Source organism: Canis aureus, chromosome 5 (genome assembly GCF_053574225.1).
Source record: "Canis aureus isolate CA01 chromosome 5, VMU_Caureus_v.1.0, whole genome shotgun sequence".
NCBI lineage: Eukaryota > Metazoa > Chordata > Mammalia > Carnivora > Canidae > Canis > Canis aureus.
Window position 1 is genome coordinate 71649261 of NC_135615.1, and position 71501 is coordinate 71720761.

At 52.6% G+C, this 71501-nt stretch overlaps 1 long non-coding RNA gene across 1 annotated transcript; it reads left to right on the top strand.

Moving 5' to 3' along the window:
* The first annotated feature begins 7852 nt into the window (after positions 1-7852).
* LOC144313511 (uncharacterized) lies at positions 7853-28495 on the top strand. The gene is made up of 3 exons (XR_013379155.1): positions 7853-8237; positions 15836-16007; positions 26387-28495. It is a non-coding gene; the product is annotated as an uncharacterized LOC144313511 (long non-coding RNA).
* Positions 28496-71501: the final 43006 nt, after the last annotated feature.

The window sequence follows — 71501 nt, forward strand, 5'->3', positions numbered from 1 at the left end:
GGGCACCTGCTGTGCGCCGGCCCCGCCGACAGCCTCCCCTCCCCTGTGCCCCTCACCGCCCCTGGGAGCCAGGCTCACCAGCTCTGCCCTCCAGGCGGGGAAGCTGGGGATCTGAGAGGTTAAGTCACCACCCCAAGGGCACCCAGCTGACCCCAGGGACCCCTGAACGGGACCCACACAGTCCCTACCCTCCCACTGCCCTGTCTGTGGGGATGAGGTTTTCAGTAACCTCCAGGCACCACCCCACACAGCCGCCCCCTTCCTATGCCCTCCCTGCCCATTTGCCTAGAACCAGCCCCGATCTCCCCCTGAGTACACGCCAGAGACGGGTTCCCAGGGCCCAAGGCTGGCGCCCAGCAACAAACAAAGACCGTGCGTGCTCCAGCCTTGCTTTCTGATTGTGACTTACTTACCTGACAATAATTAGTTCATTATGTCCACAGTACGTCTTATTCCTCTTGAGGCTTTGCAGTAATTACAGGGTGGCATGTTATTAAAAATGATTTGTGAAAGCTAAAGGCTTCGGATGAAGATCGCACTGGCTAGACTGTTTGGCGTTAAAGAACTTGCTAGAGCTCACAGGATGGATCTCCACTCAGGATCTGTGGCCGACTCCAGCCCCCAGCCCTGACCACTGCACTCACGGCTGCTCCAGGCCTGGGTGTCCATTTGTGCGGCTTTCAGGGCTCATGCCCATCCCACCCCACCAGGGAAAGGCTGATGGAATCAATGCCTCCCATCTACAGATGAGGGAACTGAGGTCCAGAGTGGGGAAGCAACTCGCCCAAAGTCACACAGCAGGGAAGTGGGGGATCCCTTCCTGACTCCTCCTCTACGGCTCCCTCCTCTGCTCCCCCCACCCCCAGCCCTCCTCCTCCGGGAAAGTGCAGAGAGGAGTCTGAGGTCCCTTCTCCCTAAGAGAGGTGGCCTGGCAATAGGGGAGCCTCCATTCTTGAGCATGACCAGTCCTGACAGCCAGGCCCTCCCAGGTCTACACCACACTCCCTGCCTCCTCTCCTGAGAGGCCAGAGCTACTACTCGAATGTCTGCTTTAATTATTACCTTCAAGGAGAGAATCCAGGAGATGAACACAAAAGGCTTGCCTCTGATCGTTGAAGGTATGATGCCTGCCTGGAATGCAAATGGAGGCCCCCCTGCAGCCCCTGCACTAAACACCCTCCACTTCTGTCCCCTGTGCCCAGGGCTCTGGGCCCCCACATACCTGGTAGCAGGTTGTGTGCAGACTCAGGGGTCTGCTTTGCTCTGCATCTCGAGCTGCCCCTCACTAGAGGTGAGACTCCAGGTGCCCACCCTCCCCGGACCCCACTCCGTCATGAAATGGCAATGAGACTCAACCCTCTCTGGCACTTAGCTCTTCCCTCGAAAAGCTAGAGAAATCAGTTCAATTATCTGTACGCTTGGCAAGGACATAGACACAGATCTTTTGCAGCTCTTTTCCTGGCTCCCAGCAAGTCATGGGATGACAATAAATGTGTGAAACCCTCCCACCTGCCTTCTTGCTCCGCTGTCCTCCCCTCACTGGGTTCCAGTGGGGACCGGGACCCACACAGGACAGATACACTCCACCCCTTAGTCACCCCTGAGGCCTGGGACCACCAGGACATGGGGAGTGTGTTGCGTGTTTCCAATGCTTTAAAACCGGTGGGGGGGGGGCTGTATCACCTCCAAGTCCCCCCACCCACCTAGGTCTAGATAGAGAGTCTCCTCATGCCTCCAGTAAGGCTCCTTTCCCTTCACAGATGCCTTGGGAAGAACAGGCGGAGAGGGCATGCCATCCCAAAGCCACACGCCAACACAGGGCCTCCCAACTCCCAGTCCAGGGCTGAGGGGTCCTCCACACCCAGGAAAAGTCAGGCATGAGGGCTTCCCACAGGCAACTCTCCTGGAAGGTGACGGGGATGAGCCCGTGTTGGGAGAGCATGAGCTTCCTCACTTCCTGTCCTCCCACAGGGAAAACGAACTTGGCACCCAGGAGCCAGGGTGCAAACGAGAAGACTAGGTCTCAGAGACCTCAAGTCATGTGCCCAGGGTCCTGCAGGTAGGAGTGGGGATCAAACCAGGTCTTGGTGGCTGTAGAGGCCGAGCTGGTGACGAAACCTGGGCCCTGGACCCAGCCTGCTGCCTCCTGGATCTAGGGAGCCCTGGCAGGACCTGGCCTGCTCTCGAGGGTCCTAGCCTGGACTGTGGAGTGGCTCACTGTCACTTCCCAGGCTCTGCTTTTTCTCATTGATCCCAACCCAAGGCTTCTGCAGCTGAGCGAACTCTGTCCCTATAGTTGGTGACAGCCTCCTGAGATTGCAGCCGACCCAAGCTTGGAACTCATCTGTGTTCCATTAGGTGCCCGCTGGGATCCCGCGCTGCGATTCTGGCCACGACAGTTAATCTCCTTAGCAGGTGTCTCAGGCTGCCTCAAAGACCTCGGCTCCTCTGAACTCCCCAGGAGAGGCAGGGACAGCCAGGCCGAGCGTTGTAGCATCCTACCCGGCTGCCTTGTCAAAGGGCACAGACCTCCCAAGCCTACCAACCGGGCCAGCCAGCCCCAAAGGCCAAGGCCCACGCTGGGCAGAGAGCAGAGGGCCAGTGACCAAGGTGTCTCCCAGAAGCCCCAGCTGAGACCTCTCTCCACCCGCGGGGTGGGCTGGGGCTGAGGCTGGCGGTGGCCGTGCAGACCCAAGTGACCTGGCCGCCGTGCAAGGGCACGTTTGTCCCTGGCAGGGGCTGCGGTGACGTTGGTCAGGGAGGGTGGAGTTTGCTGGTCCTGAGCTCTGGAGGCCCCATACCCTGGACGCTCTCAGCGACTGTTGCCCAGGCCCTGGGGGCCCTGCCCGTGTCTGCCGGAGTGCTCCCCTTCACCCACAGGGACACCGGCGGCTTCCCGTGCCTCCCATCCCCTCCTTTCGCGCACGTCCAAGGACGTTCACCGAATGGGGCACCTACCACCTGCCAGGGGCCGTTCCAGGTACGGGGACGCAGCTCTGGAGGGGGGGGGAGCTGACATTTAATGGGGTGATGGACAGTAACAGACACGGCTGTATCTAGAGTCAGGTGGTGACACAGGCTAAGGGGACCTGAGCAGGGTGAGGGGACAGAGGTGACAGGAGACAGAGGCTGACGTGCCCCCACTGTGTGCAGAGCGAGGGTGGGTGCCGGGGCTCGTCCTGCCCGAACCTCCAGTCCCGGCACCGAGCCGGCCCAGGCTGGCCCTCAGCGACACCTGCTGCCTGAGCATCTAAGTGCACAGAGCCCCACTGGGGCCTTTGTGGGGGCAGGGCCGGGGTGCTGATCTCAAGTCTCCCATCTCAGGTGAGATGTCTCCAGAGGACCACATTCCTGAGGATCGGGGTCCCTGCACCCCTTTGCCCAGGGTCTCCAGGGTTCATTCCCCAGCAGATGGGAATTGAGGGGACTTAGGAGAGGCCAGGACCCCACCTCCCTTCTCCCTTCTCCAGGCGAAGCCGGCACCCCCAGAGGGGAGGGGAGTGACTACGACACCCCTCTCCCTGTGGGGGCAGAGCCCGTGGGCACAGGAGCAGGTAATGCGGCCTCACACGACACAGAAAGTGACCCAGGACGTCAGGCCCCCCTGGGAACAGCCACACACAGGCCCTTCCTCACCTCCCGGCCGGGAAGCCCCCCTGGCCCCCGTTTCCCTGTAGTGCGGGTTTCAAGCACACTGTTTTCCCCTCTTGATAAAGTGTAATTCGTTTAAGGCTCCTGGTGGATATTTCATGTCTCCAAAGCATACTTTTCACAGGCAGATCAATTCCAAGAAAACACCTAGAGCCCGTGGTAATTATTCTATTAACAAGTGAGCAGTAGCCAACGGCTCAGGGAGGGGCCTGGGCTGAGGGAGGAGATGTGAATGCTGGCTGGTGCCCTGCCCGGAGCCCTGGGGGGGACTCACATGGGGGGTTCGTGTTTCTTAACACTTCAGTTTTTTCCAGAGGCTGAAATTAAGCTTCCTTCCTGAGTCAGAAGAAGTTGATTAAGGAAGACTCAGAGCAAATCAGCCCCGTGGGGGGACAGAGGGGCCCCTCATGGGTCATCCCCCCGCTGAAGTGTCTCTGTTCCTCAAACCCCACGAATGTCGGAGAACAGGATCCTGTTCCCACAGCCCCTGAAGTTTGAACAGCTGGTATCCTCACATGAGCAGGGGCAGTGGTAAGTGAAGAGACCCAAAATGCCACCCCACAAAAGCTGTGATGTGTCTCCAACCTAGACTGTCCTCCTATTATGCTTCCCAACAAGTAGTCATCCAACTCCTGCTTGCATACCCCCCCAAGGACGGCAAGCTCACCACCCACAAGGTAGCCCATTTCATCTCCGTCACAAGACAGCTTTGACCAGAGGACAGTCCGTCAGGCCACAAGAGGACATCTACTCCCTCTTGTGCGAGGCAGGGCTTCCTGTGTTGGAAGACAGCTCTTGTCTACACGGGGATGTCCGTGTCCCGGTTCCACAGCCCCATTACTGTTCGGAGTCACTTATCACGCATCCTTCATGATGATCAGCTCCCCTGATCAAGCTTGACTTTTTCATCTCCTTTCACATTTTCTTTTTTTTCTTTTAAAGATTTTATTTATTCATTCATGAGAGACACAGAGAGAGAGAGAGAGAGAGAGGCAGAGACACAGAAAGAGGGAGAAGCAGGCTCCAAGCAGGGAGCCAGACGCAGGACTCGATCCCGGGACTCCAGGATCACGCCCTGGGTCGAAGGCAGGCGCTAAACCGCTGAGCCACCCAGGGATCCCCATCCTTTTATATTTTCTGACGGAGCTGAAAGCACTTCTCCAAGAAAGAGCTTATGGAGGAGAACGGTGCTAAACATAACTGCAGAAATGACTGCGGTGAAATTAAACCCGACATCGCACCATTCGACACCTGAAGTTTGCAGCCATGAGGCTTAGCCAGAATGCTCGGAGCCCACCTTCTGAAGGAGCAGGTGCTCACAGTGAGGGGAGCTCTCAGCCCCCGGTGAGCAGCGGGGCCCCCTCCGCAAGGCAGGAACAGCAGCTCTGAGTCGGGTCCCTCGGGCTTGCGCTGCCATGCGGTGGTGGGGCCTGCCTCCCCGGAGGTGAGGTTGGGAAGTGTTCACGTGAGACCCCTCCTGCCTCGGAGCCAAGTCAGGAAGGGAGAGGACTCAGTAGCAGGCATTTTCCAGACGTCTGCATGTAGCAGGAATGTGGGCAGCCCCACGGCGGGTGGGGCAATCATGGTCCTTGGGGTCAAGAAGCCCTGGGTAGAAAAGCCGTCTCTTCTGTGCTGCGTCACCCTGGCGAGTCAACGTCTCTGGGCCTGTGTCTTCACCTGACACCTGGTACTGATACTAACCACCTCTCGGGGAGGGTTTTGTTTTTTTGAATCAAATGAGATCTTCAACACAATGGCTCAAGCATAGGCCTAGCATCTGTCCATCCCCTTATACATCAATGGAGAAGAAGATGCCAGAGGGTCAGCTAGGAGATGGTGATGTGGTAAATACGGATTTCTATGTTTTCCCCTTACCTGACCTTGGATGGAGCCTCCAACGGAACTGGCCCTTCATACAGAACTCTTTCTTCTGGCCCAGGCACCACTTCCATGCTGTCTCCCAGATTTTCTCTGGGCCAGTCCCAGTGCTTCCACCTCTGTCTCCAGACCCTTCCCACTCTTCTCCATCCCCACCTTCAGGACTGGACCATCTCTGCAGGAAGGGCAACTCTGTGCCTCTGCTTTCCACCTGCCCAGACTCACCAATGACCAAATCCAATCGGGTGTGCCTGGAGCCGACTCACAACAGAGGGCCCGTGTTCTGAGTGCCCACTGTGTGTTGGAAACTTCCATTCAGAGTGCTCATTTGACCCAGAGCTCATGGCTGGTATATTCCTGGGACATATGTAAATCTAGATCTACCTGGCTCCTAAGCCCTGTGATTTGCCTCACAGCCCCCGGTCCTGGTGTGATTGCGGAAACAGCGCTTCTCTCCACAGATGTAATTAAGAAATCACAGAGTCTCCAAGGATGGAGTCAGGAGGGCTTTAAAGAGAGCCCACCAGGAGGGCGAGGCCATGGGGCTGGGAGAGGAAACCTCCACCAGGATCAGGCAGCTTAGGTCACAGCCTCAGCTCTCCCGCCCACACACTGGTCACCTTGGGCAAGCTCCTTCGCTGTTCTGAGCCTCAATGTCCCCATCTGTAATCCCAGGCCCAAAATACCCATCTCCCTGGGAGTCTCTGCGAGGGTTGCCTGAATATAACACATGTGGAAGTGCCTAGCACCACACTCTGCTTCGTAAAATGGGCTGGAACAGAACCTCTCCACTGGGATGTGGAGGACGCCAGGCACTAGACCCTGGTGTTCTGATGCCCGAACTCCAACCCTCCTGCCCTCTGGCCTGTTTTATTTATTCATTTAAAAAAAATTTAAGGATTTTATTTATTTATTCATGAGAGACACAGAGAGAGGCAGAGACATAGGCAGAGGGAGAAGCAGGCTCCCTGCGGGGGGCCCAGTGCAGGACTCAATCCCGGGTATCCAGGATCACACCCTGAGCAGAAGACAGATGCTCAACCAGTGAGACACCCAGGTGCCCCTCTCTGGCCTGTATGAGAGGCTAAACCCAGTGTCCCTCCCCTCAGACCCAGCAATGAGTCATGTCACACATGATGCCTCCCTTGGCCACGCACCCTTCACCACCTACAAAGATGCTGGATTTCATGGGGGGCACTGCTTCTGGGGCACGCCTCCCCGCAGCTCCTGGCTATCTCCTCTCCTGTGTCCCTCCCTCCGGGATTCCACATCCACCATCCACCACCCAACAGACAACAGCTGAGCACATCTGCACACAGTTGCCAGTGGCTGGTCCGTCCCTCTGCCGACTACAGCGCATTCCCTGTAATGACGTTCATTAGTCTGTCTGACATCAACTCTGTTCTCAGGTTAATATGTTTAACTTAATGAGGCATTATTTTCAGTTAGAAAACTCCTGAAGAAGCATGTTTGCTCCTGATGAGCTAAGCTGATGAGTAGATTAATCCTAGACTTGAACAAGCTGACTAAGAAAATGAATCTAACCAGCTCTTTTTTCTTCTTTAGTTACGGGCTGAGCTTAAATTAATTTGCATAGAACTGCTCATTTCCTAGGGGGAAGATCCCCCACTTGGTTCTGTGATTTGTCCTCCATGGGCCATTGGTTTCCCTCACCCACCCCATCCCCAACCCCAAGGATAAGAAAAGATGGAAGACCAGTAGAAAATGGCTGTGGGGGGCTGATGGTGCAGCAGGAGTGGCCAGCGCCTGAAAGGGGAGCTCTCACGTGGTGACCAAGATGCCAACCACAGCGGACAGAGCTGGGGGTCCATCTGGCTTGTCTCTCACTGCCAGCTTCATGGGGCTCACTGTGCCCAGCACTTAGTAGGCACTCGGTAGATATTTGTCAAATGAGTGCAGTAGATGATCAACAGATGGCTCCTATTTATTCAAGTGATCACATGATCTCTAGAGAGAGAAGGTGCTTGATGTGCCAGATACATCTGATGGGTGAGCCATCATTCATGACTCCCGGTCCTCGGGCCAAAGACAACCCAAAGGCCAATTTCCTTTGATGGCTTGGCCAGTGGACATTCCCACATCCCTCTCCCCATGACTCGGAGCCACAGCCAGCTGTGAGATGCCAGTCAGGAACCACTTTCCTCCTTCATGACAATTCACTATCTGCCCCCACTCCTAAATAAGAGAACAGGGGGTTGGGGGGGGGCACCTCAGCATCCTCTGCACCAATCCTGCTTGCTCAGTGGCCATCTTCACTCTGAGAGCAAGACTAGCCAGGTTTCATGAGTCCAGAGGCAGGGGTAGGGTGGGATTTACAGGCAGGCAGAGCCATGGAACCAGAGAGACCACTGGGTCAGCTTGACCATGATCCAGAGAGGAGACAGTCAACGGTGGACACATAAAGGAGCCTCCCCCTTGCGGGGCTGCAGCGAATGTTTGTGGGAAGCACCAGGCTCAGTGCCCAGAACAGGAGCTCGGGAGCTGGTAGCTATTACTAGTGGCACAAGGATGGAGCAGATTATCTGAAATGGAATCTCTCGGCTGCCCAGCCTTGTGTCTCTTGGCCCAGTAACCGTGTCCAGTCTCTCCACGGAGAGGAAAAAGACTCCCAGGCTGCAAGGAAAATTTGCGGATAAGTCGTGCAAGGGAAGGAGTCCTTTGTGCAGGGGGCACCCCTTGTGCAGGAGGTAAGTCCCTTGTGGAAGATCTTGGTAGCAATGGAGAGAGACGAGAGGGCCAGATTAGACAAGTGGCAAACCCTGACCTTTCACACGGTCAGCAAGTGCTCGCGTGACCCGTACCCAGCCCATTGTGAAGAGGGAGGGTAACCTTTAAAGGCTGTGTCCTCTTTCTCGATTTAAATGAAGTAAGTTTAGGCATCAAAGTACCTGCGTGGTGATTGCATTCTCCCGGGGTCAAACCCTTTCTCCTGTAATCTATTCTCCAGATGGGATTTTAACTGGATATAATTACATCAATAGCATGCTAGATTCACACGGGTGAGCGATCACATGCTTTTCTTTTGAAGTGAGACTGGCAGCCCCTGCGGTTCAGCAAATGTGGCTGGGGTGTGTGTGTGTGTGGTGTGTGTGTGTGTGTGTGTGTGTTGTTTGCAGGGCAGGGGTTCTAAAAAGCAGAGAGACCCCAGGGCAGATCAGTCTCCACTTTTCAAAGGCAGCGGCTCCCTGTTTCTCTGCTTTGTTCTCCCTGAATGTTTCTGGCAGAGAATTCAGGGAGGAGGTGGACCCCAAGTGGGGGTTAGACTGTCGCACAGCCAGCCGGTGATCTGCAAATCTGTCACTTCCCCTCTCTGGCCTCAGTCTCCCCAATATATAAAATGCAGCCTTTGGGCTGGTTGATCCATCCATCTGGGCGGAGCAGGACAGTGAGTCCAAGCGAGGCCCGGATGGAGGATAGTAAATGACCCGGAGGTGGAGGAGGGTGGGAAGGATGAGCCTGAGGAACGTGCCAGTTTATTTTTTTTTCAAGATTTTATTTATTTATTCATGAGAGACACATACGCAGAGAGAGAGAGGCAGAGACACAGGCAGAGGGAGAAGCAGGCTCCATGCAGGAAGCCCGACATGGGACTCGATCCCAGATCTCCAGGATCAGGCCCTGAGCTAAAGGCGGCGCTAAACCGCTGAGCCACCCGGGCTGCCCAACGTGCCAGTTTAAAGACCTGCCCTGACCACTTCAGCCTGAGACCAGGCCCCAACCACCTGCCCTTGCGCTTGGCCGAGTGGTTTTCTCCTGCCACCAAATCCTGCTCCAATGCCTTATATGGCAGGACATAACTGTCTGGGTGTTGATGCTCCTGCTTTGAGAAGATCCCTCAAGCAATGATGAGGCAGCTCCTATAAAATACCCATCTCTGGTTGTTCTGGTAGGTAGCTCTGTGCCCTGTGTGCCTAATGCCGCCTTCTGGTTCCTCATCGGATCTGGTCTTGAGCCCCCACCCTTGGTCACAGAACTGATAACACAGTTGTGCTGCCCTCAAGTGTTAACTTCTTGCCTGGACCACAGGTAAAGAACCCTTGCCCTAGGTACTGCCACCAGGGGACCCACACTCAGACAATGCTTGAGCCATTGGGATGGGCACAGGGGCATTGGGGGGGTGTGGGTGCCATGGCATGTTCAGCTACTGAGAACTCTCTAAGCTCCACTCACCATGTGTGTACTTCCCTCCATGTGTGTTTGACATTATTACACCATGATGAGAAGTGTGCTCATAGAGAAACAGGGCCCTGGGCATCTGGGTGGCTCAGTGGTTGAGCATCTGCCTTTGGCTCAGGGCATGATCCCAGGGTCCTGAGATCAAGTCCCACATCAGGCTCCCTGCTGGGAGCCTGCTTCTCCCTCAGCCTATGTCTCTGCCTCTCTGTCTGTGTCTCTCATGAATAAATAAATAAAATCTTAAAGAAAAAAAAGAAAGGGAGAAACAGGGCCCTTTTTACTGCGGTGCCCAGGATAGGCTGGTGGGGTGGGGGTGGCAGGAAGCACACCAGACAGACCAGCCAACATATGAGCACACTCACAGAGAAGCTTGTGTTGTCAAATGATGTACCTAGATGAATGAATGAATTAGGAAAGACATGAACTACTAAGCAGGTGAAGGAAGGAAATGTGAGGAACGTGAGCATAGCTGAGCACTCAGGGATGAGTGAGGGCCAGAAGGGGCCGACACGGGGAGGGTGAGAAAGGAAGACCCCATGACCACGAGGAGCTGAGCACTTGGGTGAGCAGGGGAAGAAAGAAGCAGTGAACGAGAGGACATGGCAGAAGTTGAGATGAGGGAACCGCAGGGTGAAGCAAGGAATTAAATAGCACGTGACTGAGTATTTGAAGACTTCAAAAAAAGAAACAATGCATGTCTGAAAAATACCCCTGAAGCATGAGGGAAGGAATGATGGATGTGAACATACAAGAAACAGCAAGCAGATGAATGATTGCATACATGCGTAAGGGGATGCATGCTTCGATGCGTGCCGGCTGCCTGTGAGAGGAAGTGATTCATTGAGCAGAAAGCTCCCCACTCTGAGGAAAGTGTGTCCACTCAGACATCTGCGGCCAGGGGCTTGCACCTCCAGCATGTTCTCCTCAGAGAAGGTTCCTAAGGTGACTTCACTTTGGATTTAATAAAATTATTACTGAGCAAGTGTCAGTGACGCCACGGGGTGAGCCACTCCCTGGGATTAACTCTGGCTTCGGTGGAAGGAGCTAAGTGGGAACCACTACATTGCCTTCACAATTAGGTCACAGATAATTACCTATTATGGAGCAAACCCCCAGCATGACTTTAATAATTGCCATTTGAATAACACATTTTTACTGTCTCCTTGCAAATTAACCTCCGAGAAGTATAATTAATGTCAGGATAGGAAAGTTTGCTGAGTGGCCTGAGGATGAGGAAAGAAGCTGGTGCTGTCGCTGTGATGGTCCTGTGAGACCCCGAGGCCAGGTGATGCTGTGACAGAGCTCAGGTTTAGGAGAAACCGGGTCCAGGATGTCAAACAAGTCATTCTCTCCTCTGGGCCTTGGTCACCTCCCCCATGAGGAGAAGATGCTTCTCCAAATTCCCACCCTCCCTGGGGCCTCGGAGATGAAATCCTTCATCTGGTCTCACTGGAGACCCAGGTCAGGGTCAGAGTTGGTCCCACCCCTGGCTCCCCAGTGTGATGCACTTGTCTGTGTCTGACCATTTGAGTGACAGCCAACCCCCTCCCCTAATTAGCAGTGATAGGGGTGGGAGGGGAGTGAAGGGTTGCCAAAGAGGGCAGTGGGAAGGGATCCCAAAGAGCCTGAGCCCCATGCAGTGTGGACTCCATCCCAGAAGCCTCAAGGAGCAGAGGAGTGAGTACACAGTTCTGTGTAGCCAAGCTGAACACTCTTGTGCTTGGGGTCAGGAACCTGGAAGTGATCCCTGGTGCGCCCAGGGAATCACGTGACCATGACTTAGCTTGGGGTCCATCACCTATAGGACCTGCCACCAGTCCCAAGACCTATCTACTTCCTATCTCAGTCAATGGTGTTGGGTACAGAGACCCAGTGACCATCCCAGACAGTCCCCGGACTCAGCTCCACCCAGCAGGACCATCCCTGCTCAGATTCCCCTGTGCCCTCTGCTCTCCCCAAGTAAGTCCAGGCTCTCAGGGCAGCCCTAGCAGGTTCGCCAGGAACTGGATCAAGGGGACCCTGCTCACTGTACCAAGGCAGTCAAGCACACCCCGAAGGACACAGGTGGCTGGATAGGCAGCCAGGGATCCTCTTATACTTGCTACACTCTTCAAATTGTCCTTGCTCATCAAGAAGTGCTCTTAGAGACAGAGGAAGTTCTAAAAATCAAAGGAGGCAGTAGTGGCTCCTATGAAATGAGATCCAGCTTCTTTCTACACAATTAAACATGAGTATTTAAATGTCCCTATTACAAGACACATGGACTCCTGCCAGGTAGGTGTGGATGACGACACAACTAGGGGGTTCTGGGTGTTGAAGGAGCAAAGAACCAGGGGCCTCAGTGTCAGATAGACTGGGGTTTGAGTCCAAGCTCAGCCACATCCGCGGGCAGATCGCACTTCCCCCCCACACCTCTGAGTCCTCATTTCTGGAGCGGGAGGCGGCTCTCACAGGTGTGGGCGAAAGAACATGGGGAAAACGCGGGGCAAACATTCCAAACATGTTGCTGCTGCGATCAACCAAGTGAAGAGCAAAGATAAAGCAGAGATTGTCTTAGGAGAGACGCTTCTAGCCTCTGTCCCTGTGGAAATTTCCTCAATAGGCTGCTTGAGCCACTTTGATAATCTCTTATTCTTCTGACAAAATAAAGCTCCACTGCAGAAAGCCTTATCACCACAGAAGAAAAGAAAAAAGAAGACGCTCGCCCTGCAATGCTCATAAAATCCATTCCTTACACAAGGTCCCTGGCTGCAAAGAGGCGAGGGCGGTCCCTTGCCCCTCCACCTGTCACCCTGCACCAAGGACCAGACGAGCAGTCCCATTGCATCCCTGCAGTGATGCAAGGGGATGTCATCTCCTTGCTGTGCATATGGGGAAACTGAGGCTCAGAGCAGTGATATCATAGCAGTGCTCTGAGCCCAGAGCAGAGCTTAACAGCACAACAGATGTCACTGAGCACCAATCATGAGACCTAGCAATGAACAAAGTCCCTGCTCCCATGGAGCTGGAGGTGTACGGGGGAATATAGATCATACAGGATGAAGTTATAAAATATGTCAGGCAGTGATAAGTGGGAAGGGGAAGAATAGGGCTGGTGTCAGGTGGCCTTCTTTGTCCTGACAGAAGGCTTGCCTGTGTCTGCTGCCACATAGCTTCTTGGATCTGCTTTCTGCTGGGGAAGCTCCTAGGCATGAGGAGCATTCTCATGGGAATAATGGATGCACAGAGTAGGACCTGAGAATACTTCATTCATTCATTCATTCATTCATTCATTCATTCATTCATTCCCCAGGCCTGATCAGTGAAACAGGCAGACAAATGCTCCTGCCCAGAGCTCCATTCTAGCCCAGAGCCTGATGCCTACAAGTTGGCACAGATCGATGAGGTCATGTCAGCTCTTGGGCTCCTTGTCTATATGACTCAGAATCCATAGAGTGGTCACCGTGTGCTGGGAATGATGCTGAGAGCTCATGTGCTCCATCTCTGCCAGTCTCATGACCTCCCTGTGCACCCACCATACACAGATCAGGAAATGAAGGCACAGAAAGGTGAGGTCAGCTATGCAAAGTCACAGCCAACCAGAGATTTCAGGGGCAGAGGACCTGAGTTTGTGTCCTTGGCCATTCCCCAGCATTGTGATCTCGGGATGGTTCTCCCTGCCATGCCTGTTTCCTCAACTGTAAAGTGATGATGGCAGTGGTACCTGCCTCAGGGACTGTTCTGGGAGCCTAGATGATGCCTGGCACAGCGAACTGTGGCAATACTGACAGTGGCTCCCTCTCCTATGGTGCTCACTGGGCTAGTCCTCCCAAAGCCCCTCCATGGAATGTGCTTCTAGAACCCTTTAACAAACTGTGCCATTGACCCCAGTTTATAGATGAGGAAACTAAGACCAAGGGGGAGTCATTTGCTAAAGTCACAAGATGACAAATAGCAGAGCTGGGATTCTTTCACCTTGTGTTTTCTGTCCATCCTGGTTTTCTCCTTTGCTTCTCTCTTTGCTCTCTTCTTGACTCATTTTCTCCTGCCCATAACAGTGATCAAATATCCTCCATTACCTTTCTGCTTCTATTGTTTTGGAAGCACCCCTCTCCTCTCTGTTTGTTAGCTGACTTAAAATGAAAGAGGTGTTCTCATCTAGACTTAACACAGCCTAAAACTACTCAGCAGCTCTCTCTCCCCCTGAACGACCCTGCCCCTTCAAATGCCTCCACTAGCCTGGAGGTTGGTTTCCTCTAGTGTCAATTCCATTGTCTTTTTCTACTTGCCCTAACCGAGTTCTCAGTGTTATTGTTGATTCTCCTCTCATTTCACTTAGTCAGTGAGCGCTAGACTTGCTTTTCCTGCCTTCATGCTAAGCCTTTGTAACCCTTAGGTTCAACATCCTTCTCTCTGACATGATCCATTATTCATTCTTTCAGTGAGATCTGGTGAGTAGGAAACTCAGTTTTTATCTAAAGATATCTTTGTTCTCTCCCTCAATTTTGAGTGATGGCCTAGCTAGAACTAGAATTCTACTTTAGCAATTATTCCTCTTGGAACCAAAAAATATTGTTCCACTGTTTCCTGGTCTCAACTGTTGCTGTGGAATGGTCTGCTGTCAATCTGTCTTTCTTTAGCTGATCCATCCTTTCCTTGGTTGCCTTTTATTTTTTCTAAAGTGAACTATTTCTAATGTATATTCAAAAGTCCTTCCTACTCCCTTTCATACACTACCACTCCACCAATTTTAACCAGTGCTAACACTATGGATTAGTTTTGCCTGTTTTAGAACTTTTTATAAATAGAATTATGCAATATGCTCTCATTTGTGTCTATTTTTTCCTTCTCAATATTATGTTTGGAGTTGTAGTTCATCAATTTCCATTGATACAGATACAGGCATAGGAAAATCTAGAAGTAAAGCTAGGTCTCTCCATAAATATAGATTTTTTAAAAGGCTTCTTAGGATTCATAGGACTTCCTGAATCTGAAAATCATCTTTCAAAATTCTCAAAAATTCTGGTTCCTTATCAATTTGATCATTTCCCCTTTCATGCCTTCTTTTCTTATATTCTAGAACCCCTATTTCATGTTTGATGGACTATCTTATTCAAATCTAATCTAATGTGTCTTGATCTCATTTTTATATTTTATACCAGTTTGCTTTTTTGATCTGTATTATGGAAGGTTTCCTTTTGTCTACGTTCCTATTCACTTATTCTCTTCCTATCTTTGCCTAATCTGCTATTTTATTCATTTATTATATTTTTATTTCAAAAATTATACACTTGTAGGTGCCTGGGTGTCTCAGTCAGTTAAGTATGCCTTTAGCTCAAGTCATGACCCCAGGGTCCTAGGATCAAGCCCCATGTTGGGCTCCCTGCTCAGCGGAGAGCCTGCTTCTCTCTCTCTCTCTGACCCTCCCACTCCCACTCATGCTCATTCTCACTCTGTTCTCTCTCTCTCTCTCTCAAATAAATAAATAAAATCTTCAAAAAATTATGTACTTCAATTTAAAATATTTTATTTTCCAACATACCTGCTTTTTTTTTTTTTTTTTTTTTTTTTTTTTACAATATCTGGTCCTATTGTGATGATTTTTAAAAGGATTTCCTTTTCTAAAGTAATTTAGGTTCACAGCAAAATTAAGAGGAAGTTGCAGATATTTCCTATATAACACCCCCCCCCACACACACACACACATGCATAGCTTCTCCTATTAACAACATCACTTACCATAGAGGTACATTTGTTATAATTGATTAATCTATGTTGACAAATAACAATCGCCCAAAGTCCATAGTCTACATTAGGATTCAGTCTTGGTGTTTTACATTCTGTGGGTTTGGACAAATGTATAACGACATGTATCTACTACTCTAACAGCATATCAGTATTTTCATTGCCCTAAAAACCCTCTGTGCTCCATCTGCTCATCCCTCCCCCCACCATTCTTATGATTTAGATTTTTCCTTTCATGTCTTTATTTTAAGCATACTTGTATTAGATTTCCCCTAGAATCATTCTATTAATTGGCATTTTTTAAATTACCCTCTCTTCTTGTTTGTCTGTTACCTCTTGCTTAAGATATCCATTCTTCATTTCTTTTGTAATTTTGGTTTTCAAGGTCCTCTTCATTAAGGCCTTCTCTGTGGGAATCTGGTATAGCCTGAGCAGAGGAGGTGGCCCTACTGAGCTAATCTGGATTGGATTCTTCAGATGCTCCAGAAGAACCATCCACTTGGGTCTAATTATGGATTAGTGCCTTCATACCTCTGTTCAGAAATCAAACTTATGAGGTAAGTTAAAACTGTAAGCCCATGGAAGGTCCTGGCCTGTGTTTACAAATTCCAAAGATAACTCTTTTTTGGTCTAGTTCCACTCAGAGTCCAGAGACAGACAGGATTCCCTGCAATCTCCTACTTTCTCCCAATAGAATATATGTTTCTAATACACTCTTTCACTGAAGATGTAAGACTTCAAAACCCCCAGCTCTGTATAAGGACCAAATATGCAACTTGTAGGTGCCCATGGGCACAGGACCTTATTTATCCCTGTGAGGATAAAGCCCTAGGGTCACCGAAATTCGCAGTCTCACTCCCACCCCCAGCGTGGTACTTGCCACCCAGATTATCATTTCTTCTCCACTGCCTGGGGATATCCTTGTCCTTTTCTCTATATTTGAGCAAATATTTCTAGAGTTTGTAGGGAATAGGTTTTCAGAAGCAGGAGTCAGAACCCAGTCTCTAAGTTGTGTCTGTCTCCTGCCCCACCCACCCCAGGCCCATCTGGGCTCACCAAGTCTGAGGATCCCATGGGGCAGCTGGATATATGGATCTATGGATCTATGGATATATGGCCCCAGTCTTGGTACATGGGGCCAGGATGAGGATGAGGACACAGATTTGGAGTTCAGTGGATATGCTCACTAACGTCTTTGGGAGTGTTTAAGTGTCCACAAGCATGTTTTTGAGTAGGCCCGTGGCCAAGCTGTGAACATTTACACCTGGGTCCCAGATCAATGACAAATGTGAGTGCCAACTCACAGGCACCATACTCTGCTGCTTTTAGGGGAAGAACATTCTGGATACATATGGTCCAAAAGTAGAAAGGAGGTAGCCTGGGGCTGTATCAATAACCCAGGATTTAGGGTTGGCCAGACATGGGTCTCTACCTGGGCTCTGGCGCTTTCTAGATATGTAACTTTGAGCAAGTCAATTCTCTTCCCTGAGCCTTAGCTGGAAAATAGAAACAATAAAGTCCACCTTGAGTGTTCTCTGAACACAGATTACACAGGCCTCATGCCGAGTGGGGCACATGGTGCTGCCTTAGGAGTTGGATCCAGAGCCTCTGCCCTGTGTTCAGCCAGGGCAGACAGACCAGGGCTCAAGGTGGACCTCAGTGCGTCACCTTTCCTCAGGCAGGAAATGTAGGGAAAAGTTCTCCAAGCAAGGGAGCCAGTATTTGCAAAAGTCAGAGATGTGAAAGGGCATGGAATGTTCTGTGAGCAGAACTGAGTGGTTCTGTGTAGCTGGTGTGATGAGGGAGCATGGAAGCAGTATAAACTCTGAGGGATAGTGAGGAAGACCTAGGGGATAGAAATGTCCCAACAGGTCATGGTTGGCATGGCCAAGCATGGGTCAGAGAAGTGGGCCTTAATGATGACAGCTGGCAGAAAACGAGCATGTCTGTCCTCAGAGGACTCGGACCTTCAAGACCAGGGAAACAATTCCTCCCCTACACTCAGCATCATGGTTTCTTTCAGTTTCCCTCATAAATGAATGCTAGAGCTCTGGACAGAGTCCCACATGGATACAGAGATGATGAAAGGGGCAGAGCCAATGGCCTGTGGTTGGAGGAAAGAAGTTAACATAGTATATCCCTATGAAGCTGATGCTATGCTTAGTATTAATTATTTATATAATAAGGGACTGATAATAGCATCAATATTTTGTTGATATGATTTTTATATGATTATTAACAGTAATAATTAATATTCATTACAGTTAACATATGTTAAGAGCCAGGCAGTATTCTAAGAGCCATGTGTGTAAATATATGTATGTGTGTGATATATTTATATCAGTTTATTTCCTCCTCACACGGCCTCATAAGGAGAGGACTAGGATTACCCTCAATTTACAGATGAGGAGACAAAAACACAGAAGGGTCAGGGTTCACCAGAGAAAGGGACTTGGGGGTGGGGTGGGGGCGGCAGGGACCCGGGAGTCAGGCAGGTCAGAGTTCACATATTCTGGTCGCTCACAAGCCGTGTGGCCTTCAGCAAGTGACTCCGCCTTTTTTTTAAAAAGTAATTTATTTATTTATTTATTTATTTATTTATTTATTTATTTATTCATGAGAGACACACAGAGAGAGGCAGAGACATAGGCAGAGGATGAAGCAGGCTCCCTGTAGGGAGCCCGATGTGGGACTCAACCCTGGGACCACGGGATCACGTCCTGAGCCAAAGGCAGACATCCAACTGCCAAGCCACCCAGACATCCCTGACTCTGCCTTTCTGAGCCTCAGTTTTCTCCCTGTCAAATGGAGCATGGGCTGGGTGCCCCCGGGACCGAGGCCTGGCAGGGGCTGCGGACACAGGAGTGCCCCCTCCCTCCCTGAAGCTGCGGTCCGAGCGGCGTCCCTGCTGGGGTTCCAGGCACATCTGGGGCTGGGACACCTGGAGAAGAAGATGATCCCTTAGTGAGAGAGGAGCTGGCTGAGCCGTCTCCTGGGGCTTTCCCGGGAGTCTGTGGGGCCCAGCAAGCCCAGAGAATGGAATAGCAATGTCGTGGTCTGGGGTCCAGGTCCCACCTGGCAGGGAGCAGGGGCCCTCCAGGCCCGCCCGGCAGCTGTGGGCAGAGGGGCTGAGCTGCACGAGGGAGACTGGACTCAGCAGGAACGGCCGTCTTTGATTACCTTTTAATGAACAACATGCTGAAATTACATTGTCAGCGGTTAATTATCACTTGTTAAACAAGTATGTGCCCAGATTGCAGGTTTTATTTCTATAAAGGTTCGCAAAAACTTATTTTTCTGTTATTTATGAGGGCTCTCTGAGACACGCGCATTGTTAGAAATGAGCTTTTTTTCCCTAAATGCAGATTTTAAAAGTAAACAGGTTTCTTTGGCATTGAGTCAGGGTTCCCTGTAAATAACAAGAAAACTCTCATCCAGTTTAAGCAAAGAATAATAGGGGAGGGGACGAGCTCCAGGGGCTCCTTGGGACCGTAGGGAACTCGGGTCTGACCCGGGCCTGGAGCAGGGGCCTGGCAGCCGTGTCTGTCCCTCTCTGTTTCGGGGTTCATCTTCGCTTCTCTGCCTTCTGTCTCATGTCTCCTTCTGCAGCCAGATGTCTCAGCTTCCCTACTCACCTTGTAGATACAGCCCTCCTGCCTTTCTTGAAATCACACATCCCTGTGTCTAGGGCTAGCAAAGGTGATGGGCCAGGCCCGGGTTTGAGTCCTGGTTCAGCCACAGGCTTGCTGGTGCAACGGGCAAATCCCGAGCCTCGAGGATCTGAATCTGTCTCCAGGACCAGGTCTTGCCTTGCGCGCTTACTATGTGCTAAAGGTCATCACGGGGGCAGATGTGCAGTACCCGTCACACAGTGGGCAATACTACTGTTCCCTGAGCAGAGTGGGAGCCCTGCATGTGGGGGACAGAGATGGATGAGAGATGTCACTGTCTGATAGTCCCTCACTGGGTGACCACAAGACCTGGAACAGATGCTGTGTGACCTCAGCCTGAACCATGAGCCCCATTTCCCTGACTGTAAGAAAGGATCATTGTAGGGATAAGTTGAGATGACGGTGACTCAGTAAATACTGGTTTGCTTTCCGCTATAGCATCTTGGCTACCATAGGGTTTGGTAAATGTCCAACAAGTGGAAGAAAGAAGGAGAATACATGAACGATATTCAGGGTGAATAAATGAGGCACTGAGAATTTAAAATACTCGGCTCAGCATCTGGAATATACTATGTTCTCAATGGACGTTATGTGTTATGAGTATCAACTTTCTGCCTGAGGTCAGAGTGACCCCCACCACAGTCAACAGAGTACCTGTGAGGGACGTTCTTGGTGGTCCAGTGGCCCTGCTAGGTTAGGAGGGCTTATGACCTCATTATTCACAATTGTGTGTGCCAGGCCTTGTTCACGGAGGGCTGGGGCTTCTGGCTCCATCCTGATTGTCCAGGCAGCTGCGAGCAGGGAGCAGGGCAGGGAGACCTGTTGGCATCCCTGGGCACACGCGGACCCACATCCCCTGTCCTCATCATTCCCTTCCCCGGCCCACAGGCTCCTCCCCCCTCTCAGGGCCCTGGACAGGCTGGGTCCGTATGGTGACACACTTGTCAGGTACCAGGTACAGAGCTAGATCCCAGGGTGTAATAATCAGCTACAACGTGGTGAGGGAGGAAGCGACACTTCTGTGCAGAGACATGACAGCCAAGGAGGAGTCAGCCAGGTGAGATGTCCTAGAGGATGCTCCAGGCAGAGGGAGCAACATGTGCAAAGGCCCAGAGGCTCAGGTGGCAGGAGAAAGGCCTGTGTGACTGGAACACCTTGAATGGAGGGAAGGTGACAGGTGGTGCGGATACAGAGGTAGGTGGAGCCAGACTGCAGGTGGCTTTAAGGACCCAGGATGCCACAGGATGCCACAGGACGCCACAGGACGCCACAGGACGCAGCACTGAGTTATGCTTTTAGCTCTTCTTCTTGCGACGTGTGGAGAATGGGTGGCTGATGGGATGAGAGTGGAAGAGCAAGGAGTCCCCGCGAGGTGCAGGGGAGCAGGGACGGGGCCTGGCCCGGATGTAACGGAGAAGCACTGGGTGCTGCAGTCCCCAGTTGCCATTTGCAAAGATGTGGATGGAGCTAGAAAGGATAATGCTGAGTAAAATAAGTCAGTCAGAGAAAGACACATACTACATGATTTTACTCATATGCAGGAGTTAAGAAATAAAACAAATCAGCAAGGGGAAGAAAAAAAAAAGAGAAAGAGAGAAGACAAACCAAGAAACAGGCTCTTAACCATAGAGAACCGATGGTTACCAGAGCGGGGGGTGGGGGGAGGTGGGTTAAATAGGTGGTGGGGCTTCAGGAGGGCACTTATCGTGATGAAATATTAAATTCATTAATTTTTAAAAAAGAATAGATGATGAGATGGAAAACTGGTCGGACCGGAGTGTCAGGAGAAGAGCACAGCATGCAGAAGGGAGGCTGGGGTTCACTGAGACCCAGGGGTCCTTCTGGGCGCCCCCGCGGGAGAGCCTCACCTCCCCATCACCTGCATGGTCTCGGCTTGAATGGAGGGGGGCAGTGAGCCTCCGGGGGAGCACCTAAGGGTCAGAGCAGGGTTCTCCGGTCTCTTCTTCCCTGTCAGTGTGACTGAGAAGCCCGTGGGGACATGCTGACCCCCCAGGACAGTGGCGCCCCATCAGCCTGGGCCCCGGGTATCTGGGTGAGCAGAGCCCTCCCCGCTGACCCCATGGACCTGTAACAGGAGTGAGAAGTCCTTTTGTTGGGGCACCTGAGTGGCTCAGTCAGTCGAACAGCTGGCTCCTGATTTGGGCTCAGGTCATGATCTCGGGGTCATGAGATCGAGCCCTGCATCAGGCTCCACACTCAGCAGGAAGTCTGTTTGAGGGCTGTCTCTCCTTCTGCCCCTTCCCCTACCAAACAAACAAACAAATAAATATTTTTTAAAAAGAGAAATTACTTATTCCTTCAGGAGTGGGAGGAGGTCATCACATCACACACCAGCTCACCCTGACCATCTGTATTGTAAGCCCTAAAATTTCCTATGTTGCCTTGACAGCTCTGAACCTCACAGGACCTCAAAGGCCTGACAGAGATCAGATATGCCTCCCACCCCGCTACTTCCCGTGTCCACCAGGCCCTCGCCTAAGGGGTTCCAGGGACCAGCCAGTGAGGAACCAGTCACACAGACCAATTACATTCTCCTACGGGAACCAGGGGGGCATAGCACCCTCTTATTCCTGCAAAGCCTCCCCAGCCTGAGCTGGTCCCCTCCGCTCCCCGTGCGAGCGTGGTGTGGCCCTGCACGGCAAGCAGCATCCTCCTCCCCCAGGCTGCAAGTGTATATGAGCAGGAAACCCGGGTCAGTCGCATCTGTCCGGTGACAGGTGTTATGGGGTTAGCCCTTCCATTCTGTCCAGGACGGACACCGCCTCCCTCACCAGTGAAGCGAATGGTAGGTGATCAGAACACGGTCACACCAACGGGAAATCAAGTAGAAAAATATGCGCTAATCTAAATTGAAAATAAAGAAAGGCACTAGCTAGTATCTTTGCTGGTGAGACGCCAGTGCTTTATATATGTTTTTCACATTCCAAGGGTTTTATGATAAATATGCATCACTTATATTAAAAGAAAACTCATTGCCATTAAGGAGAACAGGGAGGAGGCCAGTCCTGCCCCGGGCTGCGGGCACCTCTCCCCACCTGGGCTCCTGCGCCACGCTCTGTCCCCTCCCCGCCATGAGCCCTTTATTATAGGTCCTCCCGTCCTCTAATTGTCCGCCCCACAGCCCCACACTATGCAGCACGGCCGCTTACGGTCTGTTCCCGAATGTGTCATCGGGCCAGTGGCCTGGGTTCCCCAGCAGTCAGCGCAGCGGTGGCCGGAAGGGGCGTCTGTAGGGGCCGCGGCGCCCGCGCTCCCTCGGGGCCTGGAGCCCTAAGAGCTGATGCCCAGTGCCGGGCACTGTGTGAGCACTCGAGGGCACTCACCTACTTCGTCACTTCGACAATCCTACAAAGGAGGCCCCATCGCTCCCCCCCGTTTTACAGATGAAGATGCAGAAGCTCAGAGAGGCTTAGAAACTCATCCAAGGCCGCCCAGCTCAGAAGCGGTGGAGCTGAGCCCGAGCCCGGCAGTCGGCTCCCAAGTCCCAGCTCTTGCTCTGCTGAGCGCCAGCCTTCGCGGCCGGGCCTGTGCGGGGCTTGGTGCCCAAAGAGCGCGGGCGCGGCCCTGCCCGCTGAGTAACACGCTGATCGCGGTACAAGGCCCGTGAGTGTGCATCGAGGGCTCCCCGGCCCCAGACATCTAACCCACGGGAGTCACGGGGTGCCCGCGCGGCCTGCACACCGGACTGTCACGGTCCCCGTGTTACGGATGAGGGTCTGGGACACAGAGCCCCTGGGTTTGCCCAGAGCGTCCCCCGGGGGCTGCCTGCAGGGGTCACATGAGCCGAGGCGTCGGCCTCCCGCTACTTTGCTAAATCCTTACAACAACCGGATGTAGCCGGTGTAACTGTGCCCATTTTACAGGGTGAAAGGAGGGAGGCTCAGGAAGCCTAAGTAACTTGCCCTTCATCTCACAACGAGGCCGTGGCAGGGCCTAGACGGGAAACCACAGTCATCCAGAGCTGGTTAGCAGGTGGCCACGCTGCCTCCCTCCACCACGACGGGCCTCAGGACCATCAACAGAGACTGAGTCTCCGCTGTTGGGGTTTGGAATCCGAATGCAAGAGGCCCCGGGGATAATTACTGAGATGCTGTCCTGAGCGCAGGGAGGGGAGAGAGCAGGAGGCTCAGAGGAAGGAAGGGAGGTGGAGGCTGGAACCCAAACAGGCAAGGAACCCTGGCCCTGGATGGGGTGGGGGGCTCCCTGCAGGCGCCCCCATGACACAGGGCAGCGCGGCTCCAGAGCGGCAGGTGGATGGCAGCCGCTTGGGCTCAAGAAACTCACTGTCAGTCCTAAATCCTGAGTTGGTTTATGGCCCGGCCTAATTGTTCTAATTGCCATTATCACGGCTAATAACATTTTGTGACAGCCATAAACTCAGAACATCTGAAGTGGGCCCCGGAGAAGGGAGCAGCTGAGGACGGTTTGGTTGTGAATCAAAGGGAAGCGGGAGGGCCCGGGTTCGGGGACTGGCTGTGTAGGCTGGAGACAGTGTCTTTTCCTAGATTGGCTGAAAGCAACACTCACAGAAGATTAGAATCAGAGCATCTGAAGCAAAATTAGATAATGAGATGTTAAAATCATTGGAGGTCATTAGTGCAGAGTTTAAAAGACCGTTGTCCCAATCATCAAGTAAGGGTTACAGAACAAGGCAGCCAGGCGTAAGGATGGGACACTCCTGGACCCCGGGCCCTGGGGGGCAGCAGAGCAGCATCTCGGGCCCTGGCAGGTGGAGGAGGTGAGTGACGGGGCCCAGGGAAGGGGCCTGGACCTAGTCTTACTCTACTCAGCTCTGGGACCACCCCATGCCTCGTCTAAAAGTCAGGAGACTGGAGGCTTCCCTCGTGGACCAGGTGAGCCCTGACTGTGGTGAGTGAGCCGTGCAGAGCACGTGCTGCTGTAACTGAGAGTCGCAGATGCAGATGTAGATGGATGGTCGGGGGTGGGGCGGGGCGGATAGCTAGCTAGACAGACAGACAAAATGTCAGGGCCAGAAAGAATCCTCTAAAATCTCCAGGCCTCTGTCTGCCTGTGGGAATCACCCGAGGGCTTTGGAGCAATCCCCCCGGCAGGCCCCATGCCAGCCAGGAAGGCCAGATCTGTCCCTGCCGCTCCCTCAACACCAAACTGGGCTTGGCTGTAAACACTGTGGAATGCGTGAACAGGTGCAGAGACAGGGCCCCTGAAATCCTCGCTCTGGGACCCCGGTGCCCCCAGTTCACCGGCTGTGACAGGGGTGGGGCCAGGGTGCCGCCAACCTCACGGAGGACAGTTCCAGCACGTGCCTGGAACAGAGTGGCTCTGTTTATCTCCCCTGGTCCCTGCTCCATTGTGCCTAGGAAGGGGTGCCCACAGGGCATGGCGGAGATGGTGGGGTGGGTGGAGCCAGGGGTGGAGGCCAGTCTAGGCCCCAAGCAGCTGCATAGCCTAACGGACTAGGGGCTCCCTCAGCAGCCTGCAGGAGCCCTTGGGCATCTCTGAGTGGTTGGGCCTGGAGACCTGAGTCTGCTTCCAGACCTGAGCAAGCCGCAGCCCCTTGGGCAGGTGTGTTAAAGATACAGCTGGGGAACCTACCCGACCTGGCATTGTCCTCCGTGTCCCCCCAGGTGCTCATCACCACCCAACATCATCCTGTATCCTCTCAGGTGCTCATCACCACCCTGCATCATCCTCTGTGTCCCCCCAGGTGCTCATCACCACCGACCATCATCCTCTGTGTCCTCATCCAAATAGCAGCCAAGTCCCTGGCACCTAGAACAGAGCCTGGGGCATGTTAGGCACTCAGCACACAGTTGGGTGGGAGAGTGACTGAGTGAATGGGCCTCAATTTCCCCATCTGAAAAGGGGAAACTCACTCTCCCACAGGGTCTCTCCCAGGCCCATTCCCCACAGGCTCTGTCTTTCTGGGAAGCCAGGAGGACCAGGAGGGCTGGCAGAGTGGCCACGGGTGCAGGCCTGAGTTGGGGGCCCAGCAGTGGTGACAGCAAGGTCCCCCAGCAGGGCTGGGCTGTCCCTTTTGTCCCACACTGGCCGCCCCAGCTTCTGTTACTAAGTCGTGATGTGCCTGTAGGTGTATGATTGTCAGAAGTGGTTTTACATGTTTTGGTAAATCTATAAATACGGACCATAATTATCCATCATTAGCATATGCTTATGTTCTGCATAAGTGCATATTGTTTCCCCCAGAATGCGCGTTGCCAACTCACGGCCAAGACACAGTCGTGTCTGATGATCACGTGTGCCCCCATCACCGATGACACAGAATTGTCCGTTTATTATCATGGAGTGAAGGGGCAGCAGGACAGGGGCAAGTCCTCCCATGCCTCAGGCAGGTTCCGTGGCCCTGAGCTCCGGAGGGACAGGGATCGATCAGGAGCCGGCCACCAGCCGGACCAGGGGCCCCGGGGACGCTCAGCAGGGCCAGGAGGGACCCCTGCGCACCTGCCTGTGCCGCCTCCACCCGGGCCCTGCAGTGGGTCCGAGCACGGTGGCTGGAATCTGCTCGCCCTCACACCCGGGTCACCCCCTGAGCCTCCGTTTTCTCAGCTGTGAAATGGGGGTGCAGACAGCTGCCTCGTCCAGGGTGGCCGCGAGGAGTAAGCGAACGAGCACGCGTGAGGGGCGCCCGCACACACAGGAAGCGTTCCCCCGCGTGAAGTCATCCTCCTGCCCTTGTCACCCCGGGACAGTCCCTGAGGAGCCCCAGCGCCCATTTCACAGACGGGGCTGATGGCGGCCACGGCCAACAGCTGGTAGCACCCCTCACACCGGGGCCTGCACCCAAGACCTGGGCACCTGTGCAACTGCCCCCTCGGCAGGTGCCGTCCTGGCCCCACCGCACGGGGAGGGGGCTGTGCATGGACCAGGTCACACGGCCCACGGAGGACACGGGCTCCGTGCAGGGCCCGGGCTTGGCCACCACCCCAGACCCCACCCCGCCCAGGACCCTCGGTCACGGCCCCTACCAGAAGGCGGTGGACACGGGCGGCCGCCCACCCAGCGGCCCGCCCCTCCTTCCTTCCCCGGCAGAGCCCTGGGTTCGCTCGGCAGCAACAGGCTTGGACCTGGCGGGCCTCCCCGGCCCAGGGGTGAAGCCAAGCCTGGCCCGCCTCCCCCTCCCCCAGACGCGGTTTTAGGAGTGGGCGTGGGACCCAGATCTGGTCATGGAGGTGTGAGGGGAAACCTGCTGGTGGGGAGAGCTCCTGGGAAATACTTCTTCTGCCTCACTCTACTCCCTCCTCTAGACCTGAATGCTGGCCCGTGAGACGATGTTGGGAGCTGTGGCAGCCGTCTTGCTACCATGAGGCACCAAGATAAGGAAAAAGGCCAACGTAGTAGAGGATGATAAACAGGAAAGAGAAAAGACCCAGGTTTCTTGGCATCACTGAGCATCTGATCGATCCCGGAACTACCTCCCTCCCGACATCTTTTTGCTCATGATCGTTTCATGTCTCGGTTGCTTGAGCTGTTGTTGTGGACTTTCTGTTACAAATTTCTCAACACGGTCTAACTGAGAGAAGCACCTACCGTGTGCGCGGCACACATCTCTCCTAAGAGTCATGGCCATTCGATTATACCCCATCTCTGCTGCCAAACCCTGGGGTCCCAGAGGGAGAGGTTGTGTCTTGTAGGTCTCTGTAACCCCAGAACTTGATAAGGATCATGATGCACAGCGAGCCCCAATGACCACAGTGCAAGCAACATGAATGAATGGATGGATGAATCAATGAACAAATGAAGTTCTTTGCAAACTGTAAAGTGCTGGGCCCGAATGCAGGATTCGGATCTGAAAAGGTGGGAGGAGCTGAGGAGCGGAAGAGGGGCAGGGAGGAGAGCGGGGATGAGAGCAGGAGCAGCATCCAGGCTCCAGCAGGGGTGAGGCACCGCCGTCCTCCAGGCGCCCCACCCCCACCCCCTGTCCCTCCCTCCTGCTGCACAGACCAGGGACGCCAGGTCTGCGAATCGCCTCCAGCAGCGAGCGCCTCTCTCCCCACTGGAACGCTGAGAGGCAGGCTTCGAGCTCTGTCATTTTCCCCAAAAAATTGTCCCGAGCAACCTAATGGTCCCCATCAGCCCAGCTGCGCTTCTCGGCCGCGCTGTTTCGGGGAGACGGAGGTGGGGGCGCCGGGAGAGGAGGCCGCGGGAGGACGAGGAGCGAGTGCAGGGCGAGCAGGCGAGGCAACTGCAGCTCCAGGTTTTGCAGAGAGACGGGATTAAAGAGTCAAATGGAATGAATTTTGCCATCAGAGTAGGAGATCTGACTCCCTCCACGTGCTTTAAGAGACTTGACGAAATTCGTTTTTCCAGTAGGTAAGACCAGGGTGTGAAATAAGACTCATCCTATCGTGAGAGCTCCGTTAACCGCTTGACAGAATTGTGGGTTATCCGGGGAAGGGCATTCACCAAAACTGATGAATCTCCCGTTGTTGCTCTTCTTCCTACGGAGGCCCGGTATTTCTGGGGGGAGAGGTCCTGAGGGGGAGGAGTGGCAGGCGTAGGGGCCGGAGCCCTGCCCGGCGTGGCCGTGGCGCTCCTGCCCCCTTCGCAGGTCCAGAGAGCACTGGGAGCTGAAGGGGAAAGGCCTCCGGCCTCCTCTGAACATACCTTAAAGAGGTTATCAGAGTGGACAAGTCGAGGATTCAGCGTTGGCCGATTCCCTCCACTTCCTATCTGTGACAACAGTGACCTGATGACGTTCACCCGGGGGGCCTGCAGGTGCCGGGAGCCACACAACGAGCCGGCCGGGCACAGCCTGGCACGAGGTAGGATCCCCAGAAGCTTCTGTTTCCTCCCTACCTGCCTCACCCCGAGGACCCCTGGGTGGGGGTCTGGGCCCATTCCCGAGCCACAGTTTGCAGAAACGCCCCTGGGGTATTCCTCAGTGTCAGCTGCTGTCCCCAAAGCCAAGCACTCTGTCATTTCTCTGTGTCTTCGGAAGTGACAAGATGACACACAGCGGCTCCTTCTCTAAAACCAGCGTGTTTGCAAATGTCGGGTCCCTGCCTCCCCACCGAGGGCGCGCGTGTGCACGTGCGGTTGTGCATGTAAATGAGTGTGCGGGCCCCACGGGGAAGGACCGAGCCCTTGCAGTCTGCAAGGTCCCCAGCGCAGGACCTACTGATGCTGCTCCAAAGGAAGCCCCTCACCACCACGGGGCCACGGGGACAGACGGACGAACACAGAGCTTCACTCACAGCCTCCAACATGTGTCCAGGTTCCCATCTACTCAGCCTCACATGTGGAAGGAATGTGCTTCTTCACAGATCCTGTGATCATCTGCTCAATCACACAACTATAGCGCCCCACATATTTGTTGATGAAAGTGTAAATTTGTACAATGTAAATATTGAAGTTCTAACCCCATTTATGACTCTGTTTCACCGTTTTTTCATTTTTTTAATTTCCTGGGAGCCTCAAATCGAGGAAGAAGCCAGGCTGCTCTGGGCTCTGCGAGGCTGGCGCTGGGTGGACACGGGCCCAGGGGGAGGGCACGGCACATGGCGGATGTGCACCTGCCTACAAGCGTGAGGCCCTTGTGAGTGTGACTGTGAGCACACGGGACGCACAGGTGTAGGGTCCAGTCCTGTCGCTTTCCTGCCTCTTGAGTGGAAGGGAGGGAAGGAGGGAGGGAGGGAGGGAGGGAGAGGGGAGGAAGAAACAGAGAGGGGGACAGAGGGAAGAAGCAAGGATATTGGCTTGTTTCTTGACCTGCGAGAGGCTTTTAAAAGGTTGATCTTTCATTTCCCAGGGTCTTGACAGGGAAGTGGTGTCATCCTCATTTTACAGATGAGGACACTGGGGCTCCGAGAGGTCCAGCAGTTCTCCTAGGGTTACAATGATGGTGAAGGATGGAGCCCAGAGCTGGACCCGCCTGAGTGTGGAGCCCGGCTGCTTTCCTCTGCAGACAGTAGAGTCAAAGCTTAACCCCTGGGACCCCAGAGTTGGCCGGACCTGGGCTGGGTCCCAATGCTTCTGGTGACTGGCTCCATGATCGTGGGCTCAACTTCCCTGTGCCTGTGTGCCACTCACATATGCTCCCCACAATCCTCCAGTCCTCACCCACTAGCTGTTCCTCTGTCACCCTCCTTGCTTTGAGGCCTGGAGGGGTCATGAGGAATAAGAGACAGTCCACATGGGGCTCTTACTATGGCATGCACTGGACACCAGCTACCCCTGGAACGTGTCAAGCCTGCCGTTCTGTCTAGGAGGGTCCAGAAGCAGGGGTGGGGGGCTGCAGGGGGCTACCAGGGAGGAGGTCAGGGGGCACCAGGCTAGGGATGGCCAGGACCTGGGGCCCTCACCCTGCCCAATAAGGAAGGTCTGCTACACACACCCGAGGTCTGCACCCCTCCTTCTAGGAGCAGGAGGCCTCGGTGTGAGTACCACGGGAGGTGGGCCCAGTCTGCTTCGCTCATCACTGCTGGTCAGTGCCTGGAACAGTGCCCGGCACACTGCAGGCGTTCAGTGAGAGCTCATTGAATGAATGAATGAGTCTTCCCCACTAGCAGTATCTGCCCACCCAGAGCCTGTCTTGTGATGGGCCCAGACAGGATGTTTGTTGAAGCACGAATCAGAGTCCCACGAAGGGTCTTGGAGGTGGTCTTGAGTCTTGAGGAAGACGGCAGGAGGCAGAAATTAGAGCCCTGATCAGGGCAGGAAGGGCCAGCAGGTGTCGAGAGTGGCCCTGAGTCACCCCAGGGCAGGCGGTGCTGGTCCGACCAAAGCAGCTGATCTACCGGCCAGGTGGGCAGGTGCTCCTAATGTGGTCTCGCCCTGCCTGCTGTCACCTGAGCCGCCTCACGCTCCCCTCCTGGCTTCTGGCCTCATGTCTGATGCAGGACAATGGCCTGTCAGCCTCCCGCCGCCTCCTCACTGGCCCTGACCCAGGGGACAGCCCTCTCTGCTGCCCTGCCCCCTCTGCCCCTCAAATGGGACCACCCACCCTTTGATTCCATCAGCACATTAGGATGGCAAGTATTCAAAAGGCAATTGGGATTTTATTCTGTGGCACTCCACGGGGGACAGATCGAGGCCCGCAGCCAGCAATGGCAATAAGTGAATTCCATGGGGATGTCCAGGGTGTGGCCAATGCTGGCCCCTTCCCTGAGCCCTGCAGAGCCCTCCCCTGCTGGAGGCTGCAGTGCAGGCCACCTCCCATGCCTCAGCCTTCCCCGCCCCGGCTCCTCCCCACCTCTGGAACCCACACTTTGCTCCTGGCCACCTGCCCCCACTCCCTGTGGGGTACCGCTCACAGAGGCTTTGGGGGCAGACCCCAGGCATGGTGGCATTTCTCAGGGGCTTCTGGAAACCTGAGAGGCCTTGGAAGTCCAAGAGATTCTCATGGTCTATTCTGAGGATGGATGAAGTGACATTCCCGAAGCAGAGGAGTCCCTCCTCGTGGCCACCTGCAAGTGAGGAGACGGGAGCCCCCCACAAGGCAGGAGGCCAGCTCAGAGAGGTGGGCTCCTCCGTGCCCGTCACAGGCAGCATCTCTGCTTCTCATCCTCCTCCCCCTGGACAGAGGGGGACCCGAGGCTCAGTGGCTGAAGGCACATAAGTGGCAAAGCTGGGGTTCCAGCACCAGCCTGCCGGTTGGCCTCGAAGCCCTTGCTTTGCCACAGCACCAGGTTCTACCCTGTGTCTGTGCCCACAGCCTCCCTCCAACCACCCCGATGTCCTCGCTGTCAAGAAGCAGGTCCCAGGTCCAATGGTGGACCCTGGGCCTGGAGATCCTGGGCCTTGGCCTGAGACCCTGTTGCTGTCTTCCTAGAAACATCACCCTCTGCCTGGCTTCCGGAGGCTCTGAAGCCTTCCTTTTATCATCAGCATGGGCACCTCACAGAACAGCACGGGGGGAGGACAGCCACAGTGGGGACAAGCCACGTTTCCGTCTCTGTATCAGTGGAGCCAAGACACCACGGGATGCCCAGCCCAGGAGGAGGCCGCATGCTCACACACCTGCTCTCGGGAGGCAGGCTGAGTGCGCCGGTAACCCCTCCAGCGCCCTGAGCAGCCTCGGCAGGCCTGGCCCGCCTGGAGGAGCCGACCCAGCCTACAGGACCCCTGCTCCGGGGACCTTCTGGCTGGAACCGCATTTCCCTGCAGCTGAGGGTCTGTCTCAGGGGCCGCCAGGCAAACAGGCACTTGCGGAAAGAGCCTTCACATTAGAGGGGAAGGGAGAGTGACTTGACCCTGAGTGTCATGTGGTACGGGCTCGGGGGAGCAGATGGCCTCTGAAGGAATGTGCATTCATGAAGCTATGACTGTGTACGGGCCCCGGCCCAGGTGCTTGGCCTCTTTCCCTCCCTGAATCATCAGGTCCACCCTGGGACAGGCTGCTATTGACCCATTTTATACATGAGGAGACTGAGGCACAGAGAAGGGCATGAGCTGCTCCGGTCCCGCTCCGGTCCCAGTGGCACCACCAGGACTTGCATCACATGCCACGTGACTCCTGCCAGCACCACCTAGGAGCTCCCCGGCTGTCCCCTGCCAGGTCTGCTGAGGGGCGGGAAGCCTGGGGCCAGTCTCCTCGAGTTCCGTCCCCGGGAGACCCTATAGAGGCCCGCAGGATTGCAGAGGGTCATCCGCTCGCTCCATAGGTATTGATCTAGTGCCACGTGCACCGGGCAGACCTGGCAGCAAGCAGAAGCCACGGTGAGCCCTCCAGCCATCAGGAATCTCAGTGCGGGGGGGAGGGGGGGGAGGCACACAGGCAAACACCCTAACTGCACGTGGTCAGTGCTCCAAGCTCCAGGGAAGCAGGGGGTGGAGAGCCCAGAGCAGGACACATGACTGCGCTGGGGAAACCCTGGTGGCTTCCTGGAGGAGGTGCTATCCCACCTGAGTCCTGAAAGGAGTTGTGAATAGGAGTTGTCCAGGCACAGAGGAGGGGGGCAGCCTCTCCAGGCGAAGGGAGCAGCCCTGGCAGTCTCGGAGGACAGACAGAGGGAGGGGCTCTGGGGAAAAGGATGAAGTTGAGTGAGGAGAGCTGGGCAGGGGCAGGGCAGGGAGGTCGCCCAGGCAGGGCACAGGTTCACTCAGCCCGCTGGAGCCAGGATCACGGTCGTGTCCGGGGGTGGGGAACACAGCCAGACCTGATGGAGCCAGATGAGGAAATCACTGTGTCTGTGGGAGGTTTGAACCCTGCCTCTACCGCTCACTAACTGTGGCATGAGGCCAGTTGCTTGACCTCTCTGAACCCCAGTTCCCCAACGGTAAAATAAGGCTTAAGATATTATTAACCTCATAGGGTTGTTGTGAGGATCAAATGAGAGGCTGCGTGCAAAGTGCAGGGCACATGGTTGGTGCTCAGGGAACAGTGCCTGATGGGTGAGGCCCAGGGGGCGGGGTTCCCCGTGGTCTCTCTCTGCCCCACTCCCTGCCATCAGCTGGGGGTGTCGGAGAAGTGCCAAGGAAACCTTTCTGGAAGGGGGCATCCTCAAGCATGAACCCCAGGGAAGTGCTCTGGGTCTGCCTGGGCTTGTCTACTGGATGGTTTCCAGAAGCTTCTATACTGTCCCATTTGCATAAATCTAAGGATCGAGGCCATAGAACTTACCGTCAGACACCTACCCAGAGAAGAAAATAGAAAAAAAATAAAATAAAATAAAAAATAAAATAAAAATAAATAAATAAATAAATAAATAAATAAATAAATAGAAGAAAATAGAGGCCCGCTGCACTCAGCCGGGCTTGAGATGCAAGGGACCCTCAGGATGGGGGCAGGGATCAGGCCCACGGGGAGGGGTCCCCGGGATTAGCCCAGGTGAAGGGGCTCCTTATCTCCCAGAGGAGGTTCTATTCCTGGCTCCTCCCCGTCACCAGCTGTGGGACGTCCACAGGGTCACCTCACCCCCTGAATTTCAGGGTCCTCACCTGAAAAACAGGAAATAGGAAGTTTCCTCTGAGGAGATGGGCGTTAAGTGAAATAGGACAGGATAGAGCCCCAGGCTGGGCTGCCCAGGGAAAGGGCCCCAAGGACCAGACTCCTGCGGGTCAGCAGAGCTCAGCCCCACCCCTCGAATTCTGGCGATGGGCAGGAAGGGCCCTCACCACCCGGAGAAAGACACAGGGGCCTCCCCAAAACTCCCACACGCCAAGGCCCAGCAACACGAGCAGGTGAAGACGGTGGGGCTGGAGAGACAGAGCCAAACACGAATGAGTTCCCCAACCTACCTGCCTGTCTGTCGCCCCAAACCCGCCCGACTCCTCCCTGCCCGCCCCACCTGCTACCAGCCTGCTCACCACCCCCCGGCTTGCACATCCCCTCCGGTGTCTGGCAATAGGCCTTCTGTGGGTTAATAAGACACGGCGGACGGAGAACCTCGCCTGGAGCCTGGCACAAGGGAAGCGCTCAATTCGGAGCAGCCCATGTTCTACTTGGAAACTAACGGGGTCTGGGGGGAAGAGTTGGAGGGACCTGAGTTCGAATCTAGCTTCATTGCTTACTCATCTAACCTCCCTGAGCCTCAGTTTCCTCATCAGTGAAATGGGGAAAACACAGCGTCACTTTTGGCAGGGGGGTGGGGTGGGGAGGAGGAATTGGAGCCGGAGGGGATGAATCAGACCCTGTGGTGCCAAATCCAGCCTGCCCTGCCCTGGGATCACCGCAGACTGCACTCTCCTTCTCCTCCTCCCCGACCTCTCCCCACCACTCCCTCTTCTGTCTCCACTTTGTCCTCCTCCTCCAGGTGGAATGTCCTCCTCCTCCAGGGAGGCTGCGGAGGTGTGGGCCTGGTCACCTCCCTGGTCCCACACTCCATGCCTCCTGGGTTCCCGCAACGCGTTGCCCAGGCTCTGGGGACCTCTGCTGACGGGGAGCTCACCACCCCCTGTACTGCATGAGGAATCCCAGGACCGACCGGGGAGGGTGAGGCGAGGAGGCCCGGCCACCCCGGACAGGTACCCAGGTGCCCTCAGCCCCGCGGGAGAGGCTCTCCCGGGACCTCCAATCGCCACAGGAGACAGGGAATCCGTGTGTTCGAGAAACAGCCATAAAAGATGAATAAAAGTAATACAGAAAAAGGGGATCTGAAATCTCCTGGTAAAGGACAGGACCATTTATCAAGTTCTTTTTGAACCATTTGGAAGCTGACCCCGAACACGGTGGCTCTTCAGCTATTCATTCAGGGGGTGAGGGAGCCCCAGGCCCTGGGCCTGCGGGCAGAGTCTGGAGAGCGGGGCCCCCACCCGCCGTGATGTCCAGGGGGCAGCGGGCGGCAATGCGGGGGCAGACCCTGCTCCGGGAGCTGCCTCCAGCTCTGCCCAAGCTCGCTGTGGGGCCTCGGGAGACTGCACCCCCTCTCTGGGCCTCTGTCTTCCTTACCCCTTGGGGGTGCATCCTTAGGGGCAGGGGAGGGATGGAGAAGACCCTGGATGAACAGGCAGGAAGAAACCTCTTACACCTGGAAGGTCAGAGGGAAAGACCACAGAGGTGTGACCTCGGTGACCATGACCTTCCCCCGCAAACCTGGCTCCCGGGTCGTGACTGCACTGGGGGCTTCACCTGTACCAGGAGCCCTGGGGTCACCCTCAACCCCTCTCACCCCCTCCAGCTTCTTCCATTCCCCTCAAGCCTCCACCAGCCTCAGGGACCACCATTCAGGCCCCGAATTCACCACAGGACCTTTGCACCCGCCGTCCCCACGGCCTGGCGCACACCTCCTCCTCATCTCCCCAGAGTTTCCCTCCTCACCCCTCAGATCTCAGGGCAGGTGTCCCCTCCTCAGGGAAGCCCTCCTTCACCGTCCTGACAAGGTCGAGACCTGGGAAGCTCGTCCTCAGCACACTGGTCAGAGGGCGGCTTGCCGGTTGTTCGGTGACCGTCTGTGCCCCCCACGGGCTGTGAGCTCCAGGCCAGGGAGTGTGGTCTGTGGGGTCACAGCTGTGGTCCCAGGACAGCGCCCAGTCCCCAACCCGCCACACTCTTGACGCCCCGCTGCCTTCGCCCTGCTGTCCCCTCTCCTGGGATGCACCTCCCCACCCCCGCCCCTGCCCCTGAAACCCAAGCTCCCTTCAAGGCTCAGCTCAAGGGTCACCTCCTCCAGGAGGCCCTCTCTGCTTCCCTTTGGCGCCCGCTCTGCTAGTCCCTCCTCTGTCCCCGGAAAGCCCAGCTTCTGTCTCCTGACAGAGCTTCTTCTAGCATCACCGCCGGACCCTGAGCCACTGGAGGTGACTAGAGGTTTTCTTCTCTCCCCGATGCCTGGCACGCAGCCTGGCACAGGGCAGCTCGCATGGTGAGCTGGACGGATGGAGAGGGAAGGGGGGAAGGGGGAGGAAGGAGGGGGAGGGGAACGACCAGGACCAGCCCCCCACCGTTCAGGACCCACCAGGCACCGTGCTGACAGCCCGGTGTTGCTGCATCTCATCCTCCCGTCACCTTGCCCTGTGCCCTGCTGTGTCCCCAGATTCCAGACACAGACCTGAGGCTCAGGAGGGTGGGACACTTGCCCAAAGTCAGGCAGCAAGTAAACTGAGGCAGGAGAACCCGACCTGCTACCTCCAGTGGGTGCCTCTCACTCTCCTCCTGGGCTGAGCCTACACTTCGTGGCCACATCCAGAGCGTCCCTGCTGAGCTCACCTCTCACTGGGGACCCACGACAGCTGCTTTGGCTGAAAGTCAAGATCTCCAACATCCAGGCTCAGTTCTAGGCCTCCATTGTAAAGAAGGACCTGCCTTTTTCCAGTGCGTGAGCAGGGACAGGTGTGTCTGCCCAGGAGGGTCCCTGTCTATCTGACAGGTGTGTCATCCACAGGAGACCCCGCAGCCCTGCCCGTGGACACTGTCCATGCTCATCATCGGTGGAGACCCGTCCTCTCCCTGCCCGAGGCTGGCACCCTCCCAGGCCCACGCAGCACCTGCGGGTCCCTCTCCTCTGCCCCAGGAGCATAATCTATTGATCGAGGGGACTTGGGCTGCAAAGTTAGGACCATCTGTGTCTCTGCAGTGAACAGGGACCATGGGGTCATTCAAATCCTGGAGATTCTAAGAAGGGGAAGAAAAATCTCCCACAAAAAGCAGAGGGAGTGAAAAGGAAATAGGATGTGCTAGAGAATTAATCTGCTGCTCAGACATGAAAGAAACACGTTCGATTATTTTTTATTGCATTTCATTTGAATGTACATGTTGTACTTAGCTGCCTGCAAGCTTCGGATTACCCAGAGAGAAAGCACAATGAAAGATGAGAGAATAAAAACACAGATAAAAAAAATTCCTGAAATTGGAACCACTCAGAGAGGGAAATAAAAGCCAGACTTGAGACAAAAGCAGCCACTTGGCAGCAAGGACCTCTCAGCACGGACACCAGGTCCCTGTGGCCGCGTGGCCTGGTGCCAGCAGCCCGCCAGCCCAGCAGTCCTGATCACTGCCATCAGGGAAAGTTCTAGGTCAGAGTCAGGAGGCCCAGGCTGTCATCTTGAGCCTGTTCCAATGTGCCGAGTGACTTTGGCCAGGTCATTGCCCATCTCTGAGCCTCATTTCCAAGGGGAAAAATGAAATGCCTGGACCAGATGCCCTTACAGAATATGGGGAGTGATCACACAAGGGGCAGGACAGGAAGAGAGAAATGTCTGAAGACATCCACGGGGTCATGAGCGCCTCAGCCGAGCTCTTTGGTGAATCTTTGTCCGAGAGCACTGATGAATCAGTGTGGCCACGCTGGGGACAGTGTGGGAGGGAGAGGAGGGCCTCTGGTGCTTCCCACTTCCCTTCTGGCACCTTCTGTCTCCCCAGCACTCCAGCCCCTGTACTCTCTGTCCCTCCCCCATCAAAACTGCACCCAGGAAAGGCCCTGAAACCCCCTCTCACTGCAGAACAATTGGCTGAGGAGGGGGAGGAGCAGGTGCCTGGTCCCCCGGGGATAGAATCTTCTATTTTCCAAAAAAATGAGCACTAAGAACCCCAGGCAGCAAAGAGAGAGGATCTTGGTGGAAGGAGGCCCTCCTGCTTCCTGGCCTCTGGTTCTGCCCACACTCAAGCCCCGTGCAGGTGCAAAGGACTCCAGACAGACCATCAGGCTACTGTCCAGCTGGAGGGGGAGGGGACGGGGTGAGGGGCCAGCACCTCAGTGATAGTGCACAGGGGAGGCAGCTCAGAAGCATCCTTCCACCCTGGCACCAGCACTGTGGCTTCCTGAGCTGCCCAGAGCAGGACGGGCTCCCTGGCAGGCTCTGCAGACGGCCGTGAGCCAGACCCAGCCCTGGGTCAGGCTTTGATAAAAACACACTGATGTCCATTCATGTACTGATTCAGGGCTGTGCACTGAAAGTCTGTGCCTTCCTGGAATTCATAGGTCAAGACTCGACCCCCTGATGTGATGGCGTTAGGAGGTGGAGCCTTTGGGAGGTGATTGGGTCATGAGGGTGGAGCCCCCTAAATGGGATTAGTGCCCTTATAAAAGTCCCCAGAGAGCTCTCTCACTCTCCTTCCACCAGTGTAGAGACAGCAGGAAGTCCAGCCACACACAACCCAGAAGAGAGTCCTCACCGGAATGTGACCAAGCTGGCACCCTGATGTCAGACGTTCAGCCTCCAGAACTAAGAGAGAAATTTCTGCCATTTATAAGCTACCAACCTATGGTCCTTTGTTACAGCAGCGTGTACAGACAGGCATTCGGCAAGTACTTACCGAGCACGTACAAAGTGTCATTTGTTGAGCTCAGGCTCTGTGCCCCATTGCAGAGTTAGGTTTGATCCATGTCTCAGGGGAGGGAGGGTATGTGGGCACCTCTGCCCTGCCCCTGCCCCTTTCCTGCCTTACCCTGCCCCTGCCCTGCCTCTGCATGGATGTGGCTCACCCAGCCCGGCCTCTCTTGGTGCCGACTCAAGCCACACAGGCTTCTCCTAAGAGGCCCAGCAGGGGCTCGGTGGGGGCTTACCACACAGGAACCCCAAGCCAGGGGCCCTCTGCTGATGTCTCCCATCTGGCCACCCCCCAGGAAGGTGTCATTCCCTCCACTGTACAGGTGAGGACACCAAGACCTGATTGCAGCCTGGCAGTAGCTGAAGCCTGATTTCACCTTCGCTGCAGGAGCCATGGCCATGTCCAGCCTAGGCTCCATCTCTTGCCCGCTCATAGTGGCTTTGTGACCCCAGGCAAGAAAGGAGGAAGGCTCCCAGAAGTGCTGGAAGCAACCTGCCAGGTTCTCAGCCCCACTCCCACCCAAGGCCAGAGCTCCTTTTGTCTCCCTGGGGTGCACGACCAGCAAGTGGAGGATGCCACCTGCTGCTGGCTCGCTCAGTGCCTCAGCAGAGCCCTGTCTGCCTGACTGGTGGCCCAGGGGAAGGGGCAGGGGGGCGGGGAGATGAATGACCCTGGACTCCTCTAACCCACCTCAGGGTGGGGTCTCCTAATACTTATTTAAAAAACAACACAGCATTTAAATTAAGAAAAACAACAACACTACATTTCAGAGAACCACAGTTTCATCTAAAGGAAAAAAAAGACAACACTAAAACGTCATTTTTCAGAAATTAAATCATGTTTTCTTTGCATTCTCCAGTTCTTACAGCAATTTGCTGCAGAGACATGAGCTTCCACACAGGATGGCCCGAGAGGGTGAGATGGCGGCTCTGCAGGTCAAGTCCAGAGTATGCTGCCAGGAGACGGCTAGGGGAAGAGGGAAGAGCTCGCCCGCACTCCAGGGGAACCTACTTATGCTCTAGGGTCTCAGCTCTGCACCTGAGCATGTGCTGACTGAGCAGCCACACAGGCCAGTGTCTGGGTGCTCGGGCTTTGGAAGAACCCGACAGACCCAAGTTCCAGTCCTAGCTGTGTCACTTAGCAGCTGAGTGAGTGTGGGCATGAAACCGAACCACTCTGAGTCTCAGTTTACTCATCTGTAAAATAAGCGCCATAACAATGCCCACAGCACAGTCCTCATGGGAATCTTAAATGAGGTCATGCCTTCAAAGCCCTGAGCCAGGGCCTGGCATGTATTAGACTCACTCCAAACACAGTAGCTGTTAATTATGTGCTTCACTCAAGTTATTAGTATTATTATTATTACTATATTTTTAAAAAGTGTAATATGTCTCACAATAGAAAAGCAAAATTAAAATATTCATGTCTCTTTGTTTATAATAATAAAAAAATTCTTATTAAATTGATTATGGGGGATCCCTGGGTGGCTCAGAGGTTGAGTGCCTCCCTTTGGCCCAGAGTGTGATCCTGGAGTCCTGGGATCAAGTCCTACATCGGGCTCCCTGCAGGGAGCCTGCTTCTCCCTCTGCCTGTGTCTCTGCCCCTCTCTCTCTCTGTGTCTCTCATGAATAAATAAATAAAATCTTTAAAAAAAATTGATGGTGGACTTCTGAATCCACAGTCCTGAGACTTGGGGGGATATGATATTAAGGAAGAACTGCATTCCTGGGAAGGGCCCACAAGTGGGCAGACTGGCAGGAACAGGCTGTCCGTGTTGCACTTACCCTCCCTAGACACACCCAGGTCTGGGCCAGAATCTAACAGAGCTTTGAGGTGTGTACTCTATTCGGCCCTCCAACAGGAAGGGGCTGTCTGCCTTGCCCATCTATGGCAGCAGAAAAACCCACACACCAGACTTCCGTGTCTAGCCAGGAGGCAAGGAACAGGGTCTGGACCCAACCTTCCTGTCTGAAGTAATCAACACCAACCAGACAAACAAAAATATGAAACGAGAGTTTTCAAGACACCGAACTTCAGACAATGAGGAACAGTGGTCCCTGAGAGACAGGAAATGAATGAAATGAGTCTGTGTTTGCTCCAGCCTATGTGACAGAGTTTCCAGGACAGGGTGGGTGAACTTGGGCAGAGCGGTGGCCACCACGGATTGTGAGTCCTAGGAGAACACAGCGACTGGAGCTCATAGGACAGACTCCTGTAGACAGGGGAGCTACCAAGGGAGTACTGGAATCAGCAGGGGGTCCTCTTTGAGTATTCAGCATAGTTTAATCAGCATACATGTGTGCAGAGAGCATTGAAGTCTTGGGAAAGAATCATCCAAGAGGATTGGAGGGAATCATGCCCGGAGTTCACACTGGGCTGGGAAGGGTGCTGCTGCCGCCATCTAGACTGGAAAAGAGCCTGACTTGCAGAGCACTGGCTAGAGAACTCAGATGAGTCCTGCCTCAGTAGTGGAAGCAATCAGCCCTGAGCTCTGCTCTAGTCCTGCCAAGCAATGCTTAAAATCAAGACCCAAAAGAATCAAACTGTTTCTAAGCAACTTAAGTAGGTCCCAGGACAAAGCTCAAGAATATTTATAAGGATATAAAAATATCCACTGTCTTACAAAGGAAATTAAGAATGCCTGGTATCCAATTAAAGATTACCAGGCATACAAAGCAGGAGTACATGATCCACCATGAGAAGAAAATTGAATAATTAAAACCAACCCTGAGCTGACAGAAACATTAGAATTTGCAGACAAGGGCATTGAAGCAGTTATTACCACTGTATTTTATACATTCCAAAAGTCATGTTAAAGACATGGAATATATTTTATGAGAGGTACATCAAAATTCTAGAGACGGAAACTACAACGTCTGAGATGAAAAGTTTATCAGATGGGATTAGTAGATTAAAAATTGCCAAAGAAAAGATTGGTGAACTTGAAGGCATAGCAATGGAACCTATCCAAAAGGGAACGCAAAGAAAAATACATTTTTACAAAAATAAAAAGAACATCCATGAGCCGTGAGACAACTTCAAGGAAACTGATAGAGATGTAATCTGAGTCCCCCGAGGAGAAGAAAGAAAGGGAGTGAGGTCAGAAAAACACTTGAAGAAATAATTTTTCTAAACTTGATAAAATCTTTAAACCCCAAGATACAAAAATCTCAATAGCTGCCAAATTCAAGACACAAGAAGAAAAACAGATCAAGACCCACCAGAATCAAATTTCTTAAAGCCAGTGATAAAGAGAAGGTCTTAAAAGCCAACAGGAAAAAAAGAAACTTTAAGTACAAAGAAACAAAGATAACAATGACTCTGGGTTTCTTTCAGAATGAGGAGAGCAAGACAGTGAGGAACATTCTTTAAGTATCGAAAGGAAAAAACAATCTGTGAACCTATAATTCTCTAACCAGGGGAAATGTCTTTCAAAATAGAGGTGAAATAAGAACTTCTTCAGACATATAAAGATCTTCAGTGCAAGAAACATTAGAGATAGAAGAAAGATGATTATCAGGTAGAAATATGGATTACACAAAGAAATAAAGAGCATGAAAAAATGTAAGATTCCTTTACTATTTAATTTTCTTTAAAAGGCAATTGAAACACACACACACACACACACACACAAATGGTAAATCTATCATTCTATATTCAGTGTAAAAGTCTTTGAAAACACAATACCATTTACAATAGCCCCCCAAAAACTCCAATAGTTAAGTGCAGATCTAATAAAATGTGCAGTATCTGTATGGCAAAACTACAAAATGCTGTTGAAAGAAATTTTTAAAAGACCTAAATAAATGGAAAGATATACCATGTTCATGGATTGGAAAACACAATAAAGAGGTCAATATACCCCAACATGATCTATTAACTTAATGAAATACCAATCAAAATTCAAACAGAATTTCCTTGTGTATGTAGAGAAGTTGACTCTAAAAGGCATATGAAAAGGCAAATGAACTGGAACAAACAACTTTGAAAATGAAAAACAAAGGTGGAGGAAACACATACCTTGGTTTTAAGACTATAAAGCTACAGTAACCCAGACAATGTGGCATGGCACATGACAGATATATAAATCAGTGGAACAAAATAGCCCAGAAATAAGCTTACACAAACATGATCATTTCATATTTGACAGAAGTGCAAAAGTAATTCAATGGAGGAAGGTCTATTCTCAGCAAATGGTACTGTAACAACTGGTCATCCATATCCTGCCCCCCCCCAAATAAGTAAATAACATAACATACTATAACAAAACCAAAAACAAACAAACAAAAAACCTTGAACTAAACCTCACACTTTACACAAGATTAACTCAAAATGGATATAGATAGGAGATAAATATAGAAAACAGAATGTAAAACTAACATTTCTTTTGGTTAAAATATTCATAACCTGTGTTTAGACAAAGAGTTCTTACAAATGACACCAAAAGTACAATTAAAGGCAAAACTGATAAACTGGACTTCGTCAAAATTAAAACCTTTTGCTCTTCAAAATACTTCCTTAAGAGGGTGACAAGACCAGCTACAAAACAGAAGACAATATTTGTAAACCACTTATCCAAAGAAGGACAGTGTCTAAAATATATAAAGAACTCTAAACTCAGCAGTAAAACAAACAATGTAATTTAAAATGGGCAAAAGACTTGAAGAGGGATTTTATCAAAGGGCAGAGACAGATGGCAAATAGGTGCATGGAAAGATGTTCAACACGATCAACCATTAGAAGTATGCAAATTAAAACTACAGTGAGACACCACCACATGCCCATTAGAATGGCTAAGATAAAAGACCAACGCTAGCGAGGAAGCAGATCAACCCAAACTTTTGTTCATTGCTGCTGGTGAAAATGCAAAATACCATTCTGGAAAATTGTTTGACAGCTTCATACAAAGTCTCTAAACATTTGAAAATTAGATCACATACTTCTAAATAACCCATGGGTCAAAGAAGGAATTGGAAGGGAAATTTAAAAGCATGTTAAAGTGAATGAAAATGAAAGCACAACATATTAAAAATTCATGGGATGCTAGTAAGAGGGAAACTTTAGCACCACACGTCTTTCCTTGAAAGAAAAGATATTTCAAATTAATGACTTCAGTTTCCATATTAAGAAACTTTAAAAAAGCAATTAAACCCAAACTCAGCAATAAGAAACAGCAGAAATCTACAAAATAGAAATCAGAAACCCAAGACAGGAAATCAAAACCAAAAGCTTCTTCTTCAAGAAAATTAATAAAATTGATTAACCTCGAAACAAATGGTCCAGAAAAAGAGAAGACATAAAAGTACTGATATCAGGTGGAGAACATGACATCATACAGATTTGGAACAAGTGGATTCAGGAACAGATGGAAAGGAACAGACACCAGAAAAGGATAATGAACACTTTTATGCCAATAACTTCGACAGGATAGAGGAAGTGAGCAAACTCCCTGAAAGATATCAGCTACCAAAACCCAATCAAGAAGAAATAGACATTCTAGATACTTTAAAAATGGAATTTCTCATTAAACCTTTCCCCCTACACACCCAAACACACACACACACACACACACACACACACAACCTGCAGTGCCAAATGGTTTCACTTGAGAATTTTACTGTTTGAGGAAGAAATGACACCAGTTTATACAGACTCTTCCAGAAAATAGAAGAGGAGAAAACCCTTCCCAGCTCATTCTATAAAGCTGACATCACCCTGATAACAAAACCTGACAAAGACATTACAGGAAAGGAAAGTCCCTCATGAGCATCGATGCAAAATTTTATAGCAAAATTTTGACAAATCAGATCCAACAATACAAAATAATAATAATAATAATGCATCATGATCAAGTGGGATTTATCCCAGGAATGCAAGGTTAGTTTAACATTGGAAAATCAGTCAATGTAAGCCACCATATTAAAAAACAAAGAAGAAAAATCATATAATCGTCACAATAGATGCCAAAAATAAATTTGACAAAATCTGACATTAATTACATGAGTGATCAGCAAACTAGGAACATAAGGGAACTTTGTCAACCTGACCAAGAGCATTTATGATATACCTATAGTTAATATCATTCTTAATAGTGAAATACTATTAAGATCAGAAACAAGACTGAAATCCCTGTGCTCATCTCCTCTAACAAATTTTTATGGGAGGTTCTAGCTGGTATAATAAGTCCAGAGAAGAAATAAAGGCAAAGGACTGGAAAGGAAGAAGTAAAGCTGTCTTTATTCATAGCTGTCATGATTACTTTGTAGAAAATATAACAGAATCTACAATAAAAGCTGCTAGAACAAATAAGTGAATTTAGCAAGGCTGTAAAATAATACATGAACATCAATTGTATTTCTATATGCTAGCAATGAAAACCAGAAATAAGAGCTTTAAAACACCATTTACAATAGCACTGAAACCCTGAAATACTTTGGGTTAAATCTGACAAGAGTTGTGATGAACCCAAACTCTGAAAATTTCCAAACGCTGCTGAAAGAAATTGAGGAGGATCTAGATAAATGGGGAAGAGCTCGGTGTTGTTTGGAAGATGTAAATTCTCCCTAAACTGATCAATAGATTCAAAGCAATCATTGGCAAAATCCCAATAGGCTTTTTTATAGAAATTAGCAAATTGATTCCAAAAAATCAAATAGACATGCTGAGGATCTAGAAGAGCCAAAAAGAAGAAAAAAAAATAGAGGCCCAACACTACCTGACTTGAAGATTTATTGTAAGGTTTCAGAAAGTAAGATAATGTGGTGTTGGTGGATAGACAAATTTTTCAGTGACGCAGACGTCTAGACATCAGCCCATAGGCATGTGGATGATTGATTTTTGACACCAGAACAAAGGCAATTCAATGGAAAAAGTATGATCTTTTCAACAATGATGCTGAAACACTAGGATGACCATAAACAAAACAACAACAAGCTCCTTGATTCATCCCTTGCACCATCTACAAAAACTAACTCACTTCAGGATAGACCTAAATTCTATCAATAAATAAATACTACTAGCAAAAACATAGAAGAAAATATACATGACCTTGAGTTTGGCAAAAATCTCTTAGGTGCACCGAAAGCACATCCTTAAAGAAGAAATTAGCGAACTGGATTCCATGAAAATTTGAAACTTCGATTCTTAAAAAAAAAAAAAAAAAAAAAGAAATGAAAAGATGGATCAGAAACTAGGAGAACATAGTTGCAAATCATACCTTTAATAAAGGACTTGTATATAAAATGTGTAAAAATTCACCTAATTAGCATGGTTGAAATTCAAAAGACTGACTACACCCAGGGTTGGTGAGGACGTGTGTAGGAGATGAAACTCACGCACAGATGCCAACTTCTATAGGTTAGAAATGATGTGTTCATTTCTTAAAAATTGGAACATACACCTGCCATATTATCCGGCCATTCCGCTCTTTGCTATTTGTCCAAAAGAAAAGAAAGCTTGTTGTCTATACGAAGGCTTGCGTGTGAACGCTCAGAGCAATTTTATGTGGTAACAGCCAAAGCCCGAGACAAACTCAAATATCCATTAACAGGTGAAGGAATAAATACATCGTTGTTTCTCCAGAGGACGGAATACTACTCAGCATTAAAATGAACTCCTGAAACCCGCAGCATAGACGAATCTCAATATAACTACGCGGAGTACACACGCGCTATCATTCCACGGATGTGAAATTGTAGAAAATGAAATTTAATCTGTAGTTAGAGCAGAGGGGCGTGGAGAGGGGCGGACAGTGGGGTGACCAGGGGGGCACGAGGAAATTGTTCCCTCTCTTGACTGCGGAGATGGTTTCATCTTGACCCTGGGGATGGCGCGTGAACAAACCCACCACATGGCATGTTTTTAAAAGGGAAATTTATTTTATGCTGTAATCCCTCAACACGGCTGTTAAAATGTCCTAGTCAGATTGGAAAGGGGGAAGAGAAGGCCAGCCACAAGGCCGTTCCCGTGAGCCGGATCTGCTGTGCTCTGTCCCCCTGCGCCACCCTGGCGGGGATTCCGGGAGCCAGGCGTGCTGGCCACCACTGGTCACCGCTGGCCACCGCTGGCCACCGCTGGCAGATGGGCAGCCCCAGCCTCCTCCAGCTCTCATGTTGGGAAAAGCGCTTCCGATTCCCCTGGTGCGGTACAGAGAAGGGCAGGGGAAAGAGCAGGGCTCTCAGAGGACACGGAGCCAGGCCGAGGTGGTCCCCCCCGCCGGGGGGCGGGTGGGTGATAAGTGTCCTCTTACGCCTCCCTCATGCCCTATGATTTAATACAGTTTTGACATTTCTCCAGCTGAGTGGCAGCCAAGAATCTGGCTGCGTGAAATCGGGTGGATAAAAGGCGGAGCAAAGGCCACCGAGACCTCAGCTTCCTGTCATTTTGCCACCCGCTCTGTGAGGGACCAGCTGGCACGAACACGGAAGGGGGTGAGAGTGAGAAGAAAGAGAAAAAGAGATGGAGAATTCCAGAAGGTGTGCCTTCTCCAAGAGTCACATGGCTCTGCTGCTGTCCCTGTGGCAGAAGGGGTGTTGGGTGGCGGGGTGGGCTACATCCCCCTGTGCTGGGGAGACCCCGCCATGGGCAGTGACCTCTGAGTACCTGCTATGTGCTGGGCCAGTGCCAGCCCCAGAGACACAGCAGTGACAGGCCAGGTGAGGCCCCTGGACACCCATCATCATGATGGCAATGATAAATAGCAATCCTTCGTCTTCTCTATGTGCCGGCTCTGTGCTCAGAGCTCTCTCTACTCCAGGGGATGTCCCCAGAGGACGTTTGATGGTGTCCAGAGACACTTTTGGTTGTCACGCATGGGGAGAGGTGGGAACCGCTACTGGCATCTAGTGGGTAGAGACCAACGATGTTGTACGTGCCCTACAATGCATAGGACAGCCCCCGACAGGGGAGTATTTGGCCCAAGTGGCGACAGTGCCAAAATTGAGGACCCCTCCTCCCTACTCATTTCTCATTAATGCTCACAGCTGCCCTGTGAAGCAGGATTATTATCATTCCCATTTTACAGATAAGTGAGTGAGGAAGGCTCATTTTTATTATTCATGATGATACTTACCACATCTATTTCAGTAAAATATAAAACCAAGGGTTGTCACCTCCTCCTCTTGTGAGACTTCTCCCCGTTAGCACATGTTTCTGGAATCAGTTCCCAGCTTTGACTCAGCCAGCCCAGTAGGCTCTCCTGACCAGAGAGCCCCAACTCACTTTCCATCCATGCTGGGGACAGCAGGATACAGGACTTCTTTCCTGCGCACCCCAATTCCAGAGGCACTGGAACCTTACCGGTTGCACTGGCAGTGGGGCCGGAGAGAAAGAGGAGAGAGCAAGGGGAGGTGAGCCTACCCTCAGAAGTGCTGAAGCACGGAGTAGGGAGAAGGATTGCTGTCCTCTGGATGCAGAAAGAGAACAACTCTTGAATTTAGTGGGTATTCATGTCAAGATTTCTAGCAGATGAGCAACTTGAGAAACTTTTAAACTATCATTTTAAAAAACCCTATGTGTCTGAATCTGGCCTGTTCTGATGCTCGGATTTCAACTCCCACACCATGAACCTGTCTCCTGTCCACCAGCTTGGAGCCTCGACTCTCCAGACTGGCCTGTGGAGATGCCTGGACGAGGCCCCTTGGTCCCTGTCCGCTGACACCCAAGGGTCTGAGCACCAAGCTAAGAGGGAAGGGAGCTGGGTGCAAGACAGTGTCTTGGCCAGGGTCCTGTTTGGAGCCCTAGGCAGGTCCCTCCACCTGCAGAAGCCTCAGTGTCCCCATCTATAAAATGTGGCCAATGACTTCAAAGGGTGGTGGCAGACAATGTGACCTTGAGGCAGGAAGCATGTGGCCCAGCACAGAGCAGTCACCCATGAGCTTCCCCATGCTGCTCACTGTGGGACTAGAAGCCTGACACCCTTTATACTGGGTGGGGGGTGGTCATTTCAGCTCAGTGGCTGCTGAGCTAAAATAGGAACATTTCCCAGGGCAGGTGTGTGTCTCAGGTGGGGAGGCAGGATGCCCAGCAGACCTCACAGCCAACACCAGGTTCCCATCTGGTGGTCCCCCCAGGGGCTCTGGAGAGGGCAGTGCTGACCCCAAAGGGCAGGATGTGCTAGCAAGGATTCCCGGCACCACAAGGAGGCCATTCAGGAGCCTTCGCTGTGCTTGAGGTGAGCTCAGCCCCCCGGGGTAGGGGTGATCCTGCAGCTTGGAGGGGCAGAGCCAAATGGGGACTCTGGGCACAGAGGCCACCCTTAGGCTGTGCCTCTCCCTGGGCTCAGGGACCAATGTCTGGCTAGAGGGACCAATCCCAGGCCTCCGTCCCTGCTCCGAAACTCTGAGCGTGAGACCACCTCTGCACCTGGTCCCGGCTCAGTCCATAATGGGGCTCCTGCCTGGTACCAGGTCTGCTTCTGCTCCTGCAGCCCCTCCCTCTGCCAAATCACAGCCCCACTGCCCCTCCACCAAGAGTGGGGTATTGCCATCCTCACCGGCCAACATGCATAGTACTTTGTCACTACAGCAACAGCATCCCCAACCGTGACAACAATAATAGTAATAATGGGAACATTCGGTGAGTACCGACCACGCGCCAGCCCTATAACAAATGATTTTCATGCATTATCTTATTTACCAGTTCTTGTGGAAAGCCCTAAGAAGAAGAGATTCTGGGTTAATTTACTAAAAAATCCATTTAGTAAATAGTCAATTCATCAAATGACCAATTTACCAAAAATCTATTTGCTCAATGAAACGTGAGATGCCCAGTGACAGGCGGACACACGAGCCCTGGTCTGGTCCTGGACTCCAGGCCACTGCCTCACCAGGGAGGCGCAGACACAGGCGGGGCTACGAGTCTAGAACAGGGGGAATTAGTCTAGAACACGCAGATGGCCGGTGTGGGAAGAGAAGGGAACTTGCTCATTTGCTGCATTGCTTTTCTGCAAACAGGCTGCTGGGGATGAAGAAACTGAGGCACAGAGAAGTCAGGTAATTGGCCCCTGGTCACCCATACCAGGATTCGGATCCAGCTCTGTGTTGCCAAGGCCTCCTGTCACGGGGCACCCTCGAGAGGTATGGTCCATTCCTGCCATCCTCCCCTCCCCGGGCCTCCCCGGGCCTCATCCTTCCTGTCTGGATGAGTGAGTTGGGCGGCATTACCTTTAAGACTCTCCTGGGCTGACTTTCCCTGACAGGAAGGCTCAGAGGCAGCTGCAACCCCCCCAGGGCCACACAGCAGGTCAGCTGGAGAGCAGATTCCTGCCTCTCTCCCTCCCGAGGTTGTAGTCACAACCCCTCCTAGGACACTTCTTGAGCATTAATCCCTAGGAAAGGCTATTTCTGTCACTCCACAAGGCAAAAAGTGACCATGTCAAGAGATGAGCAAAAAACCAGACAGGGGAAGAGTTAGTTCCAGACACGACTTGACTAAGGGCATCGTCCACACACGCCTCTCTGAGACTCACATCCAAACAAGAAGTGGGTGGTGCCCCACTGGATCTAACATCCCCGCAAGAGGGTCTTCGGTCACTGTACCCCAGCCCTGCTGTCAGGCCTGGACCCCCCCAGGTGCCCACCCCTGGAGACTGGCATCAGGAAAGGGCTTGTGCTACGGATGGATCTGGGGGTGGACGTGAATGGACACCGGGGTGCACAACCATGACCGAGGAGGAAGTGGAGGGGCCACAGCCACAGTTAGCACATCAGCGCTGCACCACGCTGAATCCTCCAAGGAGGATGTGGGTGTGAGTGGTTTGTTGGGAAGTGACCCCAAGAAGCCCCAGCAAGGAGAGAAGGGGGGTGAAGGGAAGTCCCAGACCCCGACTTCTCTCAAAGTGGGAGATGCTCACCTCGCCTGGTGCTCCCCCAGCAAGACCCCTGAGCAGCTGAGACCCACCTTGTGCAGCCCCCTGTCCGTCCAGTGTCTTGTCTGACCTGACTTAGGGCTATGGGATAACCGGGCTGAGACCCCCGTGCCTGGCTAACATGCTCCCCTGGGTACTCTCCACCTGCAGCTGCAGCCCGAGCACCTCACACGGCGTACTGACTTACTGCAGCCTCACAACAAACCTATTTTCCAGAGATGGAAACTGAGGCAGAGAGCGAGGTAACCAGCATGGTCCTCGTAACAACAGCAGGGCCATCAGGCAGTAAGTAACTCAATAAACGCTACTCCTGTGGACCGGTGGTTGTCAAAGTGGGGTTTCCAGAGCAGCAACATCACCATCACCTGGATGCTCGTTAGAAATGCGAATTCTCATATCACCCCTGCTGTCCTGGCCCGGCCCTTGAGGGCCTAGACTCCAAAACCAGAGTGCCCAGGCTCGAACCCCGGCTCAGACACTTACTGCTTTCTTGGCTTCAGGCCAATCACTTATCTCCCTGTGCCTCAGTTTCCTCATATGTCAAATAGGAAGGCTAATGCAATAGACCTCACAGGGATTTTTGAGGATTGAGTTAGTACAGGGGCATGTGGGTGGTTCAGTGGTTGAGCGTCTGCCTTTGGCTCAGGTCATGGTCCCGGAGTCCCAGGATCGAGTCCCTCATCAGGTTCCCTGCATGGAGCCTGCTTCCTCCCTCTGCCTGTGTCTCTGCCTCTCTCTGTGTCTCTCATGAATAAATAAATAAAATCTTTTAAAAAAAAATCAGTTACTCCATGCAAACTGCTTCGAGCAGAGCTGGCCAGGCCAGGCCTGCTGTCAGGTGCTGCATTTCCATCCACAGCCCGGAGAGATGGGGACATTCAGAGGCCGTGGCCACCGAGCCAGGAGTGCTCTTCACCCCAGACCCCCCATGCCTGTGCCCTGCCGTCCAGACGCCAGTGCCTGCCCCTGCTAGGCTGCCCGACACTGCGTCGAAGTCTACAGCCAGGAAGAAAGCCTTGCTTGGCTGTCACCATCTCATCTACGCCCGGGAGCTCGTCGCATCGGCAGTCGGCAGCAGGAGGCTGGGCCTGGGACCTGCTGGCACACGGAAGCATGGCCGTGCGCACCTGCCCAGATTCCTACCTGGCACTCAGAGAGCACGGCAGTACATTTTGTATTCTTTGCTCTTTATGAACAAATTAGCTTTCCACACAGCAGAAAGAGTAAACTGAGCCCAGAGAGCGGAGGTCTGGAGACCTCTGCAAAGCATCCAGTTCTGCGAGTTTTATTGTTCTGACTCATAATCAACTTCTGTTCCCTACAGGGATCACCCAAGGCCTGGTCGTATTTTCAGAGCCCCATGTCTTCCTCCCCCAGGATGGCTGTTTTCTCTGTTTCCCTCTTCTCTCTCTCTCTCTCTCTCCCTCCCTGTGCCCCTCTCTCTTCCCTCCTCCCCTCAACCTCTCCCTCATCCTCGCTTGCTGGTTCTAAGCTCTCTGAACAGGAAAACACAAATTCAGAATGGTGCTGTCTTTTATTCATTAGGATTTATTTCCTTTAGTGAAGCGCTCTGAGAAGGGGGTTTTCAAAAGAGACCAGGAAGGCGCTGGCGGTAATTAATATTCCTCTGCTCTCTAGAAAACAGGAAGGATTCCAGGGTGTGGATTTCTTTTTTAAGGAACTTCAGCATGGGAGAGGCTGGGAGGCCAGCCCACGGATTAACAGATACCCCACCAGGCAAAGCAAGAATTCAGAGGAAAAGAGGGTCGCCAAGCTGAGAGACCAGAGGGTGAGCCTTGAGGAAGAATTAGGGAGACTCGCTCCCCACCACCAGGACAGCTGGATGCTCTAGGCCTGGGGGGAGGGAAGTGTTAAGGAGGGATGCAGGGAGGGAGGGAAGGATCCACTCAATAATGGGACAGGTGCACCTGTCAGGGGGTGAGCTCCTCAACCCCACACGAGTCCCAGTTATTACCGGGAGGATAAGGAAGAGAGCACATCCTGATTACTGGAGGGGGCTGGACTCAGGTCGCTTCCTGTGCTAAGATTCTGGTTCCAGAGTGTCTAATTCAGCCTCACATTTCTCGGAATCATTCTGTGTTTCTATGGTCCAGGCATGCTGTGAATGTGGTTACAAGTCTTTCTGAGCAATTCCTTAATTCTCAGATTCTTTGGGTCTGTGATTCTATGAATGCATCTGTGATCCTATAATTCTAGGATTTTGTGAAAAGGATAAGACTCTCAGATTCTGCAATTCAAAGACTCCATTAAGGTAGCTTTGAGTCTATGAAAGACGCTCTAATTCCCAGATCCTGCGCGTCACAGGTGCCATGAAAGGATGGCATATCTGAAGATTGAGGAAGATTCCGTGACCCTCCACCTGCCTGTGTCAGCATCTGCAGAGGGAGGGTTCTGGTCCCTGAGCTGCAAGCTCATCTCAGTGCTCACAGTGGGTCCCCAGGGGGCCCCTGAGCCCATACACCCCATTCCCCCTGCTGTCACCCAGCTCACTCCAGTCTCCTTCATTAAGGATCTCAGGGTCCCAGGGGTGAACCAAGCACCCCAGAAGAGTCCCCATTCCCCATCCTCCCACCTACTGGAGCCTGGTTAACCTGCCAGCTGAAACAGACACCTCCAGGAAGGCCTTGGTACTTGACACCAGCCTGTCAAACAGCTTTGGATTCCTCTACCTATGACTCCCTGGAAGCACCCCCAAATCAGGGCTGGGCCCCCTCCTGGCTTCTCTCCTCCAGCCCCTCCACCCCCTGCGCCAGGGCACCCAGCGTGGACACACCAGCTGGGAGCTCCTTGGCAGCATTCTCTGCTGCAACTACCAAGGCTGATCGACCCTGGGCTCTCCTGAGCCTGCCTTCACAGGCTGAGGGGGCTGAATGGGCCCCAAAGTCCCCGCTGACAGAGCCCATGAGGCCAGCACTTAGGCAGACAGGCTCCCAGCCCCACACATTTTCCCTGGGATATCAGTTAGGGAGAGGATGGTGGGCACAGCCTCGGATGCTAGTGGGATTTTCTGGTGCAGCTCACTCAGAAATAAAGCAGCAGCTGAAGTGGGAACCAGGAGCCCCCTTGCATTTCAGCCCTGTCCGTGGTCCCTGCCGCACTGCCCTGCTCCACCACAGAGGTCTCCCCACGTTCCCGGCTGATCTGGGGCGCTCTCGGGGGTGGGGCTCTGAGTCATGGCTGTCCTGCGGGTTCGGCTGGGTTTCTCTGGAAAGGAACGGGATCCCACGAGGGGAGAAGTAGGGACCAGGCCGGTGGGGCTGGGATTCTGGAGGGAGCTGGATTCGCACTCGGTCCTCCAGGACCACCCAGGGGCCGCACCCCCCACCCACCAGACCTCAGCAGGGAAGGCTGGGGTCCCCGCACACCTGCGGCACAGGGAACCCGGAGCCCAGAGCCCGGCAGACTCGGCAGGGGAGGAGAGGAACGGGGTGCTGGGGGCTAAGCCTCCCTCAGCCCGGGGGACAGAGTCCCACACACGGGAGGAGGGCCGTTCGCTGGCGGCCAGGCAGCCAGGGCACCCCCAACCTGCTTCCTGGGACCCGGGGTCCGGGGAGCGTCTCTGGCCGCCGCTGCCTGGCCTCCTCTGGCCAGATGTGGATGAGGCGACACCTGCACCCACCCAGGCTAAGGCAGGACCAGTCTTCGGCTCAGGGCCCAGACACCGGGCCCCCAGGACATGGGAAGATGCTTGTGAAGCCAGAGCCGTCGGGGGCCGGCCTGGAACCACACAGCTGCGTTAGGGCTCCGGCCTGCTTGCCACTCTGTGCCCAGGAGCTCAGGCGGCTTCTATGGTAACCGCACACACGGGGGGGGGGGGGGGGGCACAGGTGGCTCCAGGTGGGCCTGAGGGGAGAGACAGGGCCCAGGACCTAGGGGAGGGGCTGGCCTGGGAAAGTGGGGGTGGGGGTGGGGACGGCAGGTTGTGTTCAGAGCCCCCCACCCCGCTCCTCACCAGACCCCGGCTGCGCACGTCACATACTTTACCTTATGTAACCTTCACAACACTTTGCAGCAAAGATGCAGTTTCCATCTGGAGCACTGACAGGCACCTCACCCTGAGCTCTCCTCTGAGACCCAGAAACACCATCACGAGCCCCAAGTCCCACAGCACATCAGGGACAGTCCAAGACTCCTGGCTCTTTGGACTATGGATTGGCTGTCCTCCCCAGGGAGCCTGAGGGGGCCTTCTCAGGGACCCTACGAGTCACACTTCCGTCAGGAGATCGAAACCAGGCCACGACCCAAGCAGGGAATGCTTACTATAAAGAGTGAGCATCAATGACCGGGACTGACTCCAAGGATGTACAGACACATCTGAAGGGAATCCTGAGGCTGAGGAAGGACAGCCCAGGGTTCAACCGTCCCTGGAGACAGTGTCCTTGCAGCCCCCTGGGCAGCAGAGGTCCCTGGTCTGCGCCAGGGCAGGTGTCAATGGGCAAGAAGCTCGGTCTGCACCCCGGCCTGGGGCAGCCACAGCTCGTGGGCTCAGAGGCTGCTAGTGTGCTGTGTGGGTCAGGCCTGGTGCACATGGTCCCCTGGGGAGACACAGGGACATGGTCCCCAGATCCAGGGTGGCTGTGAGCTGGCCAAGGGGCCATGCACTCGGGCTGTAGGGCTGGGACAAAGCTCTGCTGGATGCCCCACCCCCACCTGCACCACCTGAAGGTGCAGCAGAAGCCAGAAAAAGCAGAATGAACTCAGGTTGAGGAGGGAGAGGCCCCTTCCCGGCAGCGTCCAGGCAGCGCCCTCAACCAGCAAAGCTGGACACGGTGGTCTCGCCCAGGAGAGGCGCCCAGAGCTTCACCAAGGACCAGGGATCAAGGGCGAGCTTGGGGGCCAAGAGGCTATATAATCAGGGATCTGCAAACTACCCCCGCAGTTCACATCTGGCCTGTCACCTGTCTGGGTGTGGGCTCATGAGTCAAGAACGGTTGTGACTTTTTTAAATGGTTGCAAAATAAACAAGAGAAGAATATCTTCTGACATGAAATTAAATGAAATTCAAATCTCAGTGTCATAAGTAAGTTTTGAATTGTGTTGTTTAAAAAACTGGGATTTGTCTTCTGTTTACACAAATACCTACATCGGATCCTCCGTTTGTCTCTTGGACCACCGGTCCTAAGATATTTAATATCTTGGCCTTTATGGGAAGTTTGATGACCCCTGGCAGTTGAATTGGTAACTGACTAGGGCTCCCTTGGTCACCATGAATTGTCCCCCATGCCGCCTCCCACAGATGTCAGACCTGGGCTGCCACCCCTGGCCTGGCAAAGCCAAGATGGCCAAGTAGGGGATGCTTGCTATACAGGCCAAGATGTCTCGTGGCCGGGAGATGGGAAGGGAGCCCACTCGGGAACCCTCCACAAACACATTGGGGGGAGGGACCCTGGAGGGGGCCCTGGCTGGGGGAGGAGTATAATCTTCTCTGAAAGTAGTCTTCCTTCACTGGAAGGAGGTCACTGCCCTCCTTGGGAGGCTTTGGGAAGAGGGGTTAAAGGGATCAAGTGACAGAGCCAGCTCTCTGAGAGGCCTGAGCCCTACTCCCCTCCAGGGACTAGAAGACTCTTGTTTTTGGACCACAGACAGCCCATTCCCACCCCCACACCTTCCATTCTTCATAACACACCACCCGAAGCCTTAAGGTGACCTTCATGCTCATCTTGTCCTATCTCTGAGGCCCATTTATCAAATAGAGAAACCAAGACCCAGAAAGAGCTACCAGATGACAGCAAAAAGGGAGACGGAATAGCAAAAACTTTTGAGACAATAGGCCTGACGTCCAATCCCAGCTCCAACTCGAGGCAAGTGGGCCAATCCCACTGTGTCTCGGAGCCTCCTTACGACCTATGGCGTGTTTGTCACCAGCCCACTCCTCACCTTGCCCAGCGCCCTGCGCACATCTGTCCGCCTTACCTCTTCTGTCTGTAAGATGGCTCTGTCAAGTGGATCTCTGTGAAGCTTAAGGTAGAAAATCCACGTAAAGCCCCTAGCATATGGCAGGTGCCCAAGGAGGGTAACTCCATAGAGGACCAAGGCTGCCCAGACCCAAATCCCTCAATAGTGTGGCCCTAACAGAGCAGCCCCTCCCCAGGCCAACACACCTGCTGCCAACCATGCAGAAGCTCTGGCCACAGGCAGCTCCCAAGAGGAAGGAAAGCCCCCAAGGAGCTTCCCTCTCCTCCTATATTAATTGTATTCGTATCTGGAAGCGGTGGGGTGGCCAGTCTTCCCCCACTCCTGGTTTTCAAAGCCCTTTGGTCCGGGTGATAACTGTGTAATTAAACAAGAGGAATGCAAAGCAATCCTCTTAGACAGGCTTCACCATCCTACCGCCTCTCTTGTAAATCTATTAATGAACTGTAATTGCACTCCTACACTGTGAACCTGGTGGCCGGTTCACCACGGGGCAAAAAGATTCCATTGTCATCCAAAGACCTAAAGAGGGAAGGAAAAATATATTAATTAGCTTCACTCTATTTATCTACACAAAAATAAAGGAAATATATATCTGCATAGTAACGTGACATTTGCCAATAGACTGCGGCTGCCCTGGGAGACGCTGGTTTCCCTCCTTTCTCGGGCTTGTTTATAGCCTCCTGTTAATCAAACCAAGAGCTGAGAGATATTTGGAAGCTGAGTCTCCGATGGACGCAGAGCGGATGTGGGGAGAATAGAGATGAGCGCCTGGCGGGGGTTTGGGAGTGAGAGGGACCCGGAGAGGATGGCCACTTGCCCTCCTAAGGGCCTGGCCAGGCAGGACCAATCTCCACGCAGGGAAGACCATGGGCAGAGGGGGCGGGCACAGGGTGGGCCTGTGGGTGAGGGCTCCTGCCAGCCACCCACTGGCAGCCAACACCCATCGCAGGTAGATGGGTGCGCTGAGCTGGTGCAGGCCATCTGCATCCTTCCCTAACCCACCTGCTAGGGACGGACGGTAGCTCTGCCCACCTGGCCTCGTTGTCCTTGGGAACCACTACTCATGACCACCCCCTCCCCCCTCATGATGAAATCAGTCCCCCACCATGCCAGGGTGTGCGGCCCCAGACCTGCATCCCGGCTCCAGGGCTCGGTTCAGGGATGGATGGGTTGGGGATGGGGGTGGCAGCCGGGGTGCTGTGCCAGTGACGTAACGAGGGCACAGCTCAGGAGGAGCCTGAAAAAAAATATGGGCGTTTGTTTCCAATTTCGGGTTCACCCAAACAAAGCTGGTGCAGACACTTCCGTAATAGGCTTTTTGTGGACATATGTTTTCATTCCTCCAGGGAAACAGCTGAGGTGAGGCCACTAAGGCGTAGATTAGGGGTACATTTAACTTTATGAGAGGCTTCCAAATTGTCTCCCAAAGCCGACTGGCTCCCTACCTTCCCAACCGCAGCGCGAGAGCCTCCCCAGCCTCGCCCACACTTAGTGTAGTTGCTCTTCCTAATTTTAGCCCATTTTAGTGGGAGCCTGGTACCTGTAGAGGTTCATTTTGCATTTCTCTAATGGGTAATATAGTCCATCTTTTCACGGGCTTATTGGCCATCCTAAATTTCTTATGACGTGCCCCTTGGAGTATTTTGACCATTTTTATTACACTCTTAATCTGAAAGTCGGGTACTCTGTTTTGGTTGAATCCCTTTCTACGTGTTTTGGGGTTTTGTTATGACAGGAAATAGCATTATTATTTTACTGCCAATTTTTTGGTCGCCGGTACAGAGGAAACACAACTGATGTATAGAGAGCAGTCTTGCACAGCCCTCAGCTGGCATACAGCCTTTAGGAAACAAGCATGGATGTGAGCTCTCTGAGTCCACTTAGGCCTGCTGGAACAGGGGAGGGGAGGGCAGGAGGGAGAAGTAGGCTACGGGAGGATAATGCTAAGAGCTGACATTATAGCCCTTGGCATAGGTAAGGGGCTGTGTTCACTTCTTTAATCTTTAGAAACACCTCCATGAGGCAGGTGTTCTCACTACTGGCTCCATCCTACACGAGGAAACCAAGGCAGATTGCTGACGTAACTTATTAAAGATGAACCCAGCCAACAAATGCAGAGCTGGATTCAAATTCAACAAGCTTGGCCTTCAAGTCTGCGCTTCCAGCCCTGGAGCTGTCCTGGCTCCGACATGTCCTTGAAGATGACCTTGTCAGCCATAACTGACATATGGCTGCAAAAGGCTGAGTGGAGCCCCAGGCACACAGTCAGTGCTCAATAAATGCTGGCTAAGGTAGCAGGCAGCACTCTGCATTCTGAGGAATCAGTGGTGACCCATACAGATGCAGAGCCCCGAGGGGCTTCCAGTCCCATGGGGGGCCCAGGGAGGGCGGATGGAGGAGAGAACGGGCGCTTAGAGCACAAAGCAGAGGCAGACTGGAGAGGCTCAGGAGGCAGTGGGAGCCCCAGAGGGAAGGTGGACACAGAGGAGGGAACAGCATGTGCAAAGGCCCAGTGGTGAGGAGGGCACGGCAGGCCCCAGGGCCTCAGAAAGAGCAGCAGGGACCATTGCCACAGGAGCCAGGCAGGGACACGGGGCTCATTTCGGGGAGTGCCAGGACTGGATGGAGGGGGTAAGCTTGCCATTACTGGGGAGGCTCACCCCGTCACGTCCCACGAGCACGGGGGCTTTCACAGTGAGCACCTCGGAGATGTAGGAGAGCCCTTTCCTTCCTCTTACTGAGCCATCCACGCTGGCAGCAATTCTGTAAACAGACCCCAGGGCTTCCAGGCTGTAGGGTGACAGCACTTCCTCCCTCCTCTCCTATCCCACCCCCTCTCCCTCTGAGGCTCTTCCGGTACATTAAATGATGAAGCAGCCTCATTTTGGAAGCTTCCAGCTCATTAACTGGGAGGAGGGAACAAGTTTGGGAGGACCCAGGAGAGAGCCCTTGCCTGGATCCCTGCCTGTGGACTCAGCCCTGCGAGGGTTAGGGAGGGAGACCCCCCTCTGCCTTCAGGAGACCCCATAGAATTTCACCAGGAAAGTTTAGCCCCTGAGGCTTCCCACCTTGCATCCCTTAGTCCGTCAGGGCAGGACCATGACATGCCAGTTCTAAGGAGGCAGACTCTGAGGACCCAGAGCTGTGGGAACAGACGAAGGTGGCCTGGGGCCAGGAAGGGTTTCCCTGCTGGTTCCAGATGCCCCACCTGGTCAAAGGCTCCTTCCCTAGCTGGGCAGCAGGGCCCACCAGGGCCTCCCTGATGGAGGATACGGAAGGGCCCTTGGCGGAGCTGGAGCAGGCCGGTGAAGGGTCCATTGTGCTCGAGCCATGGGGTGATGGCAGCCAGATGCTGGCTCTGGGTCTCTGTCTCTTGCTCCCCCTTTCACATAGTGAGAGAGAAGAGTTGAGACGGGAAAGTGAGAGTTCAGACGGGAAAGTGAGGCAGGGCAGGGTCAGGGACAACTATCCCTGGTCCCAGGCCAAGAATGTGCTGGATGCACTCAGTCCCCCTTCCTTGAGATGCCACACCAGGGCATCATTCATCCTCCCAGGAGGACCAGGTGTCCTCTCCATCCCCCACCCTGGGGAAATGGGGAGGATTTGAAAAAGCAGGGAGGAGAGAGAAGACATTTCCAGCAGGGGAACAGCATAAACGAAGGCTCAGAGGTGAGAATTGGCATGACATCACAGGGCATGGTGAGGAGATAGGCCTGACTGGAAGACAGGGCACATGCTGGGGACCAGGGACAGGTCTGTGTGCACAAGGACAGCAGCCTGTTCCATAGAGCTCAGGAGGTGGGGACTCAGGCCCTAACAGGTGAAGCAGGTGGTTTCCATAGCCTCCGACTCCTCCCCCACTTCCTACTCTCCACCTGCCTGCAAGGGCTGCTGCAGACCCTGGAAACTGTAAACCCAGAGGAGACCGGGCTGATCTGAGGCCTCTGGTTGGCAGGGGAAGGGCTTTCCATCCTCATCCTCCTTCTGGGACCATCACTGTTGATCCTCTGCAAGAGGTAAGCGGGGCCAGTGCCCTGGCCCACCCTGGAGGTGGCCATAGAGGTCAGGTGGGCAGAGGTGGAGGGGCTGGAGACCAGTAGGGCAGCTTCCTGGTGGGTGGGCGCGTCAAGGGAGCAGGGGTCCTGCTGGTGCCCCAGGGTCAGTTCCAGCCTGGCCGTCCAGCCCATGGATGCACCTGCAGTGGGAAGGCAGAGACTGCAAAGGCAGAGGGAAGCACAGACCTGCCCAAGGTCACCCAGGGAGCAGAGACAGATGCCGCTCCATCCTCTGCCCCTCTGGGCCCTGCTCAGCGGCTGCCGGGCTGGACACAGCAGCTAGTTAGCCGCTGGATCTCAGGGCTGCGGAGCAGATAAGCAGGATCCAGAGGGAGGGGAGAACAAGCTTTCCAGGGCGCCCTTCCTGAACCTAGCTTGAGGCCAAGCCCCTGCAGGAGACAGCCTGAGAGTGTGGCCACAGGGGAGGCAGCGGGGAAAGGGGTGGCCTGCCCAGGGCACTGGGCTTGGTTCCTCCCCCCCTTTCTGTGCACCTTCCTGATGCCAACATTAATACATCATTTGTTGAGTGGTGACTATGTGCCAGGAGCTTTACACACCCCATCTATTAGAACAGCAATTATTGAGCACTTACTGTGTGCCTGGCACTGTTCTGGCACTCGGGATTCCTCAGAGAACATGTCCTTCTTGGATCTGGAAACAGGCTTAGGTTCTTTTTCACAGATGAGGAAACTGTCATTCATGGACTTGACCACATCACTCACCTGATAAGTGATAGGGCCTGGTTTGAACCCAGGCCCCACGAGGGGCAGGGATGTGAAGGACCCCATCAGATAGCAAGTCTCTGTCCTTCTCCTGAGCTGGGGGCCTGGGAATTGCCTCTAGTAGGGGAGGGGAGGTGGGGCAGGAGACAGGATTGGCAAAGTGGGGGCACGGAGAGAAGGAGGCTTCTAGCCACCCCAGTAAGCGCTGGGCTGGTATTTGGTTCTTTGCACAGAATCCTCACAGCCACCCTGAGAAGCAGCCCTGTGATCCCCCCCGTGTTACTGATGAGGAAACCGAAGCCCAGAGAAGTTAAGGGACTCGTCAGAGGTCACAGCAAATACCAGAGCTCGGTGACCCCCCGGGGCCCGTCTGGCTCCCTGGTCTCCTGGTGGTTCTCTGATTCTGCAAGCCTTCCAGAACATTCCCTGCACCTGTGCCTCTTCTCCCTCCCTGCAGAGCAGGCTCAGGTGGCCCCAGAGCAGCCCAGAGGACGGTGGCCTCCCAGCCCCTCCTCCTGGGCCCTCTACTTGCATGGACGTCGCCCAGGGTCCACTGGCTTCTCCAGCGAGCGAACCCCAGGGGCTCGGGGGAGCCTCCAGGGGCCTTTACAGGACCCGCCTCGAGGCGGCTGGCCCGCTCTCTCTGCCCAGGCAGCCCCTGTTTGAACCTAAGTGCAGGACATTTCCGAGCGTCCGCGTCACGTTCCGTGTGCTGACTGTCCCCCGAGGCCAGCTGGCGGCCGGCAGAGCTCGGGTCCCGCTGGCTTCTGGCTCCTGTGGGTCTGGGTGGTTGGTGCTCGGAGCTCCCCACACAGGGAACCGAGGGGCCGGGTGGGGACGGAGCCCTCGGGCAGCCCTGGAGCCTGCCTCCAGGCCGCCTGGCTGCTGTGCCCTGTCCTGGGCCTCTGTCTGTCCTCCGGGTGGTTTGCTGGTGTCTGCCTGTCCCTCCCTCGCTCTGTCCCCTTCCCTGTCTCTCTCCTTGTCATTGTCCCTGTACTGTCCCTCCTCCTCCCTGCCTCCTCCTCTCAGCCTCCTGATTCCCTTGTCCCCTCCTCACCCATCTCCCCTTCCCTCCTTCCCCCTCCACCTTCTCTCTAATGTCCAGGGTCAAGGTCACAGCTGCAGAGGCTTCTCTTCACCTGCCCACCAAGGGGTCCTGGGCTCTGCCCTGGGCCACAGTGAGGGTGATGCCCAGAGCCTGGGGTGGGGCAGGGAGTTGGGGAGTGCTGCTGGGTGAGCAGGGCATCGAGGGCCCTTGCCATTTACAGAGCACCTGCTGGGGGAGTGGCAGGCAATCAGTGGCTTACAGGAGCGACATAGAATCACACCGGCCACCTTGTTTGTGTGACTTAAGGCAAGTCACTTGCCCTCTCAGGATGTCTGCATCCTCACCTGTAAAACAGGTAAATATCGTAGCGCTTCTATGAAGAGACGGTGCATGTAAACTACTTAGAGCCACGCCTGACTCCAGAGAGCATGTGGGCCTTCCCAGCTGGCATTATCTGTGCATAATAATAAAATAACTGCCACGACTCAGAGCTCAGGAAGCAGAAGGTTTCCAGGACAGCTGGTGCCCCGCGGTTACCTCCCCCAACCCTGGTCGCATCCTCCACCAGGATGGAGGTGACCCCTGCCCTGTGTTTCACATTTACCCTGTTCCTCTTTGTAGTCTGACTCCCTTTGTCTGTGCCACCAAACAAGGAGCAGCTGGTCATGCTTGTGTATAATCTTTATAAAAATGACATCACTGTGAGGCTTTTCTGTACCTTGATTTTCTCGCTCAGCATTATTTCTAGATATGCTTGTGGAGATGTCCATGTCTGTGGTTCATCATCTCGCTGATACAAGGCATGTCATTGTATGATACATCTCAATTTGTGTGTCCATCCTCCTCTCCGGGGATATGAGTTGTTTTTAGGTTTGGTTTGGGTGTTTGCTTGTTGGTTACTACAAACAGAGCTGCTGTCAACATTCTTTTTTTTTTTTTTTTAAGATTTTATTTATTTGAGAAAGAGAGATAATGAGACACAGAGAGAGAGCATGAGCAGAGGGGGAGAGGGAGAAGCAGGCTCCCTGCTGAGCTGGGAGCCCGAGATCATGACCTAAGTCAAAGGCAGATGCTTAACTGACTGAGCCATCCAGGCGCCCCTGCTCTTAACATTCTTGCACATGTCTCCTGGTACATCAGCACAGGAGGTTCTCGGAGGTATATGCCACACCCAAACTTACCAAGTTCCTAAATTTTGCCAGAATTCAGTATAAAATGGTGACTCTCTGTGTCCCTAATTTCCATTTCCCTGATTGCTAATAAAACTATATTTTCAAATGATGATTGGCCCTTGGGTTTCTTCTGTGCAATGCTTATTCGTGTATTTTTCTAATTTTTCTATTGATTGTTGGTTGCTGTCCTAGGGATTTTTAGCAGTCTCTTATCCATGTAGGAAAATAGCCATGTATTGACTCCATGCTGTAAATCTTCTCCCCGTCTGAGACTTGTCCTTTCACTTTCTCCATTGGCCCCCTGTGGCCCAGCCCCCACCTCCGTCTTTCTCTGACATCTGACCTTGTAGTGGCACAAGGCTTGATGTGAGGCACAAGGCCTCATACTTGATTTACTGCTCTGTTGTCACTGTTTTGAAATACTTAATCATTTTATCTTTGAACTTATGTTTTGCAAGTGAAGCCTGCAGTGACGGTGGAGGATGCATGTAACCTGAGCCGATCCGTGCATGTATCTGTGTGGCTGACCCTTCCCACCCCATCTGTGCCACCTGGGCACAGGATTTCAGTGCACCCATGATGTGTGGGCACTCAGCAACACTCAGTGAGCTCAAGGTACCACTTCACACCCATTAGGATGGTTATTATATACATATGTTTTTTAAAAAACAGAAAATAAACACAACAGATGTTGGTGAGGATGTGGAGAAACTGGAACCCTTGTGCATTCCTGGTAGAAATGTAAAACGGTACAGCCACTGTGGAAAATAATATGGCAATTCTTAGAAAAACAATTAAAGAGAGAATTACCATATAATCCAGGATTTCTGGTTCTGAGCATGTACCCAAAAGAATTAAAAGTAGGAACACCACATATCTCTATGCCCAGCTTCACACCAAGATTATTCACAGTGGCCAAAAGGTGGAAGCAACCCAAGTGTCCATCTGCAGGTGAATGGAGAAACAGAATATGATAGATCCACACAATGGAATATTATTCAGGCTTAAAAAGGAAGGAAATTCTCTTTGAGGAACCTCCACACAGTTTTCCAGAGTGGCTGCACCAGTTCACATTCCCACCAACAGTGTAAGAGGGTTCCCTTTTCTCCGCATCCTCTCCAACATTTGTTGTTTCCTGCCTTGTTAATTTTCCCCATTCTCACTGGTGTGAGGTGGTATCTCATTGTAGTTTTCATTTGTATTTCCCTGATGGCAAGTGATGCAGAGCATTTTCTCATATGCATGTTGGCCATGTCTATGTCTTCCTCTGTGAGATTTCTGTTCATGTCTTTTGCCCATTTCATGATTGGATTGTTTGTTTCTTTGCTGTTGAGTTTAATAAGTTCTTTATAGATCTTGGAAACTAGCCCTTTATCTGATATGTCATTTGCAAATATATTCTCCCATTCTGTATGTATACAATGGAATATTACTCAGCTATTAGAAATGACAAATACCCACCATTTGCTTCAACGTGGATGGAACTGGAGGGTATTATGCTGAGTGAAGTAAGTCAGTCGGAGAAGGACAAACATTATATGTTCTCATTCATTTGGAGAATATAAATAATAGTGAAAGGGAAAATAAGGGAAGGGAGAAGAAATGTGTGGGAAATATCAGAAAGGGAGACAGAACGTAAAGACTGCTAACTCTGGGAAACGAACTAGGGGTGGTAGAAGGGGAGGAGGGCGGGGGGTGGGAGTGAATGGGTGACGGGCACTGGGTGTTATTCTGTATGTTAGTAAATTGAACACCAATAAAAAAATAAATTAAAAAAAAAAAATTAAAAAAAAAAAAAAAAAAAAAAGGAAGGAAATTCTGATCCATGCTACAATGTGGATGAATCTTGAAGAAATGATGCCTTATGCTTAGAATGGTCCAATTCATAAAGGCAGAAAGTGGGAAGGCGGTTTCTAGGGGCTAAGGGGCACTCAGAATGGGGAGTTCATGTTTAACATGTATGAAGTTTCAGCTGGAGAAGATAAAAACCTTCCAGAAGTAGGCGGTGGAGATGGCAGTGCAACGTGAATGTGTTTCACATCACCGACTTAAAATGGTTAAAATTGTAAATTTTATGCTATATATATTTATCATGATTTTTAAAGTAAGTACATGTGTTACATCTATGATGAAATAGGAGTAGTCACAGGCCTGAGAAGCCATGCTCTCCATTGGGTATTAGTCAGAATTCTCCAGAAAAGCAGAATCAATAAGCTATATGGAGGGGCACCTGGGTGGCTCAGCAGGTTAAAGCATCTGACTCCTTGAGCTCAGCTCAGGTTGTGAGACCAAGCCCTGCATTGAGTTCTGTGCTGGATGTGGAGTCTGCTTAATATTTTCATTCTCCTCTTCCCTTTTCCCCTACCCCTCACCTCTCATATGTGCCCTCTCTCTCTCAAAATTTTTTTTTTAAAATTTATTTATGATAGTCACTCAGAGAGAAAGAGAGAGAGAGAGAGTCAGAGACACAGGCAGGCTCCATGCACCGGGAGCCCGACGTGGGATTCGATCCTGGGTCTGCCAGGATCGTGCCCTGGGCCAAAGGCAGGCGCCAAACCGCTGCGCCACCCAGGGATCCCCTCTCTCTCAAAATTTAAAAAAAAATTAAAAATAAGATACATGGAGACATATAAGAGGAGACTTATTATGGGAGTTGGCTTACACCATTATGGAGGCTGGGATGTGTCATCTGCAAGCTGGAATGGCAGCGGTGGAGTTCACTCCAGGTCCAAGGGCCTTAGAACCAGGAGGTTGCTGGTGTATGATCTGGAGTCCCAGCCCCAAGAACCAGGAGCTCTGATGTCCAAAGGCAGAAACATCCCAGCTCAAGAAGAGAAAGAAACAATTCACCCTTCTTCCACCTTTTTGTTCTATTTTGACTCTCAAAGGGCTGGATGATGCCCAGCCACACTGGTGAGGGTGCATCTTCTTTACTTAGCCTACTGATTCAAACACTAATCCCTTCCAGAAACACCCTCATGAACACACCCAGACTAATATTTTACCAGCCTTCCGGGCATCCTTTAGTTAAGTCAAACTGATACATGAAAGTCATCACACAGTAGGACTAGAACTTGATTCAACTGTAGAAAGAGATCCATGGCCTTTTGAGAAACATGAAATACCAAGAACCCTAACATATACTTCCTCACTTGTATTATTATTAGCCAACTGCTTATGTTGAAAATGATGGCATGGAAGAAAAGGAAAGATCCACGACCTGCAATTCCTTTGCCTTTCAGACCTCTCTTCTCAGCTGAATGCAGAAAGTGAAGGTACAATGTGTGCAGCTTAAGAAGTGAAATCAGCTCAGCTGAGCTCAGTTGTGTGTACAATTTCCATCATCAAATGATACACATGTTTCTCTCTCTCTTTTTTTTTTTTAAGATTTTATTTATTCATGAGAGACAGAGAGGGAGAGAGGCAGAGACAGGCAGAGGGAGAAGCAGGCTCCATGCAGGGAGCCCAACATGGGACTACATCCCGGGACTCCAGGATCACGCCCTGGGCTGAAGGCAGGTGCTAAACCACTGAGCCACCCAGGGATCCCGATACACATGTTTCTGATGAGCTACATAATACAGACTACAATTTTGAAGACCCTGTATAGGAGTTAAATGCTCTTATATTTGCATCCAATCTGGCATGACACAATATGAAGGTAAATAGTAAAATTTATGCTAGTACTTTAAAATTTTAATTATTTCTTTACTTAGTATGATATTAAGAATCAAATAAAACTATCACAATGAGGCCAAAGTTCCTCTAATATCAAATATGGTAAAGAGGAAAACAATGAGCGAATATCTCACATGAACATGCCACAAAATCCTCAAAAAAATGTATTAGAAATCAAATCCAATGATGTATAAAATGAATTCTACACCAGGACCAAGCGGGAATCATTCCAGGCATGCAAGACTGGTTCAACATTCAAAAACTAATCAGATTGATCTACCATATTAAGAAGTTAAATAAGAAGAATCAAAATCAGAAATGAAAAATCATATGAAGCAGAAAAATCACTGGACAAATCCAACACCCATTCATGATTTTTAAAAATTTAGAAATCTAGGATGAGAAGAGAATGTTTTCAACTAGGTAAAAAGAAAATCAGCCAAAACTAAATAAACAAACAAACAAACAAACAAAACCAACAGCTAATATCACACTTAATGGTGAGAGACTAGACATTTTCCCCCTGAGGCTGGAAACAAGGCAGATGTCCTCTCTCGTTACTTTTTTTAGGACTACTAGAAGTCCTAGAGAGTGCAGTAACACAAAATAATAATAATAATAATAATAATAATAATAGGTATACAGCTTAGAAAAGAAGAAATAAAACTGTGTTTATTTGCAAATGACATGATTGTCTACATAGAATATCCCGCAGAATCTCAAATTAAAAAAAGAAACTCTTAAAAAAAAAAAAAAAAAAAAGAAATTCTTCAAACTAGGAAGTGAGTATAACAGAGTTTCAGGACATAAGACCACCATACTAAAATCAATTGCTTTCCTATACAGCAGGAATGAGTAGTTGAAATTTAAAATAAGAAAAACAGGGCAGCCCGGGTGGCTCAATGGTTTAGCACCTGCCTTTTGGCCCAAGGTGTGATCTTGGAGACCCTGAATCAAGTCCCACGTCGGACTCCCTGCATGGAGCCTGCTTCTCCCTCTGCCTGTGTCTCTGCCTCTCTCTCTGTGTGTCTCTGATGAATAAATAAATAAAATCTTTAAAGATAAATAAATAAAATAAAACAAAATTAGAAAAAAAATACCATTACGGTAACACCCAAATCAGAAATACTTAGGTATAAATTCAACAAAATATGCACAAGATCTTTATGCAGAAAACTTATAAAAACTGATGAAAGAAATCCAAGAAGGTCTACAGTTGAAAAACACAATATTTGATCTGAAAATTTTACTAAATACGATTAGTCGTTATAGAAAAAAGATGAGTGCATTTAATGATCTACAATAAAAACTATCCAAATGGGAGCAAGAGAGAAACAAATGAATGCAAAAGAGTGACAGGGCCTCAGTGATCCCTGGGACAATATCAAGAGATCTAACAGACATAAAATGGAAGTCTTAGGGGGTCAAGGGGCAGGAGGAGGAAGGAGATGTTTCAAGCAGCAACCATATTTGGGACAAAGGGTCTCTAGGAATGTCCTGGAGTTAGAACACATAGGAGTGGGAGGACGGCTCCAGGACATGGAGCAAACTTAAAACACGCTCCACAGTCCATGTTCTATAGCTGGGGCTGGGGAGCTTAGAGGCGCATTTTATTGAACACTTTTTATAACCTGCTGCACCTTCAGTGCAGAAAAATAAACAGAAGAAGTGGAAATCACCTGTCGTTTTACCTACAGAGATACCTCCATGGGGAGCATGTGGTGCAGAGGCCTCATTCTCATGTCACTAAATATGCTTCATAGTCGCCATTGTTGCTGGCTGCATAATATTCCATCCGCTGGAACCCCAGGAGCTTACCTATCCATTCAGCTGTTGGACATTTGGGTTGTCCCCAGTTATTGGCCATCATCATCAACACCTCAGTGACCATGCTTATTTGTAAACCGGGATCTTAAGCTTTCATTGTGCTTTCTGATGTTAGAATGGGTAAAAAATGAAAGCGATTTTAAGGCTTACAATACATACTGTGGGACTTACATACTCCCAAATTCAGCATCACAGCAGTTTCACATTTTACGTGCTAAATTTACACAAGGATACTGGGTAAAGAGTTAAGGCTCTGTGACTTGGAAAATCCTGAGTTTACTTAAAAAAAAAAAAAAAAGGAAAAGAAAAAGAAAATCCTGAGTTTAAGACCTCCTTCCTAGTTTGTAATCAACTAGAAACAGGGTCCTAGCAGCTTGTGAAACGTTCTCAAGTGAGCAAGTGTGTATATGTGTGTGTCCTAACCCCCTCCTGTGTACTTGGTGCATTTCTCATCCACACTACTCAACCCTCTGAGGTGTACGAGGGATGTACAGTGCTCCCATTTTACAGGCAAAAAAGCTGAAGCCCAGAGGTCATGTGTCATACGACGGAAAGAAGCATAAGCTTTGGGGCAGACACACCTGGGCTTGACTCCATTCTGCCGCTGGGTGAGCTTGGCCTGTGCCTTCCTCTTTATCTCTGAGCCTGTTTCTTGTATATAGAATGGACACAGAAACACCTGCCTGCTGTAAAGATTGAGTGGTTGGATGGAAGCTTCTGGAATAGATGGGCACATAGTTGAGTAGTTGCTAAGCAATGGGAGTTCTGGTCATTGTGAGGAAAGCCACTTTTCCAAAGTTCCAAAGGCGAGACATGGATGCTGCTCTCCTAATCCTAAGTCCAGAGGAGAAAACTGGGCTAACTCTGTATATGGGGTTATCTGCAGCGGGCTTCCAGAGGCTCCCCAGCTAAAGATGAAAGGAGACAACTTCCCTGCCCAAGGTAACCTTTAACATGATACAGCCCAATGAGGTGATTGGTGGTTACCTAGTGGCCCACTAGGACAGGAAGTTTCCTTTTCAGCCTGTCTTGGTGTCCTCCCAACCTGATACATGACATGCAGCCCATCCCCAGGTCCTGGACCCAGGGAACCAGGCAAGATTTGATGCCAGCAGGGAAGAGGGGACCCCTCCACCACCCGGATATGGGAAAGTTGTTCCAGCTGCCAGGCCAGGCCATTCTGGGTAATGGATGGCGTCTCCTTAAGCTCTCTGGGAGACAGGCCCCTCTTTAATCTGCTGCAGTGTCATTAAGAGAGAAAACGTTTGCTCCATGGGGCTCCTGATGGCCTTTAGAAACTGCAAGTTAAACACCAACCAGGAAGGGCTGCTCCGGCCTTAACCCTCCCCTTCCCGGCACAGGCCCAGGCCTCAGGCCAATGGGGCCGCAGATCTCCCCCTGGACTCTCAGGAGCCCTGGGGTCGGGTTTGCGGGCTCTTCTCAGCCTGGAGGTGAGTGGGTGGGCGTGAGGGCAGAGGGAGGCCAAAGGGAGAAGAGGATTCCTTGAGCCTCTCCACTCCAGTGTTTGTAGACAGAGAACTCGCCCCCAGGCTGGCCAGAGAGCAGAGCATTGGGGGACCCACACTGGGGACTGGGTGACTGTGGGCCACTCCCTTAACCTCTCTGTGCTGGGTTCCTACGGGGGGCGGGGCGGGGGGCTGTGGGCCTCCCAGCTCCACGCTTCTAGGGTCTGTTTCACGGCAAGTAGAGCCTGGTGGTCTTCTCCAAGAGGACTGACGTGTCCGTGTCCCCCGGGTCCCTGCACAGAAGCCCGCCCCCCACTGGAGCACATGTGACAGGTGGGGAGGCCAGCCCTGGGGACAGAGGAGAGCAGGTGACCTGGGTGGGCTGACAGAGGGGAGGAGCCCCCGTTGCCCAGCACCCCTGGGAGCCCAGCACTGTGCTGAGACTCCCCCCACCACACACATACACACACACACACACACACACACACACACACACACACACTCCCCAGGGCCAAGCTCACAACACAAGACAGACAGGTCTCACCTTGACCCCTCACCTCCCACCTCCCTGCTTTTGCACCAGCAGTCTCCCCTCCTCGCATGCCTTCCCCTCCTCTATCCAAATCCCACACAGCCCAAGGCCTGCCTCCTCCAGGAAGTCTTCCAGCCAAACCCTCCTGGCTCCACCCAGCTGGCCCTCTGGTTGTTTCACTGCCCAACACAGTTTTAGATTTTGCGCCGCGAGGCCCAGACCCACGCATGAGCTCATCTCATTCTCTCTCCGGGTTAATCGATATTTATGGGGTGCTGGCTCGGAGCCAGGCACTGCGGGAGCTCCAGAGGGGATGAGAATAAACACCCACCGAGCACCTGCAGATGCCCCCCGGGCCCGGTCAGCCCACGTGGGGTCCGGGCAGGCTCCTCGCCCTGTTGGGAGGATGAGGATCTGGGGCCCAGAGACGGGAGAGGTGGCTCAGGTCCCACAGTGAGTCAGTGGCTGGGACTCCAAGTCCCACCCCCGCCCATTACCCACCCCTCCCCCCCAGAACTCCCTATCCCCCTGGGCTCCGGCAGGACTGCTCCTTTAGCCTGGGGCTGTCTGGTCACACGAGGGGGCTCAGTGGCCACAGCTCCACAGAGCAGGGGGCAGGACAGGGGCAGCAAGGCCTGGCCCTTGGTGACACGTGGGGCCCTTAGGTGACCCCTCAGGGACGCCAGGCCACCCTCAGTGGCCCACTCACCACCTCTTTCCTCCCCGCCTGGCCCCGGCTGTGCTCCCACCCGGACTCCCACCCCCTCCACCCCGCGCTCCCCAGACCGTCCCCAGGGCCCGGCTTTCCCTGAAGAGCCCCAGGGTGTGAGTTAGTCCACGTCCTTCTGGTTGCAGCCGCTCTTCTCCGGCGGCCCCTGCCCGCCCGACCCTCAGAGGCTGCTCGGGGAACAGAGGGCGCTGCTGGTGCGGGCCATGGGCGGGCGAGGCCGGGTGACAAGTCCCACCCCTTGGAGCTGGGAGCCACGTGTCCCCAGTGAGACGAGGCTGCACGGTGGCCACGCGGGGGGACACGAGGCCCTCCTGCCTCCGACCCTGGCCGTGCGGCGCTCCCGGGGCGCTGACGGAGGCCTCACCTGACACGGGGGTGACCTGTGGACGCTGCTGGCTGCCCCCCAAACCTCACGGTCACAGTCGGCCTGGAGGGGAGCAGGAGAGGCTGAGACAGACAGGAAAGCGCACCCCGAGCTTCGACAGCCCGGGGAGCCCCCAGATCCACCAGAGCTCTCCCTGCTGGGGGCGGGAAACGGCCCGGGGAGGGCGCCAGGGGTCACACGCCAGTTGGCGCCCAGGACTCCGCGCGGGCTCCGAGGGTCGGCGTCCCCGTGCCACGGTGTCAGGGCGAGTCTCCGGCTGCCAAGCTGTCGGTGACCGGTGACCGTCGCTGCAGGTGCG